The 72,089-nt window shown below is 37.5% G+C and overlaps 1 protein-coding gene across 1 annotated transcript; it reads left to right on the forward strand.

Annotated features, from left to right (window-relative positions):
* The first annotated feature begins 877 nt into the window (after positions 1 to 877).
* On the forward strand, positions 878 to 60,292 carry NIPAL2 (NIPA like domain containing 2). The gene is made up of 11 exons (XM_072410857.1): positions 878 to 1,119; positions 10,725 to 10,793; positions 18,217 to 18,388; positions 22,649 to 22,708; positions 31,815 to 31,936; positions 39,514 to 39,610; positions 41,573 to 41,708; positions 44,379 to 44,467; positions 45,390 to 45,453; positions 52,709 to 52,803; positions 58,555 to 60,292. The coding sequence occupies exons 1-11, from the start codon at positions 1,015 to 1,017 to the stop codon at positions 58,620 to 58,622; spliced, it is 1,077 nt and encodes a 358-aa protein (XP_072266958.1). The 5' UTR covers positions 878 to 1,014; the 3' UTR covers positions 58,623 to 60,292.
* Positions 60,293 to 72,089: the final 11,797 nt, after the last annotated feature.

Raw genomic sequence — 72,089 nt, forward strand, 5'->3', positions numbered from 1 at the left:
CTTTAATTACACTCCTCTCTCCCCACTTAATTATAGGTGCTGTCATCTTGGTCTGGTTTTATCCAGATTTTGATTGGCCAGATCAGAATGATGTAACTCCTGCGCATTTACCTGGGAGTTCTGGCAGCCGGGATTAGCCAGCATTGTCCACCAGGTTGTACATGGGCAGCTCGGTGTACATTGATGAAAATATTATAATCAGGCCGGTATTACACAAGGGGCAATAATAAATCTGCTTACTCACAATTTAGTTCTGCTTTAATGTAAGCGCTGTGTCCTGTGTAATTTGCATTTGTTATGTATGTAAGTTTGTCCTCAGCACCCCCATATTTATTATACATACTATACAATATGTTGGTGCTTTATATATAAAAACAATACGTTGTTCACTTCTGAAAAGCCAAAATAAAGGAAAATAGGTTAAAAAAAGCAATTCTATGTTAAACCAATGCACACTAATCCTTATGATGCGTGTTATTTAATTTGTATCCTCAGATTTCTTGCTCTCTATTTCCCATCTCTAAAAACTTGTGTATGCTCTCTCTTTTTAATTGTATAAAATAACATTTCTTTTAACTACAATGCAATTACATTTAAATAAATCTAAAAATGTAGCCTCATAATTATCTCTTAGCTCAGTGTTTGATTTTACAGGGGTTGTCCCCTTTGCAATGTAAAGAGAACAAGTTGTAGCTGCTGATCAGTGACAATGCCTGTGAAATCCTAGATGGTGTCACTGTATGCCTTTTGTCCAGGTCTGCAGCTGAGCTGACAAGTGTCTTGTATGGGGCTGGCTGCAATGAATAAGAGGTGTGGCACTGGAGATTTGCACTCACACACCCACTGGAGTAGGAAGTGATTGTATACTGGGAATTTCTCTTGCCAGCAAAGCCAGTGGCATTGTGCACCAGCTGTGATCCCTCAGGGTCTGGTGGCAGCTCTGAACAAACTGATGCCAACTTTCTATGAACTGCCAATCAGCTTGTCCCTTTGCCCCTCTCTCATTCAGGGGAAATGGACTTTAGGGGTCCAATAACTTCGCCACCTGAAAACCTAACACTTGGGGCCCCCCATGACAATAGTACGTGGATCGCCAGCCTCTGGGATGGCTCTCACAAGGTAAGTCATGTATTGGCTAAGAATTTTATTTTATGTTGTCACGTTTATAAATATTTGTAACTTTGTATCAATATTATTGTATTTTTATCACTTGATTGTATTTTTGCTTTTGTGTTTGGCTGAATGATGAGTTATAGTGCAACTAGGGAGGGCTGCACAGCTATGATACAGGTTCACTTTAAGAGCCTGTTCACATATTTGCACATCTCACATGCTGGTGTCATGACGCGTTGTTTATTCTGAATAACACCTGAACACACCTTTTCCTGCACTATAGTGAAAGAAATCCTAAATATTGAGTTGTCAGAACAGAAAGGCTGTTTTCAGACTGGTGGTAAGATTGGGGTGCAATAACCGCTGCTTTGGGGAGATGCTATATGTAGCCCAATAAAGAATGAATGGAGGTGGCGCTTGCTGGTAAATGTGCAATCCCACTATGGTACGATCTGCCAAGCAGCTGGCAAGGTGCCAGCCGCTGGTAGCCATGCCTGGTTACACACTTCCACCACAGGTCTAAACCTACCCAAAGAGAAGAAAGATCTACTAATGGGCAATACTTTTATAGACAACTAAGGTTGAATTATCGTTAATTTGAAAAGATTTCCACTTCCTGTTATGTCAACTAAGCAGGAAGTAAAAAAGAAATGTCCTCAATGGACATTTGGGTGGTAAAAAAAACCCTAAAAATCATGACTTTGTCTTTACCAAAAACATGCGGTTAGGTTAATTGGCTTCCCCCCCAAAATTGTCCTTAGACTTTCATAATGACCTATGACGATGGTAGGGACATTAGATTGTGAGCTTCTTTGGGGTGCGGCTAGCGCCATGACTATGGACTTTGTACAGCGCTGCGTAATATGTCGGCACTATATAAATACTGTGTAATAATATTATACTCATTATATATTCCAAATTATAGCAAAAGCTTTTGAATTTAGATACATTTAGGAGGACATGTGTCTGTGATGTGCGGCACCAACTGTTTTTTAAAAATTGGAACAATGGCCTGCGGAAAAAAATTCAACCCATTTCTTTTGCTTCCTGTCTTTTAAAGGACCTGAAAATCATTCTAATACTGTTTGTCCCATTAAATAGCACATTTTGGATAACAGATTTTTTGTATTTAGAGTAATATTTTGTTAATTGTAACTTATTTCCAGGCAGCTAGCTTCTTTCATGGTGGACTTTATTAGATTGGCAACCATACCTAGATATCAGGCAGCTGTGAGTCTCCAGAATATGGAAACCATTCAGCCTAGGAGCTCCTTGGAACCATGGATCCAGAGATTGCCAGGAGGATACCTAATATAAGATGAAGATAACTTTTTATTTTTGTCCACACTTTTTTCCCAGCTGGGTAGCTCTCTCTTGCTGGCACTTGTAGTTCAACTATTCAGTGACATCTTGTCCAAGTCTGCTATGTGGAGAGTTGGATTAATGAAGGAGTTTCGGATCCCACAGTGACATCGTGGTCAAGCTGTGCTTGCTCTTGTAGATCCATTCATTGTTATTTAACTCCCCTGCCCCATACATTGAACATTGTGTTGGTGTTGATGGAGTTAAGCAGGACAAAAGGCATTTTGTCAGATGGTCTGTTTATTGCTTGTGCTTTGGGCTAAATTCATTTCCATGCAGTCTGTAGGAGCATAAGAGCTCTTTGTTGTGCAGATAGGGGCCTGCCTCACACCGTGGTCAGAATCCTTTGAAGGCCTAATCTGTGTTTGTCCCTAGAATATGTAAAACTAATCGCTGACCCAGAACAAGATTTGTCTGTGCTAATAGATAAAATGTATCCAAAGCAAACCATGCTTTGTGTACCGTTTGTGTTCATGTGATGTTACATGTCAATATTTTCAACAGATAAAAAAAAGTTTGCAATGGGAAAGAGAATATGCTGAGCTACTGAAGAGATGATTACTGGGCAGGGCAGTGGCTTAGGGAAAGAACACATGGTCCGATTCTCACTTCTGATCCAATATCATGACACTATTGTACATAAAGTATCTTTTTTTGTGAAGGGGGGTGATTCCGATCAGTTGTGGACAGATCAGACTTGTTGGTAAAAGTCAATTCACGGTATGCAAGGTATATTGTCTCTATGGATGGCCAAGCACATCCATTTGGAATTCTGAACAATTCTATTTGATTAAAATATTATGTGAGCAGGCATGTTCTTTGCAAGTGATTCCCTTCTGCAATATTATAAAATTTCCGCCCTACTTTATTTTTTTACACCCACTAGTCCTCATTTTTTCAGGGCATCCCCATCTTCATCCAACCCTTTTCAGTTCCGAATCTTTGGGCTTTGGCCAGGCCAATATGCACTGGATTTTATTCATTCTTAGTAGCCCTGGGAGATGTCAGGATCAATGCCATCATGCAGATGCACATGACTAGCTCAGTGAATTTTTTAGGTAAGTATTCTGCAATATAAATTCTGTCTGCTTGCAATTTTTATTGCGGAACTGCAGTTTCTCTTTAGGAGGTTAGCACGCTTGCAGCTCTGAGGTCCTAGATTTATTTTCCATTTTCATTTTCATATTTTCCATTTTCATTGAGTTGAGTAAGACACTGACATAGAACCTTAACAATCCATGTATTATAACCATAGAAGGTCCCATTGGATTGTAAGCTGTGTCATGGTCAAGAATTTATGTTCTTTTAGTATTAAATTAAAAAAAAATGAAAAAAGAGTTGGATTTTAATCATTTTCCAAGATTTCCAAAATACAAACTGTCCGTATTGTCCTAAAGCCACCTTTCAGAGTCTGCACTATAAATTGATAGAAGGAATAAGGATTTTTACACCAGGTTGGTTGCTTCATCTTCTTCTCTTTATTTCTTTATCTGTTCCTCTGTTAGAATATCTGCTGTAGCTGTCTCCATTTACCTTGTTTGACATCTGGCACCAACCACTTGGACAGCAAGTGATATAAATCTCCCCTCGGGGGACAAAGCCCATTAGATGTTCTAAGGCTACATACACACGTGCAATACTTTTCATTGGAACCGACCGATCTTTGGATAATCGTTAACAAAAGAAGTGCACAACGGCAGGCAAACAATTCCGATGAATGAGGAATGTTGCTGGAAACGAACGTCCATCCTGGCGGATCCGCTTGGACGACGACCGTTCGCTATCTATTATGTGTATGGTCGTGTAGTGATTGTGGATTGTTCTGCTGTACATTTTCTCTGGTTCACATCATTTCCTGTATTGTTCAAATGATCGTATCTAGTGTCTGTACATTTATGGTGGATTATATTCGAAAATAATCGTTGATCTCTCGTTAGTTGTTCCTTTTCTAACGACAATTATTGCACGTGTGTACGTAACCAAACTCGTCACCATTCTACCTAAAAATATTTATTGCACTTTGTGTCCCCATAAAGACATCTCATCTCACCTAAGAATCTGTCTGACACTCATTTATTAGGATCTCACAGATCATAATATACACTTAGTAGGGGACGTTCTGCGCTGTATCCGGACAATATTTGTTGGTTAGAACCAGCCTGTTGTGTTGGTCGAATATTTCACTATTTGATTCGACAGCTATTCGATCGCATAGAGCAATATTGTTCGGGCGATCGAATGTCGAAATCGAACACCATTAAAGTCAATGAGGGAAAAATTTGGGTTATTTTTCGGGACTGTGTAGAACTGCAAGAGCAATCAGCCCTGATTGCTCTTGCAGCCCTAGCGTAACTATAGCATGTGTTCTTGGATAGAGATTCTCCATCCAAGAACACCGAAGTCCCACGGGATCCCCTGGCACTAGAGATGTAATGAGGACATGTCTCCCTGTTCATTCACCTGTAGTGCTCTGTGATTGTCTGGGGAAAGGAAATTCCTGATGACGCTTGAGCTGTCATTGTGGGATAACCTGTAAAAAAATTAAAGTTAGTTACATAAATCACACACATTCAATAAATTACTTTAACATTAAAGCCTCTTTTTTATCCCTTTTTTTACATGAATTTGCAAAGTCAAATCCCGTGTTTTTCGAGTCGGGTCTATCTGAATTGGAACAGCCATATTCAGGTTGAATATAAGCACAACCTGAATTCAAACACCAACACTACTGGCCTGTATGCACATATTTGGGTAAATGTAATGAGCACTATGTCATATTATGGTAAATCAGACACAAACTCTTTAGTGGGAATGTGTAATTCCAGGCCCTGCAGCCCTGTCCAGGATGTTCTATTCTGTTCTTACAAAAAAGGAGAAACACCTTTTGGAACATGATTTCAGAGGAGGTGTCACTGCTTGGGGTCTCTTTCACATCCACATGTGGTTTCTTCGGCCTTTTGTTTTTTTTTTTTTTTTTTTCTTTGTGCATTTTGTTTCAATTTAGCACAGGAAAATCCATTAGAACAGCAACATATATCCACAGGAGCTGTTCAGCAACAGGAAGAGATTGCATTTGAATACTAATTCCAGAATGCTGGAGGAATGTATTCATTGTCATAGGCTCACAATGTCATCACAGACACATATTTCCCAGTTATACAAATACGTAAATTGGCTGTACTGAAGTTTAGTGGGAGATGGGTAAAATATCTTTCTTTTGAAAACTATGGGAAATAGGAGCTGCCGGAGCTGACTTGTAGAGTGATGTACATACAATATTTTCTTGAATCGGTACCACTCTCTCTACTTGGAGCATTATGCCGACAACTAGGTATTAGGGAAGGGGGGCAATTTAGGAACAATGGCTGCATTGACAGTATGTTTAGCACTCATCTGACCAGTCTTTTCTCCTTAATAGGCTGGGGGGTGGGCAAGCCTGAAGCTATACAATAGTATAATAGTGGTGGTGCGTAAAAGGCTGTTATTAGTAATCCAGCAAGGCCAATCGCTAAAAAACATTCATCAATGTTAGGGGGACACCTGTACACATTCTAGATTTTGGTCTAAAGATGATCAGGAAAGATTACTTTGGGAAAATAAAACGTATATATGGACTCTTGAAAAAAAAGTGCACAGGAAATTCTCATGATTTAAGGTGCAGGGCAATGCAGGGAGAATGTGGAGCTGAGAAGAGGGGTGGCATGGAAGAAAAAGCTCACAGGAGTAAGGGATAGGGAAAGTATGTCAACTTATTCATAACTTGCAAGGGAGAACCGGGATTCCAACCTGTGACCTACCGCTGCAAAGGCCAGAATGCTAACCACCTTGCAAAGATCTCACTTTCTGTTGAGTCTACTGGTCAGGAAATGAAAGGGAATGGATGGGAAAAGCAAAGCTGCCAGCTGTTTTTTATTATTATTAATAAACAGGATTTATATAGCGCCAACATATTACGCAGCGCTGTACATTAAATATTTTACTTTTCCTTACTCTATCTCCTTTGGGCCATCTATTTTAGCCCTAAATAGATAAATGATGTTTTGTTCTATAGTATTTAGTGAAAAATCTTTGTAAATTAACAGAACTTAAAAGACTTGAATTGTATGTGCTGCCTGGGGACATATTGTTCATGTGCCATAAAACAAGGTGTGTCTGTTATATGCAAAAATGTTCCAAGAGATTATCACTGAAGAATCTCTTTTCATCTCATGTTCAATCCCAGATTGCTAGGACCTTGTGAAATTTAGGTTAGCCATGTAATAACCCCTTCTTCTGGGCTTGTTCATTAGCCTGTAAAAAATGTCTCGCAAATATGGTATAAATGTGCTAACAAGTGCATGCTAACTGCACTGCATTTTGTTTTTAAACTACATGTAGTGTGATTCGCCCTAAATGAAAAACCCTCCTGTATTCGAGTTCGTGTCTTTTTTCTTATTTATTTATTTATTTATTTATTTTTGCTATTCATCATTTATTACATATTTCCTACAGTACAGTGTAAGGGCAGATTCAGGCCTGTGATGGGAGCAAGTGATTTCCCGCGGCTCCTGGCAACTGGCATCTTACCTTGTTTATTGTTTAGGTACAGGTGATGTCCCTTCTGCCTGATCTCCATTTTTTAAATACACGGGCACTGCCATATTCTTTATTTCTGTCTTCCTGGTTCGTTCTGAAAAACCACCACCTGGATATTCGGCATGATATGTGGAACTGCACAGGCGAATTTTTTTCCAAAGGAAGCAGATAAGTATGTTTTATTGCAGAAGAGGGATTGTATGTCCGTTTCTGCAATAAAGACCAGCCTCATCACAAATTTCAAAGAGACATGTGTTCCCCTTTTCTACTTTTACTGAAACTAAGGCTACGTACACACGTGCAATAATTATCGTTGGAAACAAACAACTGACGACCGATCTTCTGATAATCGTTAACAAACAAAGTGCACAACGACTGGCCAACTACGCCGATGAATGAGGAATGTCGCTGAACACGAACGTCCGTCCCCGCGGATCTGATTGGGCGATGATCATTTGCTATCCATTGTGTGAACGGTCGTTCAGTGATCATGGATTGTTCTGCGGTACAATTTCTCTAGTATACATCACTTCCTGCATCGTTCAAACGATCGTATCTGGTGTGTCTACATCATTGGTGGATTATATTTGAACAATCGTATCGTTACAGCATGTACAGAATTGTGCATAATACAATCTTTCAAAATATGCGTGCATAATCGTTGATTGGTCGTTATTCGTTTGTTTTCTAACAATAAGTATTGCACGTGTGTACTTGGCCTAGAATTTTTCTGAATGCCTGCTTCTTCCTAAAGCTGCTGCAAAGTTAATTGACTTGCAATGCCAAAGCCTTCTGGGATACCTACGTAATGTATGAGGCTGTTCTGTTAATAATGATAGAACTGCCAATGTGGCATGACCTCAACAGCAAGGAGTACCTTAAAAGAAACCTGTACTTGGAGATACACATTGCCTACTATTCCTTCTTCTTCTGAACATGTCAGCTGTCATTCTGAAACAAGATGTGAATGAAGCTGTTGATTCCAAATTCTGCCCACCAGAGAGTCCACAGAGCATCTGACACCCTGATCTGTTGTTTCGCACCATACATTAGTGTTTCTCTATAGTCTTAAAAAATGAGGTCTTCCTTTATATTTTTCATGCAATCACTGTACCTGTCTCTGCTACTGCATAGTAACATCCATTTTCCTGGGATAACATTTATAAGCTCAATAAAAGATTATATAACCACGTTTCTCAACCAAGGTTCTGTAGAACGCTATGGTTCCTCCCGGAGGTTGCTAAGGGTTCCTTGAACAATGAGCAGATTGTAAAGCCACATACACACATGCAATAATAGTCGTTGGAAAGGATCTTTCATGATCCTTTCCAACAACTAATATTGCACGATGCATGAACATACAGCACCATTCTGCTCCATGGAGAGGGGAGGGGGAGAGCGACAGAGCGGCACCCTGCTGCACGCTCTCCCCCTTCCTTTGCATTAGGATCGTTAGTCATCCATCGTCCATAGATCCACCAGGATGGTCCTTCGGACGATGGGCGCTGTCCACACCCCAGATTCTCGCCCGATATCGTCCCTGAGCCGATTATTGGGTGGGAACCGTTGGACGTGTGTATGTAGCTTAACTCTCAGATCAATTTAGCTGATATTAATAATCTTTTTGGCTTACTATAAGGGTCACATTCTTTCCCCTGGCCAGCAATAAAAGAGGCATTCTTCCACTGCTAATGCATCGTGAGCTGTGGATATAATATTTATAGCAGGGGTTTCCTGAAGTTATTTCCAGGTTTCCCCCATGTTAAAAAGTTTGGGAAACTCTATTCTATAGCTTGACATTCTCTTGGTGCTATTGCTTTACCACAGCATTTTTACAACTATTTAATGGTTACATTCACTCCAGTGATGACTGTATAGCATTTCTCAGGCTGGGTTCTATTTATGAGACCTGGACAAAATGTCACGACCCTAAAGCTGGAAATAACAGATCAAGGACCTTGGCACATTAGTTATTATTTACCTAACATTGCTGTTCAAAAAGAAAATGAAAACTACATTTGTAATTAAATTTACATAATAAAACCTAATTGAAATTTTAGTGTTTGGGTTTAGATATACTTTATGTATGCTGCTGCATGACATTTCATTCAGAAAGTAATATTTGTAAACCAGTAAATTACATGGCTGGACCGTGATTGGTGGAAAGAAGAATCCGAGAGAATATTTCTGTGAACTTGTGTGATAGTTTAGCTTGATGTCATGTACAATGTGCTGGGTGCAACTTGTGCACACACCTCCCTTTTGTTTGCATTGCTGTTTAAACATAACATCAGAGCACCTACAGGTAAATCCCTAAGAGTAAACTGTGTGAGTGAACTCTTCTAGTCAGGCAATACTATTTAGATGTGAAATATGACATATAAATACTGTTAATAGTATTTTATCTAGACAACAGGTGAAGTTCCAAGTATTAAAAAAAGGCTGATGTTTACAGAGATCAATAACTGATCAAATACAAAAAAGTCCAGCTAGTGATTTGTCCTTTATTAAAACCGTTTAGTTTAAGAGCTGGGTTTAAGGGTTAACTTAACTTGGGGTAAAGGCAGAACTTGCTATTATTTATTTTTCTCTTACCTTTTATTTCAGAAAGCCTTGATCGATATACTTACAGCATCCAACAAATGCTGTGCAGTCTTAAAGCGGAAGTAAACTAAAAACAAAAAAATTACACTCACCTTAACTCCCACAGATCCCTTAATGGCTCTGGTCCTTCTTGATATCTGGTCCCGTGTTGTACTGGGATTCCTCTTCATGTCGATGCAGAGGAAGCACGGGGCGCCACCATCTTCTGCCTTCTCTTCCGGTCTTCTTGCTTCGTAACCCAATCTTGCACTGTGCAGGTGCGAGATTGGGTGATGCAGCCGCTGTGAAGGGGAAAAAAAAGAGAGCTGATCTCACTGTGCATGCGTAAGATTGGCCTCTCTTTCCCCTTGGAGAAAAAGATTCCCCTTCTGCACATGCCCAAGATTAGGCCCTGATCATGCACTGTGCTTGCACAATACTGGATGATGTGTTGTTCCATAGGGCCTCAAAACGTAATCAATCGGGCCCCGATCTCACTCTGCGCATGCGTGAGATTGTGTACTGCTTCATTTACTTAGTGAAAAGCCCCTGATGGGGCAGTTCCCAATCACAGAAGGAGCAGCCTGTAGCCTCCTGGAATATGGAATATAAGTATTACAGGAGGCTGCGGGTTTCCCTTACAGTTTATCGCTGTGGCAGTAATAATGGAAGTGCTTGGAAAATGTTAAAAAATACATGTAATAAAAGAGGTATTATTAAAAAAGTAAATTCAAAAACTTTTTTCAATATGTAATGATAGGTCCATTTTAACTCACTTGCCTAAAGTAAATCTGGCATCATTACCTTGTGACAATGATGTTAAACAATTATGGAGCAACATAAAAGTCAGTTCTTCTCATCTGTATAATTTATTGCAGGTCTGAGCCCCAATAAATTAAAGACATTGGATTTGTACAGCAGCCAGGCAACTAGTAATAAATAAAGGTCAGCAATGACATTCACTTCATTTATATTGAAGTGGATGAAGACATGGAATTCAGTATGTACTCACCTACAGACTAGCGCTGTGTACTTTGTTGGCCTTATTTGTGTGTAATTATTAATCACATACTTGTATTTTTCTATTTCAGAATGAAATCCTTGGCATCATTTTATCAATTGTTGGAAGTTTCCTCATAAGTATATCACTAAATCTGCAGGTAAGAAATATTGGTGGAATATCATTTTATATTTTTTATGTTTATTTTCTCAGATGGCTAAGTAACTGTTTTAAAATGAGATTTTAGTCCAGGAATCTACTGAAATACCTGGGAAAAGTAGCACTGGGAACTCCCAACATAACCATTGCTTACAGTCTATTTTGCAGAACATGTAAACTCTAACTGGATGGGTATTTTTTGCTTCTCATTGTGTTGGAACTCCTGCAGGTACAGGTGCTCTAAAAAAAATTCCTACTTGAGTTGAAATTTCGAGGCATATGTATTTTTTTTTTTTTTTTTTTTAATGAGCTGATAGTGACATTTATAGTATGACTCAACCAATCCAGAGTGCCTACTATAGCTGTCAATTACAGGTATAGTAAGCCTCAGCTAATCTGGACACTGGACGATCACAGCTCAAGGAGCCGCACATAAAGCCCACGAGCGTAATGCTACTGAAAACTGTCAATGACTGCAGACATACTACAGGGGACCAGTTAGAGACAGTGGACATTGTGCGGGAGATGGTCCAAGACTGCGTACATTGTGCTCGGAGACTGCGGACATTGTGCCGAAGATGGTGAGAGACTGCAGACAGAGGCCCTGCTTTGTTAAAGCTCTGCAAAGTTAGAGAAGATACTTTCATCAGTGAACCCGGGTGATCCAGGAAACCTGGAATGGATCTGATCCAGGATTGAAAACATTTGCTAACAAATAGCAAATGACTTTTAGGAAACCCATTCCTGGTTTGCTGGATCACCCAGCTTCACTGAATAAAGTTATCCACAATGTGCTGGAGATGGTCAGAGACTGCACACATGTTACACATTAGACTGCTAGAGATCACCGGTATTACGGCACCTTTCCATCGCATGGCCAATGATAAAGGAACAAAGGAAAAAACTTAAAGCAAGAAAAGGGATGAACAGCCTGAAAAACTATTGGAAGCTGGTCTAAAGAATATCTTTCTTTCACTGCCTTTACAAGACACATATTTCAGTCTGCAGGGGCCCTGAGGGCCGCACAGGAAGGTCCAGTCCAGTTGATATTCTGATCATGAATCAATCCGTCAAACGTCTCGAATAATTGTACACAACGGTAGAAGATTCTGGATTATTCGCATATACAATACAACTTGTGTACTTCTGATTGTTATTTACCCACACAAGTACTCTAGCCATAACGTTTCCAGGGGTATCCAAAGGCATGTCCAGTGCATTGAACATTATACATAGCCTGTCCTTCTGCAATAAAAACTTGCCTGCTGACAATTTTTTTTTTCATTCTTGGGTCTAGTTCTGCTTTAATGTGCACTGGTTACATTCCAGGCAAAATGCAAGTGATAAATAGGCCATCTCTAGCATGGAGTTGGTGTCTGGTTCTCCCAGTGCCTTAATAAATCTCCTGTGAATGGGCTATTAGGGATTCCTGATATTCCAGATATTAAATGGTTATTGTGGCGTGTCGTCATACAAATAATCGAGCAAGTCTCCAAATTTTTCTGCCCAGACTTGTCATTCTTGTTTTTTTGTTTTTTTTTAACTGATCCTCTCAAATCGTATTTGTTATTACTGCTGACCTGAGAGCACCTGTAGAAAGAACGGATAAACCTATCCATGGAAGAACAGACTTTTAGTCAAAAGTTAGTGCAAGGGGTTCAATAAACACTCAACCATGTTTTTAGGTTTTTCCAGTGCTGGTGTTGCAGAGGCTTTCAGTCTCAATTTTTATGAAGCATTATATTTTTAATATATAGGAAAAAAAAGGTGTCCTTTCTGTAAATCCCAGATAACTAACTAAATATCAGCCGTCCTTCGTGTTTTTGTTACGAGCAAACCCCTATTATTGGAATGTAATGCTAGCAAATTGTTATGCAATTGTCTCTCTGGCATTTTCGGTTGATATTATGATTGACATATACATTGATCATTTGTAAGCAGTCTGTAGCCGTACAGAACTAAAGTCCTACTGGTAGATGTAGTAAACACAGAATACAAATGCTGGAGTGTGTGTATGCCTGTTTATATATATCATATATATGTTTTGGGAAGATGTGGAAGGTTCAATATTTTACTATATGTTTATTATTTTAATGATGTGTCTCTATTGGGAAGATTTTTCCTGACAGGTAGACTGAAATTAAGAGTAAAGTTCGTCTGAGTCTAATGAGAGCAACACAACCTCATAAAAGTTCCAACTTTACCCCAGTCAGGGCAGGGCTTTGTAGAAAATACAAATGCAAAAATGCACTGGGCATCACTGTGTTCAGCACTGTTACATTTACAAGGCTGAGTCTTGAATTCCATTTAATTAGCTGTCTCTTATCTTAAGCAAACGTGATGTTTGACTGGATAAAAGTTTTTGGGGCTCATTCTGACTGTAGCATTCTAGAGCCATGTGTGTTGCTTTTGGCAGCCCATAGTGCCAATATATGTGTGGTGTGTTGCCACATATTGTGACTATGCATGGATTTCCACAATGGTCATGGTGGTGTTTTCCAAATAAAGGGGGTGTTTTTTAAAAGTAAAGCAATAACAATACATTTGGATGTTAGACTAGGATGATGGCTGCAGCATTGTTGAGTTCTGTAGTATAGAAGTGGTAGGTTTTGTATTGGCTTCCCTCTTTCCTTCAGCACAGAAGTGTGCACCTCCTCCACCTTTTCCCTGGAACACACAAACTGTGCACAGAGGCTAGACGACAGATTGTCCTTCACAAAAGGAGGTTGCAATAGGTCAATTGAATCTATCAGTCAATTGTGGGCATGTGACGGGTAGATTGTTGCCCGACCATACTTCCCTCACTGCACCACCATCACTGGTTTTCCATCATAATGTATTACTGTCTAGCCTAAAGAGAAGGGTAACATTGGAAGAGGTGTGCAGGGAACGGATAGCTTGCAGAAAGTTACAGTGTCTTGGGTGTTGGTGGTAGCTGGGAGATTTGGAGTTAGGGATGCAGGGCGTGCAATGTCATAAGTGTTGGGAGGCAGAACGGTTTAGAGTTAGGGGTAAAGAGGAGTACAGTGAAAAGGCTTGCTAGGTGACAGGGAAATGTCAGGGTGCAGTGATTTGAGGCATGAATAAAAAACAATCTACTTGGAAGCCTGTAGATAGACTTCTCATAACTAAGTGCCACCTGATTTGGTGCAGACTCTTTAACCACATTGCCTTAAGGTTAGTACAAAGGGGGTTTAGTTACCATGGAAGGGAGCTTGCAGCCCTCTAAATGCACGGACTCCGAAACGTACATGCGCAGAAAGCTGTGTGTCACTCAAAAGGGGAAGAAAGTGACGTCATGATGCCAGAACCCACCCACTCTTCCATCGCAGGTCTGAGCCTGTCTAGAGACACAACCGCCCACTTCCCTGAGCCTGTGATGTGTACTGAGCCAGTGAGATGTGGCCAGTTTGCCCCACCAAGCGGGGTCCTTCTCCTGACCCCACTGGGGGGTAAACCGCCCAAAGCTGCAGCCCACCTGTCAGAGGCCACGGTCCACTAGTGGGTTGGGAACCCCTACTCTAGGGTTATGTTATTTGAAAGCAAAGTTAGCCTGTAGGCCTGCTTTAGACCTGTTCGTTGTTGTGTGTATTACCTTAATAGTAACACAAGGCATGTGCTACTGTTATTTAGAATGGCACCCCAATTCACAAGTACTGTGGATTCCAAAAGACATGAACTTCATCAAATGCATAAGAAAATACATATCTGTTTTTTCTATTGATATGCATTTGAACCCTGGTCCTTATCATAGGATTAGGACCATCAATGGATCATGATATCAATGGAAATGATATAGCATTGTGTTATTGAAGAGGTACAGAAACCTTCCTATGCAGGAAGAAAGGGCTGCATGGGCTAGGACAGTGATAATGAGTGATTTTACCTACCCTAAAATTACCTGGTGTAATTAGTGCTGGAACAATAAAAGGGTATAAATTCATACAAATACTACAAGACAATTTTATGGCACCATTTTTAGAAGCCTGGACTGAAAAGGATGCTGTGCTGAACCCGTTATTCTCAAACAATGCGGAGCTGATTACAAATGTTCTTATGAAAGAAAATCTGGGTAGCAGTGACCAGAACATGATTTTATTTAATTTAAATTGTAAACAAGGAGCACATGCTGGAAAAATGAAAACACTTAATTTTAAGAGGTTTTCTAATGTTAAAGGCTGCTTTCCAAGACCTACTGGGAGGGAATATTGTCTTGAAAGAACACAGAACAGAAATGTAAATGTTTTACTTCGAATGCATGCAAACACATTGCAAAATATATTCCCATGAATAAAAAGTTTTAAAGGCTAAAAGTAAAGCCTTTTGTGGCTCATGCCCAATGTCAAAGCAGCCAAAAAAACGAGGAAGGCAATTAAAAATGTAAAACGAAAGACCAATTTTATTATGTATAAGAAAATACTAAAAGATGAAAAAGGGAAATCGAGCACAAAAATCTAAACTGAAACACAGGTTAGCAAACAGAGTAATACAAGTGCCTAATGTTTTAAATATATAAATAGTAAAAAAATCATGTCTTAACATGCAAGCCACTCAGAATTGGTGACATGAGAAAAAGAGAAGACAAATTTATTAAATACCTTCTTCATCGTTGTGTACACAAAGCAAAATAGTGAAGTTCAAATCCATACTGCAGAAGGTATTGCCACGGACTCAATTGAACCAATGGTTCATTGATATGAGCTTGAAACTTCGACAAGATGGCTTACACTATCAAAAGATTGTTCATCCATAAAATACAACTTGTATACTTGTTCTTGTGACTAATATTGGTATAGTTCACTGATGTGATGGTTTACACCCACATGCTATGTAAGGGCTCTATTTATAAAACAGGGAATAGGACATTCCCTTATATATTGCCTGATGGGAGTCTTCCAGGTCATTGTGTTTTAATGGCAGTAATTAATTCCCACCAGGGAATGGTTCAGGGGAATGTAAGATTCCCGTTTTTTAAATAGAGCTCTATGAGTTAATCTCTATTATTTTAAAACCATCCTCTCTAAATTTAAGAGACTTTTAAATAATGGGTTTAGTCCTAATGGATTGGCACAAGGCCTCTATTTAAAAAGGAATTAAAGTCTTTACCAAGCAACTACAGACCTGAATGTTTAAATTCTACTGTTGAAGAAATACTGGAGAGTTTAAAAAAGACTTTTGCTTTGGAAGGTCGAATAGAAGAACATGGATGATCAGCATGGATGACCGAAATACTGAAGATGACAAATAAATCTGTTATCGCTTTATGAGGAAATAATCAGAAATTTCAACAAATCAGTGGTTGTGGATATAGTATACTTACACTTTGCAAAAGCGTTTGACACAGTACGCCACACACGTGGCAAATGCACAAGCTAAGGTCTATAGGCATGGAATATTCCATGTGTAAATATGGATAGAAAACTGGCCTAAATTCAAACCTGAATACAGCACATTTTTTACATCAATCATACAGTGTGAAAAAGCACAATTGTGTACAGAATACCTATTTCATGAGCCAATATTCTTGCACACTGCACTACAGCCAATTTTCTTTTTTTAGCCCTGGTTTTAGCAGTTGGGAGAGTCAATCAAATGAGACCATCTGATAACCTGATAAACAATACATTAGCTATATGTTAATATTAGTAGATAGACTACATTTCCCAGTATTTCTGCAGTCAAAACCATTTGCCTACATTAAAGGGTATGACTTGTAATTTACATGAAGTAGATGGCTAGCAATTTCAAGACCAGATTACCGGAAACCAAAAAGCATGAGATGTAATTGGGTCTGTAAGGATAGGTACAGAGCTTCAGGAAGGTGGTGCTACACATTGGATATTTGAAAATGGAGTGTTCAGTTACAAAATTACTATTACTTTAAGAATGCCTTTTTCAATTTTGATTTAGTTGGGCCTTTTTACACTATATCCAGGAAGTGAGTGATTAACAATTCATACTGTTAATTCAGACTAAAAATCAGGTTACACATCTTGGGGTTTACCACTGGCAATCACTAGGCACCCAGGAGGGGTAACAGGCGCTAGCCAATAGGATTTTGCAACAGATAAGCGTGCTTTTTTGTTTTTCCAACTATTCTATATAGGATATTGCATATTTTGCATATTTTGTAAGTGGTTGGAGAAGTTAAAGCATCCATCACTCTATTTCTTTTTACTAATAAAGGTGGATAACCCTTTTATATAAAGTTTTCTTTTTAGTTAGTGGCACACCTCAAGTTTCAGTGTTGTGATTCTTACTTTTTAAGCTATTTTTTAAATGACTAAGAGTTTGTGAATCAAGGCATTATTTATGTACAATGCAGTGCCTGCAAACTGAAAATAGTCATTTTAAAGAGGCTTTTGTGTACATGTAGACCTGAACAAATTGTAAAAAATGTGACTATGTGGAACAAGGGTTTAATGGTAATAAATGGTAAGTTATGCATGTGGGTGTTAACAACATGCATGAATAATACATTCTAGGGAAGTGCAACTGGAGAAATTAAACAAAAGGATCTGGATGTCCTAGTAGATCACAATCCTAATATTAGCATGCAACACCAAGCCACCTTCTCTAAAGCAAGAGGTATAGACGATGGAAAACGAGAGAGAGAACATAATCCTGCCCCAGTAAAAAAAAAAAAAAACCCTCCCCCTTTAGTACTTAACTACAGATCAGCTTTAACCTCTGCATATTGAGAGGCGTCCTCACAATAAAGCTATAAAAATGTGGCATATACTTCTGGCCAGCTCATTTGATTGATTTAAAAAAACTGGAAGCTTTCATAAGCATAGAGTGTAAATAACTGCCTAATAACATTTTGTATTGACCCCAGAGACTGTTGATTCAGATAATCTCTGGTTTTACTTATTGGATCAACAAGAATTTTTTTTTTTTTTTTATCAAATTGGACTATGCTTTTTTACATTTTTTGCCTTCCTCTGGTTTAGCTGTGGGTATATTCTAAATATGCAGGTCTTCAGTGTATTTCTCATGAATTTTTTAATTGCTTGAACTTAAATCTTTTATCAAACTGGCTGATTGTAGGGGTCTTAATATTTTGATCTGCACGTCTGGCCATGTTGTGTGGACAATGAGGAACTGAGAGAGGGCTCGCTAAAATAGTTGGCATATTGAACTTTACATATGTTTAATAAACTGGTAAATATTATGCCAGAAATGCTATCCGGCATCATCAGGTGACCTAGGAAGCTGCAAAGCCTATTGATGAAATACCAGAATCATTATACTGGCTGTCTGGTATAAAAGAGGTTTGCATATCCATATGATTAGCTGAACTGAATTCCAAATCCAAAACCGTGTTCTGTATGTGTTTGAAATGAATAATTATTATATATGTGAAGTTGTGCGTTTGCAGTTCGTGAGTTCACTGTTGATAATGATGATTATTATATTTTCAGAAATACACACACTTACGATTAGCACAACAGCAAGATCCTATCCCGTATTACAGAAGCAAGCTATGGTGGTGTGGAGTCTTACTAATGGGGATTGGTGAATTGGGCAATTTTGCTGCATATGGATTTGCTCCAGCAACACTCGTTGCTCCTTTAGGATGTGTCGCAGTTATAGGTAAGCCATTTCTTGCCTGTTTTTATTTTTGCTTTTTGTACTTTTGTTCATAAAGTTGCTTCTTACTGTTGAGTAAAGGGATGTGAATAATGCTTAAATTGCTTCTAACGCTGAACTTCAGACAAACCGCTAAATAAATAGATAAAATGTACGAAATGGAGCCATTTTATCTGTCAAAGAAAGATTTATATCACACTGACGGGAGGGAAATTTATTTCTGCTATAGTTTGAGTATTGGAGATCTTCTCCCAACTCAACTCGGCTACTAGGCAGTGAAAGGAGAAGCAGCAAATGAGCTTTTCTTTTTGTTAGTCTGTTCACTCCTGCAGCACAGCTGATTGACTACTTGTGCAATATCTTTCTCCCCTAATTTGAGATATATAGCACAGAGACCGTGGGAGGCCAATATCAAATGAAATGTAGGTACTTGCGCTAGCTACATTTAAATGCATACATTTATTAATGTGATAATTAATACAGAGCTGAATTACCTATCTATTTCAAACTGTATATTTTACATTCCTTGTTTTTTTTTTTTAATTTCATTTATTCATAAAAATGTACTAAAAGTATAAAAATGTATTCAACTTTTATGTATATAGTTTGCACCCCCCATTTATTTACCACAAAATTTAACTAGTAAAGTCTACTATTTAAATAACACATTGAGTAACTTTTATGTAACATAGTATCATTTATTGCACACAGTGAAAATAAAGTTTGACATTAATAGGCCATTCATTTCCATGTTGTGACACTGAAGGAAATATATATATATATATATATATATATTTTTTATAATTATGCATGAAAAGCAAGATGTTATTTACACCTGTACATAACGTCAGGTACATTTTAGGATAATACCTTAAGGCTACGTACACACTGGCAATGGGCTGATATCAGACGGGAATCTGGCTTGTGCAAAGTGCCCGTCATCCATCGTCCGAACAACCATCCTGGCGGATCCATGGACGATGAACGATCGTAGTGCAAGTGAAGGGGAGAGAGCACAGCGGGGTGCCGCTCCTTTATTCTCCCCTCCCCATAGAGCAGAACGGTGCTGTATGCATAGCGCTCCTTCATGCATCGTGCAGTGGTTTGTCCTTGGAAAGGATCATGAAAGATTCTTTCCTACAACAATTATTGCATGTGTGTACTTAGCCTAAGAGATATATTTAAAAATAGTTTTTGGATTAGTTGGAGAAGGGGTTGAACCTCTGTGGGACATTTAATGCTGTTTCCAGGGCTGCCATGGAGGGGGGATGAGGGGTACGTCTGTACTGGACCCCGATCAAAAGAGCTTGACTTTTGCAATGCTGGAACTTTTAAATATGAGGGAGGGTGCCGCAGGATATTTACCTAGGATGGTGTCCAGAAATAGCTGATGGTGGTGCTGACTGTTTCAGCTGGAAGGACTTCCTTTCCTTTCCTATCACAAGAAGTGAAATGTCTTGAGACCCAAAAGCCATATAAATGCTTTTCAGATGATGAGGGGGCAGAACACCTAAGTCAAGTTTTTGGTAGAAATGTATCATTACTTTTTGCCTGTCATCAGGAGACCCCCCCCCAGCAAGGTCAAAGGTGTCAGCAGTAACCTGGCCAAGGACCTTACCCCTTGCTTTTTCTAACTACAAAACAAAATTTTAGTTTCTTATACCTAGATTTTAAGGCTAAATTGAATATCGTTCTGTATCAGCAAATGTCCAGGATGTCTCTAACCCTCCATTAAGTAATATCTATCCTGTCAATATGAAGTGCTTTTCTATAAACCTAAAGTGGATTCTGTTTATCTGTTAGGCCTCGAGCCTTCAGCTAGCAGGTGGCCTTAAACGTTGAATGACAGAGCCATGACATGCTGAACTGTTGTCATGGAGAGACTGATAACATAAAGGCCTCACAGACATAATTATATAAAGGAAAACAACGGTTTATCTTGCCTGTTGCTTTTATCTGTCTATTACATATGACTGATTTTGCTACCAAGGCCTGATAGTGTAATCCAGTGCAAAGAAAATGTCAGCTGGTCTCTGGGTTAAGAACAGAAAACCTCCTAACACTTATTCTATTTTCACTCATACAAACCCAAGCATTTTATTAGAATTAGAAATTAAATCAACAAAATGAATGTATTACTTTTTGTAACGCTATCATTCGCCATTTTTATTTCACTGTTCTCTTCAGGCTTCAGAAGTGTAAAGCGTACGTACGTACACACTTCCAAAGGTTCTCGCCCGATAATCGACTCAGGGCCGATATGGGACAAGAATCTGGCATGTGTACAGCAGCCGTCGTCCATCGTCCGAATGACCGTCCTGGTGGATCCACGGACAATGGACAACTAACAATCCTAATGCAAGGGAAGAGGGAGAGCGCGCAGTGGGGTGCCACTCCGTCGTTCTCCTCCCCCCCCCCATCCATAGAGCAGAACGATGCTGTATGTATAGCACTCGTTAATGCATCGTTCAATGCTTAGTCATTGGAAAGGATCATGAAAGATCGTTTCCAACGACTATAATTGCACGTGTGTACGCAGCTTAATGCGTGCTGTTGTTCATCTGCATGTGCAAATAAACCTACATATATTATCATGTTCTAGTATTGTAGTCTAAGTTGTAGGCATTGTTGGGTGGTTTTGTGGAGATGTCAGGGGTAAGTATTTTCCCTGTTATTGCCCCCATAGCCACACACCATAATCAACTGCTGGGTAAAATTAAAGATGCAGGCCAGTGACAGGCCAGGAAGGATGATCAGAATACTATTAGCATAATCCTTCTCATGTATCTTATAGAACTTGCGTACAATTTAACAGCAATTAAATGTACAGGAGAGAAGTTATGGGACTGGTGAACCAGGACATTGAGCAGGCATTGTTGTTTGACCCCCAGGAAAGGAAATATAGCTCATGGTGCTTCTATATAGTCACTTTTGAAGTAGATATCTCAGCCATCACAAATTGATTATGGAAGAAGCCATGGAGCAAACAGGTCCAGTAAGACCAATATACTGCGTGGAGATTAGCTTTTGTTGGATCAGTTCATTTTATTGGAGATGGACCATTGAACCATTTAGGTGTAAAATACTGTAGATACAGCATTGTATGTAGAACGTAAAGGCAAAAATGGTCTGTACCAGATTGGATAAAGTCACCTGTTTGGAGACAGTAGGAAGGTATATATTTACTAAAAAGCACCAATATATTATGCAGAGCTATACATTAAATTGGGCTTTCAACTGACAAATACAAACTGACACCGGGAGAGAACCCTAACTAACAGAGCTTACAATCTAATAGGTGGGGGAGTGTAGTACACAATAGAAGGAAGCAGTTTGTTGTTTTGTCCAGGACTCCAGGCAAATAGCAACATTAACTGCTGATATACATTTTATATTCACCGGTTTTATCTTCCCAATGATTTGTACTTTTACTCTCGGGCCAGGTGCTATATATAAAGTCCAGGATTTGCTGCACCAAATAATTTATACCCATATAAGCAAAAATTACACACATATATATCATGTGTGCCAAGACCATAGATATTTCATTTGCATAATTTTAACACAGCAAGCCCTCACTGATCTTTGTAGCTGTCAGTACTGTGGAGTCCTTTAACAAAAACAAAATAGTTAACTCTCTTTTTGTTAAAGGCTGACTGAGTAGTAAATGCCTTAAGTTATACTTACCTTTGAGCCCTCTGGTGCTTGGAATCCCCTCCTTGCTGTTCCTACCAGTTTGTGTTGGAGGATTACTCCGTTAAGTAATGAGCTCCTCATTTCTGCAGTTAGTAGTAACAGCAATAATAACTTGTGACCAGATGACAATCAAATTTCTGAAATGCAGTAAAACTATTGATATATATCTTGAAACCATTTTAGCATAGTTTGATCTAAATTTAGAAAAATTATTTTTTTTAACATAAAGGTCGATGTCTCATGTTTTAATGTGTCTTTTCACAGTGATATATTCTTTATAATAATTTATTGTTAGTATGTATTTCCAGGCAGAAATAAGTGTTTTAAAGAGCAATACATTCAAAGGTGATGTTTGCGTTAGAAGGAAATTTTCTGCGTGTGTTCCTTTTTATTTGTTGTAGATTCTCCTTCCTATACCTGGGTGCTCAGGCATTAAGATCTCACCAATATAATCCCAAAGAGATGGAGTAAATTGATAGATGGTTTAACTTTCCAGCATCTTTTATATTAGAGTTAGTTTGTAATGTAAGATTTTTTTTTTATAAATGTCTTTTTGTTTTTATGCAGGAAGTGCAGTAATCTCAGTTCTGTTCTTAAAGGAATCTTTGAGGGCCTCTGATGTAATAGGTAAGAGATATAAAATTAAAATCTGTTAATTTATTTTCTAATCTAACATCCACATTTACTTTATGTAAACAACCTGTAACCATACCCTTCCCCAAACGTCCCTCTACACTCACAATACAGAGCAATGAGGAGTCACCATCTGAGTTGTCCCCGGAGAATATCATCCCACCAGAACCTTTTTTCCTGTCTTTGGTGAGAGTTTCTTTTATTACCTATGGCAGCCATTCTCAACCATGGTTTCCATGGACCTCCAGGGGTTGTGATGATGGATTTCATATTTCATGGTGTCTGTACAGTTCTGGAACCAACACCTCCTGGTAGACCCAGCTACCAGAACCTATAAAAGGAGGTATACTAGCCACCACTGTAAATGGGGGGTTATTACCACTGGCCACCAAATTAGTAGTAATTAAAAAAAAATGATTTTAGCAGCAGTTTTCTGAGACCTGATCGTTTTTTGATTGATCCTTAGTGGTAACAATATTGAGAAATGTTTCCCTGTAGTATTGAAGAACAGTTTAAAATAAACATTTAAGCTGTTTGTTTGTAGAGGTATTTTATGTTTTTCTTTCATACAGGAACTGCTGTTAATGGCTTTCTTTGGCAATCTTTCAGAACAATGAATAATGAGTGTATTGCTAGGACTTGGCCTTGCTTAATATGTGTGGCCATTTGTGGAGAATAGGCAGTGCTCTTTTTTTTTTCTCCTTCTATCTATTCTTGCTTTCAAACTATAATTTGAGCCCCATTGATCTGAATGAAGGAAAAAAGAAGCACCATCTGCCTATTCCTAGAGTTTTTTTGTCTGGCATTTTATATTATGCTGTTAATGAATGTTTTAAAAAATGTTGTTTCTGTGACTAAAGAGCCGGTGTTTCACTGTGACAACAAAGCACTGCCAGTATAGTATTTTCTTTTCTCTAGTATTTATGTTTTGGTCTTTTTTTTATTTTTAAACCATTTTGCTAGTATAATAATTATTAATTTGGTTGCATTGCATCTTGACTGAATATTGCGCCCACAAAGTGCTATGTAATTGTGTAATTTCATCTAATATAATAGGTTTAACTCTGTAAGTCCTGCTTTGTAGGTTGTCAATTAACAGCCTGATAATTTGATGGGTACAGCATGTAGCATTGGAACATTTGCTAGGCATCTTTCGCCCACTAATTAGATTTAAAGACTAACCATCTTTGAGAATTTTATATTTTCTTGAAATCCCATTAAAAATTGTGATGGATCCTTTAAATAGTTAATCTAAAACCCAAACCTAGTTTTTTTTTAAAAAATCAACTAAATGTTTTATTCTCTAAAAGTTATTATTATTATTATTATTATTATTAATAATTTTTATAACATATTATGGGGCTGTACATTAATTAGGGGTTGCAAATTACAGACAGAGTTACAAACAATGACATCGAAGGAGAGGACCATGCCCAAAAGAGCTTACAATCTAATGATTTTACTTGTTCCTCCATCCTAATTGCATTGTCCTTAAAATAAATCCTTTACCCATCGGTCTTCTAGCTATAGTACGTACATGATCTCTAAATACATTGGGATAGATATGTATTCATTTGGATAAAAAAGATTTGAATGGATGGCATTCATCATCTCTATTTTGCTTTAGATGTGACAATAATTTGGTAGTTCTAAACTTGCAAACTCTTGTGTATTAGGTTGTATATGTTAAGTAATTATTGAAGTAATTAGAAGAAAAGTGGACTGGATTACCACATAAATGCCTAATTTGTTTTTATACCCTGTTGTACTTGAGTAAGTTGGACAGTATGGTAACTCTGAATAGCTATTTTTGGAAAAACATCTGACACCCTTCAAGGTTACCTAGAAAAAAATATTCTTTTGGTTCTGCAGGTGAAATTTTGGTATCCGCAGTTACTCCTGCTGCAAGGGTTTAGTATTCAATATAGCTAATATAGTTAAAATCGAGAGGAGGTAGGTCTTCTAGTAGAAATAAACCCATGATACTCTCCTGTCCCTGTTCCCTCGCAGGGTGCCACTATCTTCTTTCCTCTTGTAGGAGATCTTCGGCTATCTTGATTGGCTGGGCTGATATGATATAACTTTTGCGCAAACGCCCGGGAGTTCATTTATTCCTGGCATGCACTGCTCCACTTTTTCGGCAAATACCCAGAATGCTCAGGCAGGTAGGAGGAATTATTCCCGAAGAAACATCACTTGTCCCTTTCTGCAATAATGACTGGCCTGATCATGGATTCTTAAAAATGGAACTTAATTTGCTTTTTATTAAGTATCAGTAGTGTACTGGTACTTATTAATGGAGCAGATATTGGTACTCTATGGAGCAGAACTTCTTCACATCCATTACATTCCTTCATCGTCCATTATCTGTGGATCTGCCAAGACAGTCATTCACACGTTGAGCACTGTACACATGCAAGACTCTCGTCCGACATCAGCCCTGAGCCGATTATCGGACGAGAAGCATTGCACATGTGTACCTAGCCTTACAGTTACATGCATCAACTCTTGAGACCTAATAGATCTTGGAGATTTAAATGCTCCTGAAACCACTTCCCTTTGCTCTGGATTTTAATGCAATTTTGTTTTTAAAGCTTACTATTGTGCAAGGATTCAAGGGGGTGGTTTGTTCTTATTGTTACTTGTAACAACCACTAACATATACTGTACCTCATATGTTGCTCTATGCATTTTAACAGAAAAGAATATAATTTGACTTCGAATGTCTCCAGTAAATGGTACCGTTAGTGCTGCAGCATAAAAAGTTTTTTTTTGTTTCAATCAGTTTTATTAAGTTTTCAGAAAAAGAAAAAGTAACAAGTAGACATAACATAAAATAATCAAATATATAACACATACATCATAACAAACATAACATTGTAGGCTTCGAATTAACAGACATATAATAATACCAGGGAGCTGCGTAAGCCCAAAAAATTTGACAAAAAAAAACATAACAGGTCTAAAGAATTATATAACACATGTTAAACCTGTACAAGAACAACTACATATCTGCTAACGGAAGCATATAGCACTCTTATACTAGCATATATACTTTTAAACAACAAATAAAATAAAAACAAAGACAAACACATGACAAATCAGCCCAGGGGTGAAGGGGGGATGGGAGGGGGGGGGAATGTCAAGCGATACAAAAAAAAAGAGATATAAATTAACCCTCAATACCGGGGTTGTAATCCAGCCTGTAAGCCTGGACACTAAATAAAATATGTGCGGAATCGGGGAGATTCTTTAAACCAGTCCCAAATGGACCAGGTAATTCTAAATTGTTCCATTATGAAAAGGTTTTTTAAACTATTATGCGCTCCACTTATTTGGCAAAGTTTTGAGGAAAGTCCTTTTTCTGTTCCAACATGTCTGTGCCCCGCTGCATAAAGACATGGTTTGGTTGGGTGTGGATAAATATGATTTGCCTGAGCCATAACCTCAACCTTACTGAATATACTTTGGATGATTTGGAATGCCTATTGCGAGCCAGGTCTTCCCGTCCAACATTAGTACCTAACACAAATGCTTTTTGGCTGAATGGGTAAACACTTCTACAGACACACTTCAACATCTTGTGGTAAACCTTTCCAATGTAGCAGTGTGCTAACTCTATATTAATGTCCATAACTTTGGAATGGGATGTCCAACAAGCTCATGTCCATGCTGACAGCAGAACCCATCTGGACTCTTGACTGAGTCAGAAAATGTCATGAAGACATTTAGTTGGTTGCTTTGGGCAACACATACTTTTCTCTGGTTTTGATCAATCTGTTTTTAAGTAAGAACACATAGCTATACTGGTCACCAAATGCCTAAATAATCATTTAGTACATCTGTTTTTAATTTCAAGAGGGCTGTGACCACAGTTCTAACTTACTAAAAATATTTTTTTATGTAGTGTTTTGGTTTGTCCTCATTTATATTAAGCTGTTTTCTTGCTTTTTGTGTACCGTTGAAGCAATAATGACATCTACAGGCAATCAAAATATACTAAAACATCCTAGCTTAAAGTATAACTAAAGTGTAACCCTAATTTTAGATTTGGAGTGGTGAAAGTTTAGAACTATTGTCCTTATGGATACTTGTTAGGGAGATTCATTATTTTTAACTGTCCTGATCACCAGTGAATTAAATGCTTCATAAAGCGTAATTAAATATAAAATTGAAGTGTATTTGGCTTCAGATTGTTGGGGTTATTTTTATGTCAAAGATTGCATTATGAGAATTTGGAAGCAATTTCCTGAATATAGATAAAAAGCACATAAAGGGATTTTTTTTATAAATGATGGTGGAATTTTGAATACGTTCTATTTCATTATCTTACGAAATGAGCAACTGAAACTTTAAAGATCAATAACCACCCAATAGACAAAGGAAAGACACCAGGTCTGATGTCTTGGACCCCTGATGAACTGTGTCTGGTGCTCCATTGGTGGGGAAAGAACTTTTTGTTTCTGTATATCTGGATAGATTCAACTGGATAGATTCCACATCTAGAATCTACAATGCTGCTATTGCAACAAATGGTGACATTACATGCTACGATATTGACTCCATTCTACTTCTGTGCACTATTTCCTGCAATCTGCTGGAGGTATAATGACAGATGAGCTACCCAGCTCTGCTTTGTTTATAAACAAACCAATGAAATTGGCTGTTCCCCCTGAACCGTGCAGAATATTTCCTGAAAAATGTCTCGGATAGACCTGATCTAAATATATGATCACTTAGGTTTTAATGATTGTCTATAGGCTAATATTTTTTTACATAACATTATTGTATGCTTATGCTGTTGGTATTGTGTTTTGTATGTGATCTTATTTTTATATAAATTTTAGGTATATATACATATGTACAGAATGTTTGTGAATATGTGAATTATAAGTAGTACAGAATGTTTGTGAATATGTTTTTATTATAGGTAGTAAAGGTACAGTTGTCCTTAAAGGGGATAGTAAAACCAAAAGTGACAGTTTAGTAGAGAACTAGCCCCTGACTTAATACATATTGTGAATACTCCAACAGCAAGATCTTCCAATGAGCAAAATGTTTACCAACTGTTCCGGTTGTTCCTATTGTTCCCTCATACAATGCAACAGAGCGAGAATGACCACAAATGGTGCACAAATATTTCCAAAAAAGAGAATAAAATATCTCCATAGGAAATGCTTCAAAGATAAACTAAACCCCGCGTTACTCACCTGTTTCATTCCCTCTCAGGGTGTCCCATCTTCTTCTTTTATTGTTTCTTTTTGATCGTGATCTTGGGCCATCTTGATTATTGCAAAATGGACATTGCCTATCTCTTTTTGCAATAATGACCTGCTTGATAATTTTATTAATATTATTATAATTTAAGTGAAACTTTAGTCCCGCTTTAAGGGCTCATCCCACATGCGATGGGACATGTGTTTGTTCCTTTGCAATTTGACAGAAAGCATATAATATTTGATACACAGGGATATTAAATACAGAACAAAGAGAAATGTCCGGGGTTGCTTATAATGTGTTTCTTCCAATGGCTTTGTATACCACATTTCTGCACATATTTCTGTTCACTATCTCATTCAATATAAGGAGTAAGGTCAGTGTAACATTGGCAGTTGTGGTATAACATTTGACAACCACATGTGTTATAGTGTTGTCCTAAATCTCCACCAAAATACAATACAGGCATCAAATCTGTAACTGAAGCCTAAAAATAAAAATGTTGAATTCTGGGATCAATAAAATGTCATGTTATTTCCCTGTATTGTGATCTGATGTATATACATTTTATGGACTGGAAATCATACAATAATAAAGCACAGTGTAACATAAATACAACAGTAGCTAGCAGTCTGCACCTGTATTTCTGCTGATCAGCTTGCAGGGTTCCCACACTGATACAGATTCATCCAGCCATCCCTGAGAAAGATTCAGATGGCATACACATGTACAGAAGAATGTCAGCCCCCACTTTTTGCCTTATTTTCCATGTCTTGCTCCAGAAATGACTTCGCATTTACTTGGAAAAGATTGCATTTTTTTCTCTTTTCGAAGCTAAATTCAATAAAAGGAACAAGAATTTGCTATATACATGTCTGTATATTCCAGTATTCTCTCCTTACTGCTTACCTTAGTTATTAATATCTATATTTAAAATATGATTCTCTATACGAGAAGAACCATAGGATAAGATCTGGATAATGTTACCGATAGTTGCTAATTACTGGGATTGTTCTTGATTGTTAAAGCTACCTCCAGGCACATACTTTACACAACTGCAGAATGAACATTGAATGGAGACGTACATGGCTGAAGGAACATGATGGGTCTGATTTAATAAAACTCTCCAAGACTGGAGAAGATAGACTATCCTGGGAGAACCTGAGTAATCCAGCAAACCTGGAACCTTTTAAAAGTGGCCATAAGCAGTCATAGCAGCTGTTTACCACCACTTAGCAGCGGGTGGTGATAAACTTTAAAAATGGTATACAGCAGCGGTCGCCAACCAGTGGTCTGCAAGAAAATTTTAGTGATCTTCTGATCTGGCCAGTGCGCCCCAGCCAGAGCTCGGGACCATGTCCCCTGTATGGATCGCAGGCTCAGGAAAGTGGGCGGGTTGTGTCTGTGGACAGGCTCAGACCTCCGATGGGAGAGTGGGTGGGTTCTGGCATTATTATTAATAAACAGGATTTATATAGCGCCAACATATTACGCAGTGCTGTACATTAAATAGGGATTGCAAATGACAGACTAATACAGACAGTGATACAGGAGGAGAGGACTGGCATCATGACATCCCTATGGGGGAAGTTTCTTCCCCTTTGTGTGATACTCAGCTACCCGCACATGCGCAGTCCGGAGCTGGTAAACTTAGTGGTCCGTGGATCCGAAAAGGTTGGCGACCACTGGTGTACAGGGTGTCGGGCACAAACACCTCCAAACTTCATTGATAGGTCTATTGTTTTTGCGATCAAAGTAGTGATCAGGCTTGGTAAAGGTGTTGATTATTTTTTTTTTTTTTTTAATTATCATTATTATCGTTCAGTACTGAAAGTGGAGATCCTTTAAAAGTGGGTATTTTTTAGTTGATGTCCACTTTAATAAATGGGGCAAATAAACAGAAATAACGCCAACTGGCTGTTCACTAGTTAATAAATGTGGTCATGAGAATTATAGATAAGTAAACATAAAATAATTGCTAGATTTGTCCTGGGCATCTATACTTCAGTGACTTCAGGACATGAAGGGGTAAACATTGAAGCTAGTGTCCGCGATGTTGCTCACTGTTAAATCTGTTAGGTGGGGGGGCCTCCATTATGTTACAATTCAGAGAAGACAGATACAGGGGGTAAAAGTGAAATAACTTTTTTGAATACAATCTCACTTCTATAAGCTGTGTTTTATGAAAGAAACAGATTGATAAAACACATGCACCTTTTAGCAATAAATATTTTTCTAACCTAATGTTCTATAACATTCTTGCCATCATTAAAATCTGGCCTGCTGTGAGGAGATCAGTATTACCCCTCCTGGCCACCCTTCCTACCAGACATGTGAAACGCATTCACATCATTTGGGCGGAACAGCCTACTTGGTGCCCCACTGTTGGCATTAGCTGCTCCTCGCCTGTTCTCGTTTATTCGGTCGGTCCAGGCCAGTGACTTTGGAAGGCTGGCTGAAACACTCTTATCAGACAGATACTGTCATATATGGAAGTCATTATTTCATGTTGAAAGAACTTTGTCAGTTTGTATAATTGTGTTTTCTCCTCTGGGAAGGGTGTAAGCCCAGAGAACTTGCATTCCAGATGTATCATCTCATAAATATTTGTTTGGCTACATGTGAGTGAGTATATCATTCGGCATTGAAAAGCATAGACATGCATTGTGGGCTCGTATAGTGTAACTGGTGCTGTAATTGCCTTAAAATAAATGTTTCACTTATTTATGACGTGTGATCAATTAATGTACCGCCTTGCCGTTCGCTAGGGGTCTACTAATTCTTACTGGTCGCATGATTATTATTACTTTGTAAACACATGACAACGCAATTCTTCTGCTTGGTAGTAAAAATGATTATTGAGGGAACTTCAAGGAAAACACCCACAAACCTTTGTACATATGTGTTTGTGTTGTATGTGTGTGTATATTCGTGTATATATAATCGGACAAGTTTGTATTGACAATGCATGTATGAGAAGTGGTTTAGGCTTTGATATTGTGCATGGTACGTATTGTCATGTACCCCTATCAGCCAGGACAGCCAGGTCCTAAACACATCTTTACCAACAGCAAAGCCTAGTAAACCCCACAATACGGGGTTTGAAGAAGAGAAGCATCTGACAGCTATTTACGTTGACTCTTTCCTTGTTAGCATGCTCCCTGTTTAATGCACATGCTTAGTGCATGATTGGCTCCTATTGAGGCCCCTACTGTGTGAGTTTGCATGCTTATTTCACATTTTAACATATCCGTCCAGAGCACCTGCAACCATTGATCCGCAGTTCTTGTCTCCTGAAAATACCTATTCAGTGCAATGTGATTACTGTACCCTCACGCCAATGAACTGCTGCATCCAGGAGGATGCTTAAGTAAGCAAAAATTATTAAACGTTAGATTGATCAGTAAATACAAACCGTGTATAGAAGCAAAGTGGTGGCCGAATACCTGCTTCATGCGCCAAATGTGTTTGCATACTGCATTACAGTTCTGCATTCCTCTCATCTGTGAATGAAGCCGATGGGAGGGTCAGTCATGTGTGAGTATAAGACACCCAAACTAGAAAGAATAGATGCCAGACTACATGGTTACAGGTTGTAAGCAATTATTATCACAAGCCATCTGTTAACTGGTAACATCATTGTGTAATTGTAGCACAGCACTGAAAAAAATCATAAAACACAAGTAAAAGTGTAATATATATATATATATATATATATATATATATATATATATATATATATATATATATATTCCACAGAGATTTTTATGTATAATGCTGCAGGCTGATATTGCTGTGCCCTGATGTAGGGGTGAACAGCAAAAGCCAGATGCAGTTGTCACCTTTTATCCATTTTTAATACCATTTTTCCTTTCTTTGACAGGTGGGACCTTAGCAGTTGCAGGTACATATCTGCTGGTGACATTTTCGCCAAATGTATCTCAGGATGTAACTGCACTGAAAGTAGAGCGATATGTTATAAGCTGGCAGTTCTTGGTTTATTTGGTAAGTTTATTTTTTTTTTTTTTTTTTGCTTGTAATGAATGATTTCAAGCATGATATATTTATTCCAGACCAGTGTTTCTCAACTAGGGAACCTCGAGGGATTGCTGGGGGTTCGTTAAGCCATGAACAATTTGTTCTTCCCAGGTCAGTTTAAGTGACCAATGATCTTTCTGTAAGGATGACAGTCTTCCCAATGGTCAGCAATGTAAGAGACATTCTTCTTATTGACCACCACACTATGTACTGTGAGCTGTGGATATAGTAATTATATAAGGGGTCCCCTGAGGATCCGAAAGTTATCCCCTTTAAAAAGGTCAGGAAAGGTTGCCCTAAATATTTTTTTTTTTTTTTTGCACAGGCCAGAGCTGATATTTACAGTGAACATGTTCCTTACTAAAGCATTCTCCAAACTCCAGAATAATTTTTGTATTATTATTTATTAAAATATTCTCCAAGAGAGGAGATGACCCAAATTTGTATAAGAGGGCTTGCATTCAGAGCAGCAGCATTTTCTAGCTGTGTATTTAGCATGCCAATATAAGTTCAAATTCTCTACTGGTTCCTCAAAACTATTTAGCTTTTCTTTTACTTTTATAGGAATCTATAGTCTTTTGGAGTTTAATCTAAAATAATATTCGATAAAAAACCTTCAATAGAAACCTATTCACTTGCACATTTTTACCAGAAAGATTTGTGCTATTTTTTACTTTTTAAAATTCAGTGTTGATAACTAGGGAAAGTTACCACCCCTCAAAGGGAATACAGATCGCAATATAAAAACCTGAAGAGATTTTAATATTTCCCCCTTCTGTCTAGAACTAAAAAAATGATGGATACACTAAACTGCACTATAATGAACATGTGTAAAGAATATGTATGCCATAAAAGCGGTTTACTTTCCTTTTATCCTCATCCATTAAAAAATGGAGATGGTGGTTTTGTGTGATCTGACACTTTAGAACCCCTGAGCTGAAAACATATAAAACAGATTGATTTTTCGTCTACATTTCACCTTTTCCATCCCTAATAAACATGATCTTAATGTACCTGAACTGCTTCCCAGAGATCAGTATTGCCACCAGTAAACTTATTTTGCTGCTTTCCTAAATTCATCCTTGGAGACATTTGAGTAACCGGTTATTTTCCAGAAATAGATAATTTTATCATTCCAGAAATATAACTCTGCATTTTGGATCCCTAAGCATGTTTCATTAGCATTCCGCACACTCACAGCTGAGTGACATCAATTAGTGCACAGTTTGGCTCATTGTCATTGCATTGGTAATCTGTGCTGTCCTCTTTGTGACTTTAGTCCTATTGATTTATCCTAACATAGACACAGCAACCGCTGAATTATCCCATCTAACCCATTCAAATGTCATTGCATAAACAGATTTACGGAAGGTAAAACACCTCCAATGTATGGAGAAGCAGTGAATGTCAGAGCGTTCCAATTACCAGTGTAGATGGCGGGATCTTGAGAATTGCTGAGCCCTGCACATCTTTTGAATTTAAATTTACTGTCACAATTAATGTCATTCTTAATTTAATGTCATGTATTCCATAAGCCTTTGCTCTGTTTGTTTATCTACCAGTAAAAAATAGAAGGGGAAAGGAAAAATGAATTTGCCCGGGTGTAAACAATTATCATCGATTGATTAACAAAGCTGTAAGCAAAAACATTTTGTGTTCTCTGCCAGCATTCTGCAGTATAATATGCTACTTCTTTATTCTGGAGCTCTACCTGCGGCTGGTATTAGGCGGAAATAAATACTTTATGGCTTATAAGGAGGATATTTTATAACCCCCAATGTAATAGAGGTCATGATATAATTGAGCAAATTTGACATGCATCGATATCTCCTTGGCATGAATGTTACAATATGCATTTGATGCATTTTTTTTGTAAAACTATGAAGTAAATCTGAAGGTGTAAATATAGCCTAAATGTCCCACAAAAATAGCAGGAAAATTGTTGCACTAATTTTGTAAATCTTTCTGACCTCACTTTTGCATTGTGTATGTCTGACGGAAACTTGCAATAGCTTCCATTTTTTGGAAACTAGTCCTTTTGATTCTTTGTTCTCTGTTAGTTTTCCTCTTTGTGCTCTGATGTATATATCGTGAACTGGTGTCTGATCTCCACCTAGGTTTGTTATTTTTGACTTTGTTGACTTTTGACTAATGTGATTGGGTGACTTTAAATCACTATAAAATGACTGAATATCCACTTCCAAATTTGCAATCAGGTGGTTGTTTATTGCCGAACAGGAAGAACAGTAGATGACCCTCCCGCAATCAGTATTCTTATTGGCCTATTGCCACCCAACTGCCAAATTCCTTTGAGCTGCACATGCGCGGCTCAGCATTGGTTGCCAAGATACCCGACACAGCCTGGCTTCTAGTAGGTGGTGGGAAGCAAACTCCTGCAATGTTGTGTGGGAGTTGGTCATCCCAGCCCAGCCAATTAGGATAGCCAAAAAATCAGAATGTGGAGGAGAAAAAGGAAGAAGATGGCACCCCCCTAATGGAACAGGGACGGGAGTATAAATAGAATATAGTTCTGTGTTACCTGCTTGTTCGCAGTCTTTTTTTGAATGTACACTAAGCTGCGCTTACAAAGCTCTGTGTATGATCCCAACATACCTGGATGGCAGGAATGAATTAAGTTATTTCAGCCTGGCCTAAAGATAAAGATCCTGAACCCAAAAAAATGATCAGGTTAAGGTGTTGGTGTTGGTGATGGAACGAAGAGTTTAGTTCCACTTTATTTCATCCCAGTACCAAGGCACTCTGAGATTTGTACACTGAGCTGTGCCTGCCAACTGTTTCATTTTAAAAGCTATAGTTCCACTTTAACCACTGCTCTAGAACCAAAACTTTTTGTAAGCCATTTTCAGAACCCTGCCTTTGATCATCAGTGCAAACATGTGTTTGGTATTCATTTCCTACTCTAAAATGAGAATGCCATGTAAAATTGTGTTTTGGATAGCACCCCACCATTAGAGATTCATTAGATTAGAGATCTGAAGTCTGAATGTTCTGGCCTTTGCATGGAAATTTCGTGGAATGGATGATTACCATTCTGTTACATGCCTGGCAGGCTGAGAAATTGGTTAATGTAGGGCTGAGTATATTAAAATGTTGAACAAAGTGATAAACTTGAGGAATTTTTCTGGTAATTTTGTGCTTACGTGGATGTTCCTAATACGAGCTGTAAATCTGTTTGTGATTTTGCGTGCAAGATTTTAAATTCTGTGAAAAGTGTGTTGGAACACGAAGAAGTACCCTCTCTCACAGATAGAATAAATATTATTTTTACAATACTGTAGGACAATAAACTAAAACTTGTTTAATATGGATGACTATGATCTCAGATCACTGTGCCTATCATCACTAAAGAAAAGCTATCTGAAAGCTGCTCAACAAACTGGTACATTGTTCTACAACACCCAACAAATCAGAATATCGGTAATCACCTTTGCTCTACCCCATCCCTACTCGTACATACCACCAGGCCCCATTTTACTCTTTTTAAAACTGTCACTAAAACTCTCAGTCCTTTTGAAAATATCTTAACCCAACATTTATCAACTTTTTACCCACTTTTGTACACATTTTTCACATTGGATTCTATCACAAAATGTATGAATCCTGACTAAAACTTTATTCTGGCATCCAATCCAAAAATACTATATGTGTATGTTTTAGTAAAAGGTGAGAGAATCCTGGGTGAAAAGATTAGTAACGAGAATCCTATATTCATATAGTAATGTCTATCTCTTGATAAATTTTGCTGCACAGTTTGAAAATCCACCACATACTGCATACCACTGAAGCAGTGTTTTGGCATTTCCAGTTTAAGGCATAAAGCAGGACTACACCCACAATACTCACCGTTCCCCATTCCCTCAAAAGGCGCTGCCATCTTCTTTTTTCTTTTCTTCCTGTAGATGATCTTCAGCCATCTTGATTGGCACAAGCAGGGGAATCTGGGATTGCTGGGAATCTTGCAACCAAAGCTAAAGATGCGCATGCACGGCTCATCTTTTTGCTAGAAACCCTAAGTGATAAGGCAGGTAGGAGAGATTGTTGCAGAAGGGATATTGCCTGCCCTTTTTTGCTATAATGACCTTCCTGATCCTGGATTCTTGAAAGTGAAACTTTAATTCTGCTTTAAGCAGTGAATGTATCATCCAAGGTCGCGTGCACTGCCATCCTCAGACTACATATCATTTCATGCCTTATACTAGTGTTCTGCACTGCACATGTGTTAATCACTTTTATTAACTATGCTGGTACATCATGTGACTGCAATGGAGGGCCAGTAACGAATAGCTCTGCTCTGTACTGAAGCCTCGGTCAGTCAGTTTGTCTACAGGTGTAGTCTCATGGGCATGGCTGACAAAGAATCAACTTGCTGACATACATTTGGGAGGTTTTACATGCAGGCACTTGCTGCTTCATCATGTTTAAAATCAGTTTTTAAATCAGTTGAGAATGTGCAAATAAGGGTTGCTACACTGGCCTTACAGGAAGACCACATAGAGTAGTGTAGCACCCATATACAGAAAGTACAATTTTATGCATACCTTATTCTGCATTAAGTATAACATTTGCATGGCCAAAGTCAAACACCAAAATTAGACCTTAAAGGCAAATAAATACATTTTTGTTGATTTTTTTTTTAAACAAAAATTATAACAGCATAATTTATCAAAAAGGACACATTTTTATGTTGGTATATCACAAATGCTGATCACTTATTAGTTAAAATATTATATTCTTCAAACAAAGTAATATATCATGAAATGACAAGAGTCCCAATTTAGAGGATTTTTGAGATCTATTTCAATATACTAAGACAATCATAAAGGTAAAGAACTCATTCTTGCAGAGTTTTTTGTTTCTTCAGAGGACATAATAAACAGGCTTGAGTTAAGAAGAATAAAATATTGTTGTGATCCCATTATCACAATACTATATAGGTGAATGTTAACCTTATATATTATGGGGGTAAACATTTTCCTTTCGACAGTCCGTGACTATCATGCTCGTGAGGGTCAGAACAAAATCTTTCTAACTCTTAAAATATGTAGAACCAGCCATCTCATGGCATATTACCATGCTTGAGGAATTAGGTATTTTAACCATTAAGAGATCACCATCTGTGAGTCCCTGATATGGTGTAACATTTCTGATATTATATGCTGTTTTTCGTTATAATTAAGAGCAATTACATTATTTATTTTTAATTTATTTTTTTAAAGTCCCTTTTTTGGTATTTGACCTTGGTTATTTAGATTTTTTACAGTATCTATTTAGTAATATGACAAACAACAACAAAAAAATCAGTCTACAGACCAAAGCATTTAAATTTTATTTTGCATAAAGGATAACTCTTGGGGAAACTCACATCTGTGGTTAGGAGAGGATAGAGCAGATTATATTGATTTTCCTAATTAAGGTTTAGTTCTGCTTTAACTCTTACTTAATGCTCAGGGGTAAATAATTTTCTCTGCAAAGTTACCAAGAAAGATGGGAAAATTATATTCACCCCCCAAACCCCCCCACCCCACCTACACACATCAAATCATGTGTACAACGGTCCCCCAATGTTGTTCATCTATCTGTCCTGGTGGATCAATGAATGACTGATTGGGAACAACTCATTAGATTGTGAGCCCCTTTGAGGAACAGCTAGTGACATGACTATGGACTTTGTACAGCGCTGCATAATATGATGGCACTATATAAATGCTGTGTAATAATAATGATAATAACTCTGTTCACTCCTATAGAGGAGGATATAGCAGGGTGCCACTCTCCCCTCTTCGTAGAACAGTGCCGGGAATTGGGGTTTTTGTCAATTTTCCTCTTACCCTTCAAGTTAACCTAACTGATGATAATTCCACACCCTAAAGATTCTGCACAGTCATTTTTATAGGCCTCATATTGACCCCCATTTAGTGTATAGCGCTGCCTAATATGTTGGCGCTATATAAATACTGTTTTTTTATTATTATTATTTTTATAAATATAATAGTCATATGTTATATTGACCCTCTGGTGCTGTGATCTGTAGGTGTACAGGTGAAGCTTCCAATTTACGTTTTCCAAACATGGTCCTTATCACTTGGTGGCCTCATCTCTCCTTCACATGAACAACAGATTGAAGCCCATTTATATATTCTTATAACCTGTTATTCTTGTACCTAATTTGCATGTTACTAAACCCCCTAGATTATGAAAGAAATGGTAATGGTTAAAAGTCATTTAAACTCTGAGTCATGATAATTTGTAGAAAAGTTTTATCTTGGATCACAGTTGTTCTTTACCCATAACACCAGAATGTTGAGAATGTATTTCCAAATACCATAGCATGAGATTTTTTTTGGCCATTTCTGAGATCTATGAAATTAATAAAGTGCACAACTTTGGGATAAACTGGGGTTGGTGGAATAGGTGAACAGCAAAGCCTTTGGTCTGCAAATGACCTAGTAAATATCAGGGGAGTTCATTAGCCAAGTGTCAGATCTTTAACAAAGTTCAGAAATGGTGTGAAGAAATGTAATGTACACTGAAAAACAACATGACACTTTCTGTGGGACATGGAAACCAAAAGTCTGAATTCTGTTTTGTGTTCATGATGACAAATGAACTGTATTGTATCCCGTATCTAAAGGAGAAATATTGTGTCTGCGTTTTCAAACTATGATTTATGTTGAGCCAGAGATCTCAAAACTGGTACAAATCATTGACCTTAACTATATAAATGACTAGAGGTGAAAACCAATGTGGATGTATTTGAGTTCATCATCTCCAGATATCAATGGAGTAATATACAGGTAGATTTGATTTTGTGTTAGTATTTATAGTGTGTGTGTGTGTGTGTGTGTGTGTATGGCTCTATATAATATATATGAGAGAGGGATAAATAGTGTTTTTTTTTGTCTACATTTTCTTAAAATCCCATTAACATTTCCAAACAGCTTGTAATGGTATCATGGAATCATGCACAAATGTTAACTTTTTTTTTTTGGATGACCCCTTATGTGGTGCAATCCAATAGCGATCCTGTTTTAAATGCAGGGGTTATTGAGATAACATCCCAGCCCATGATACCACTGATCGCCTAATAGATGAGTAGTATAGTTCCTTAGTTGATTCTTTCTTTTTAGAAGGCGCAGTTCTGCTATTTGGGGCAGTAGTGTGACACAAGCACAAGTGATGCCCCTTTGTAGTGAGAGGCTTTCTGATTGGGAAGGTCATGTCCTGCTATCATACCCAATTTTGCCCAAATTGATTGTCCTGTGAATATAATCCATAATAATCAAAAGAATATGTAAAGCATACCAGACCAATCTCCTTTTTTTTTTTTTTTTTTTGTAACCCCAAAAATGTTTGGAGATCATCTGACTTTTCCTATTCTTGTGTTGCTGCTGCAGTCATTGCTGGAGTCTTTGAGAGTATACAGAAAAGTCCCCTTTTGTATGCCAAGTTTTTTTTTTTTTTTTTTTAACCATTACCATTTATTTTAAAAATCATAGAATTCATTTATGTTCTTCATTTTGCAGATCCTGGAAGTGATTGTGTTTTGTGTCTTGCTCTATGTGTACAAGAGGAAAGGAGTGAATCACATTGTGGTTTTGCTTCTTCTGGTTGCTTTGTTGGGTAAGTACATGGTCTTCTGATGGTATCTGGGTCTGCATTTCTTTAAATCAAAATCTCACTGGAAGACATCTGCTGTTGTTTTTTGATTAATTTGAAACGGTTTGGAAGATATAAAGAGACATGTGTTTTTTGTTCCTGTGTGCTGTGGTTTTTGTCACTAATGCAAGATTGCCCAATACTGAAGATTATTCATATTGTTTGATTTTGGGCAATTGGCTAGAGATGGCCTGTGCAGTCTCTTTTGTTGCATTGTAGTGCATTTTGTTGATAAAGACAACTGTAGTTGGCCCAATACTTATATGTCAGTTTTTGGGAGCTGCTAAGAGGTCAAAACCCAATTTTGTCCATTTGTTCTTTTCTTTTTAATAGCTTTATACATCATTTTTTCCTTAGGGGGCACTTAAATGGGACCTTTTTTCTGAGGTATTATATAAGTTGTCATGTCTGAAGTGATTCTGTAAAATCCAGTTTGCCTGTATGGTGTTCTGATCCTTTGCCTTTAATACTTTCTGAATTACTGACCCAAGAGTATACAGCTCAGGTGTTCAGCTAATTGTTCAGTTATGTGCATGCTCTTTTTAGGCATGCAACAAAACCATCAAAATCAAAATATCAGTGTCACATCCAGGCAATCGCATTCTTTACAAGGAGGCCAGCAATGGCAGTTTGCATAATCTCTCAGTGGTTGGCCCACTTTAATGATTTAAGCACTGTCTTTGCAGCACTCTCCTAGAAGGTCAGAACACATTGATGACAATGTCCATCTGATCACAAGCATTGGGCTTGACATGCCCGTAGGATGAATAATGATTTGAAATATAGGGCCAAGGCAGTGGTCAAATTGGACACCTGAAAGGCCAATATTAGGATACTCATACACTGCAAAATCTGGGTGCTCAACCAGCCACAGGGAGAATATTGGATAATCAAACATGGATAGTATCAACATAACCAGTTATAGATGTAAATGTGCCTATCTTAAGGCTCACCCAAAACATTAAATCTACCTGCCTAATGTTGTGTAGATTCCCCTACAATCAGTTTGACCCATTGACGTATAAACTCCACAAAACCTCTGAAGGAGCACTGTGGTACTTGGCACCAAGATTTGCAACAGATTCTTTAAATCAGACAGTCCCTGGAGGCTATAATGTTTCCAGCTGCCAATATTTACCCAGCCATCCACAAGATCTAAAAGAAAGCATGATCTATCAGACCAGACCACCTTCTTCTTTTGCTCCATGGTCCAGTTCTAAAGCTTGTGCCCACTGCACCGCCAAAGTTCAGTGTGTGTTATGAGATCTTTCTCCCATGACACAAACTTACAAACTTTTTTTGCAATTTATGCCCATCCGTGGAATCGGAACAGATGGGCCAGCCACTGCTCCCACTACTCCAATGCTTATTATAAAAGCTTAGTCACCAATGACCTTGTTGCTGGTTCACTGGTTGTCCTTCTGTAGACCACTTGTACTAGGCACTATGCCACTACTGCATACCGGGAACAACCTACAAGCCATGCCTTTTAGGAGAAGCTCTGACCCAACTATGTTGTCTTTACAGGTTGTCCCTCTTCAAAGCGGCTTACATCTTTGGGTTTGCCCATTTATTTGCTGCCTAATATCTCAGCCCTTGACCGGTGCCATTAAATTGAGATAGTTGATGTTAATCACATGTCCTTAGTAGTTTACACTGCATATGCTAACTGGCTCTTGGAGTTTGCTAGTTTAATTCACATTTTCTCAAATATTTTTATGGATCTGACAGTTTCTCCTGAAGGTTGTTAAAAAAAGAAAACTTATACTGGACCCAGCCTTAATTTTGCTATAGACCAAAGAAAAGAAGTTAGACAATGAGGGTATACAAGCATGTGGATATGGAGTTCTATGTATGACCCATACATGATAATGTTGTTATATAAAAGTGAATACTTACATAGCTTTCTTTCTTCCTTTCTTTCAGCCTCGGTGGCAGTAATTTCAGTAAAAGCGGTTGCTGGCATGTTAGCGATGACCTTAAAGGGGAATATGCAGCTGACACACGCCATATTCTACGTCATGGCTGTTCTAATGGTTGCCTCTTGTGTCTTCCAGGTCAAGTAAGTCATGGCCTTTTAGCTGGTAACATGTTCTTATGCCTCATTTGTGTACAGGACCAGCCTTCAGTAGAATAATAATGGATATGCTGTTTTTTTTCCCACCACATAGTGAATTTTAAGTGATTCTGGCTTTGGTTTATCTGGAGATTGCATTCATAAAAATATTTAGGGAGTTCAGTGCTGCAACACCTTACTGTAATTAATTGTTGCTAATCATCAGTGGGGCTTCATCCTCCATCCCTAACATATATTTCATATTTCATGGAAACTTTTATGCATGTACAAAACTGTTCCTACTGAGTGCAGTATAATTACTGGAAATAAGTAACCATCTTAAAACCTGCATAGAAGCCGGTGTGTGCTGTTTCTAAGTAAAGTTTTGGATATGGTTGGTTTAAACCCTTTCATACATTTTTCACTGTGTGTTATGTTGGGAAGATTTTCTTTACATCCTGTCCTTAAAGCATAAAAGCTCCCCCAAGATTGAAGAAGATAGACTATCATGGAAAAACCTGGGTGATCAAGCAAACTCAGAATGTATTTCTTTATAATCACTTGATATTAGTTGCCAAATGTTTTCAATCCTGGACCAGATCTATTCCAGGTTTGCTGGATTAACCAGGTTCTCTCTTAATAAATCGGTCCTGGTTAACCTACCTAGCTTCAACACCATAGCCACACTTTAAAATCCTAAATCTACTGCTGGTATTTTTTACTAACAAAAGATAAGGGGAAAATATAGTGTTTTTGTTTAGAGTATAACAAAGACTAAAGAGTAGTGTTGGTTTGTTGGTTGAATTTTCTCTGTTCAGTTTGCACAGGTTGACCCCAATGTTCATGTTGATTCCATAGTTGAATATTAATTTCATTCAGTCAATGGGGTAAAATGTGGGGTATAGTGCATTCAGACAGATATACCTATGCTAATGACAGATACAGCGTGCCTAATTTATTAAATCAGTGGCCAGCCAGTTGGATTCAATAGGCCTGATTTATTAAAGCTCTCCAGAGCTGGAGAAGGTAAACTTTCTTCAGTGAAGCTGGGTGATCCATCAAACCTGGAATGGATCTGGTACAGGATTGAAAACATTTGCTAACAAATACCCTATCACTGAAATCAATTTCAGGTTTGCTGAATCACCCAGCTTTACTGATGAAAGTGTATCTTCTCCAGCCTTGGAGAGCTTTAATAAATTAGGCCCATTGAATCCAACTGGCTGGCCACTGATAGCCATTCCAGCTAGCATATGATGGCAGGCTGAGCCATACACAACGGCTGGTAATGATATATATAGCTGCAGCTCAGCTAATCCAGCAATTGAACGATTAGAGACATAATGTACGATGTACCAATCATTGCCCCATGTGCTGAACCTGATTGCAGAACGTCACCAATGTCTAGATTTAGACCAAATGAGCAATGTTTGGCTTAAATTGGACACCAACCCAAAGCGAAACGCCAAGCCAATTAAACCAAAAAAAAATAGCTGTTGCCTGTTTCCCATGTTTTCCAGTCTAATCTTAGAAGCCTAGTTTAAAAAAAATGTTTGTTTTTTTATGGAGCTCAGTAGCTGAAAGGGGACCTTTCTGAAGCCTTCCGCTCATTCATTTCAAACTGCTAGTTAATAGGATCAAAACAAAAATCACCACTATTCTGTAATAAAAATCTACATCTCTTTGCAAAGAAAAAAAAAAGAAATTAGTTAATAGTTGTGCTGTTTCCTCTTGTCACTGTCCAGTCATAGACTGGGGATCAGAACGAGATCTGCAAGTGTGCAGAGCTATTTAAATATCGGGACCAAACAGACATACAAAAGATATGGCAGGGTAAATAACTCCCTATTACAGTGTTTTCTAACCAGGGTTCCTCCATAGGTTGGGTTCTTTGAACAATGAGCAATTTGTGCCTCTCAGGTCAGTTTACATACCAATAATCTTTTTGGCTATCTGTAAGGGTGACATTCTTTCCAGTGGCCAACAGAGGTATTCTTCTTACTGACCACCACACTAATATATCGGTGTACATACAACCAACCAAGAGAGATCTGAATATTGAAAATGATGGTAGGGGTTCCCTTAGAGCTATTGCAGGGGGTTCCCCCATGTTAAAAAAGTTAAGAAACACTACCTTGATATGTAATTTATCTCCATACTTAGCAGTGTACTCAGAGTTCAGCTTTAGGTGCATTTTTAGTGAAATCTGTCCTAAAATTTGAAATATTAAATGTAAATTCCAATCTAGATTATAGAATGTGAAGATGTCATTTAAAACCCAGATTCTGTACCAGTAAATGAGGTTTCTGCATACTGATGGTCTTATACTCGTTTTCATAGTTTGTATTTCTAGCATAGATGAAGATTTTATTGCTCAACATAAAGCGGAAACATAAAATTTAATTGTTATCATTTTTCACAATCCTGCAAGCACATTTTACATGAATTAATTTTAAATTGCATCTACGTTTTCTTTTGGGTTTTTTTCATCTTGTGTTTGTTCTCATTTATTTAGACTTCCCGAGTACATTATTGAGCAAATCCAAATCCTGCAGAGCACTCTTCTCTATAAATATTTATGAAGCTGCTAAATCTTACAGCGTCTTTTACTAATAAACTGTCTGCAGCATTGTTTTCACTTGTTACTTTTGTCTCATTTATTTATTTATTTACCAGGTTCCTAAATCAAGCAATGCAGCTTTACAATGCAACTGAAGTGGTGCCAATTAACTATGTGTTCTTCACAACCAGCGCTATACTCGCAGGTATGGAACGACAAGCTCATTTTAAACACTAAAGGGTCTTTGTATAAAGCAGTGAATCTGGTGTTCACCAAACATTCTATACCCTGCTATTGAAAACACATGGCTGGGGAACTATCTCTACCAGAGAATGTTAACAGATTCACTCATTTACAAATAATGATTACTTTTCTTGCAGCCTAAACTTTATTACGAATTGGCCACAGGGTAGAAATATATTGCAAGTGGTATTGATTAGAATAAATCGAAGATCTTCATTTAACACAGTTGGTACAGTTTGTATATTGTCATTTGTGGTAAAAGTCATTTTCTGTTTATTGCTTGCATATAGTATATACTCAAATATAAACCAACAAACTTATTTTGCTTGTCAGTACCTAAGTACTGGACTACTGAACATATTTTGAAAAATTGTGGAAATGAAGAGAGAATGAGATGTTCTATATTCCAACATAGGTGAACTGGGCTGTGGTTGGAATGTTGGAAGCATGCTGGATTCTTAAGAAATTAATATTATTATTAATATTATTATTATTATTATTATTATTATTATTAATAAACAGGATTTATATAATGCCAGCACATTACACAGTGCTGTACATTAAATAGGGGTAGCTAATGACAGACAGATACAGACAGTGGCACAGGAGGATAGGACCCTGCCCCTAAGAGCTTGCAATCTAGGAGGTGGGGGAAATAACACACAATAGGAGGGGAAATAAAACATGGAGATTTTTTTTGACCAGACATATACTTCTGCTCACTAAATTCTTTTACTATTTGTGAGAAAAAAAACACACTTGCACTGAAGCAACACAAAGAATAATCAGTAAAATTGTATGAACCAAAAAAAATAATAAAAACTTCAAAATAAATTACTTGTATTAATTATTTTTAATGTGTGCATTTATTTCTGTCATTGCAGGTGTAATATTTTATCAGGAATTCCGAGATGCAGCATTACTGAATATATTTATGTTTATGTTTGGGTAAGTCATTTTTTTCTTCTTATACTTTATTTTGTATTGTATTTTCAATATCCTAATTGGCGTCTACAGGTTGGAATATTATTTTGTAAATGATTGTCTGTCCTACAAGTGATCACCATATCATACCCCCTCTTACTGTATGCTACATCCCCCACCTCTTAGATTGTGAGCTCTTCTGGGCAGGGTCCTCTCCTCTTCCTGTATCACTGTCTGCTTCAGTCTGTTATTTGCAACCCCTATTTAATGTGCAGCGCTGCATAATATGTTGGTGCTATATAAATACTGTTTATATAATTAATAATTATTATTATTATTATAATTGGTATTACCTTTTATGTACATAGCACCTATATATTACGCAGCACTTTACAAAGATTGGACACAGTTTGAACCTTGTAAGCATATGATTAGGTATATGTTAGCATAGTCAGGTCCCTAATAAAATCTGAAGTTTCATGTTTCTGGATGATAATCATGTAGCATTTTCATTGAAGTTGTTCACTTTCTGGATGCCTTTTTTTTACATGGTGTTGATACATGGAAAATCTAGAATCCGTTTACATCTCCATTATGTGACAAACACACAACTCCCATCCTGCTCTAGTTAAGTCAGCAATAAAAACAATTTTATGATTCTTTACAAGTCTATCTAATTCCAGGCTATAAAAAAGCACTTTATAAATGGGCGATCCATTAATTAGTCTAATGTTCTGTAGTAATGATGTCTGCTTTATTTCAGAGTCACTTACACAGAAAGTGAGATTGCATTTCAGTCTATTCTGTGCCTCTTAGAGACTGATGTGCTGCACAAGACAATGAATCCAGTAATTAATGGGGATAATTGCTGCAGAAAGCAGCCTGGTGTGTAGGAAGAAGAGCCTCCTGCATATTAATGGCTGAAATTATAGGAGACATAAAAACTTAAGAGACATAAAACAACCTAGTAATCTGTTAATCTTTACACTTTATGGGAAGTGGCTTTTCAAATTAAATTATCATGTTCCTTGTTTGATTAGCATAATATGGAAATCATTTTTTTCTTGTTGGGAAGCTGTGTGACGGCTGTATAGTTTGTAAATATGTCACCAAGAGATGGGTTTACTTTTTGCTTACCTTTTCTTTATTGGACATATAGAGGCTTTGGCAAGACAGAACCACAATCTCCCCTGCATTACAGCATGGCTATGCATATGGTCAGTAGCTCCAAACCTGTTTAAGATCAGAATATTTCATATATGAGTCAGTAGGTCAAGATGGTCACTACCTATAAGGAAAAGAAGGAAGAGATGATTTTAGACACCAGAAAATGTTTCCCATTTAAACATGGGAAAAATTGCTTGCTTTGCTGCAGGCAAACAAGTTGCATCCCTTATTTCACTCGCACCATTGCATTTTACAAGGAGGGAGACACCTCAGGCTCAAAATTTAGGCTGCGTACACACTTGCAATAATTATCGTTGGAAACGAACGACTAACAACCGTTCGTCCGATAATCGTTAACAAAAAAAGTGCACAACGACTGACCAACGAACTAACTGGCCGACAAACGAGGATTGTCGCTCGAAACGAAAGACCGTCCCGGCGGATCTGATTGAGCGATGATCGCTCGCTATCTATTGTGTGTATGGTAGTTCAGTGAATGGGGATTGTTCTGCAGTACACTTTCTCCTGTAAACGTCACTTCCTGCATCATTCAAACGATCGTATCTAGCATGTATACACTATTGGTGGATTATATTTGAACGATCGTATTGTTACAGCATGTACAGAATTGTGCACAATACAATCAATCAAAAAATTCATGCATAATTGTTTTCTAACGATAATTATTGCAAGTGTGTACCTAGCTTTAGGTTAGCACAGACCATACAGAAGATGGCACAGGGTAGAAGATGACAATAACCAAAATAATGGGCATATTTGCATCATGTTTATCCGAAAGATTGTTAATGCGGAAGTAAACTGAAAAAAAAAAAAAGAAAATCCTCACCTTTACCTTCGTTGATCCTTTAAGAGGTTTCCTGGATCGGGTCCTGCCCTGTCCCAGTATCCTCCTCCATCCCGGTGCGCAGGAAGCACGAGGTGCAGCCGTCTTCTTTGCCCTTCTTCCAACGTCACCTGACCTTGCACAGCACTCGCGTGAGATCGGGGGAGGTAGATGGGGAAAAAAAAGAGTGCCGATCTCACTGCTCATGGCATTTTTTTTTTTTTTTTTATTATCTCTTTGAAAAAAAAGCTCCTTCTGTGCATGCCCATGACGTATGTATCCCAGAAGGCACTGCGCCGCAGTGATCAAGACAGAAAGGGAAGCAGCGTTACCCTTTCTTTTTTAAACCCTTCCTAAAATAGGGGGGTAATTTTTTTCCTTACATAAAAAGGTTGTCTACCATTTTATGTATGGTAAAAATTTAGTTTAGGTCCAATTCAAGGAGCTGAATATTTCAAATTCATGCTTAGAGATCATTAGCCTGGTGCCAAATGGCTGATTTCTTTATTGGCAACACATCTCCTGCAGGAGAACTACCAAGGTAAAGCAAACAATGCAGCAATTCCTTTAGCTAGAATGCTGCTGAGTTGTACTCCCCTGTACTGCTGGTTTGGCCAGCAATGGATCAACTCTATAGAAGGTACCTGGTTTCTAGAGATGTCTTTTGTGGGGTTAGGTCAGGCAAGGGCAAACTACGTCCTGCTGGCCGTATACGGCCCAGTAAGGTTGTTTCTCTGGCCCTTTGGGTGGTCCGTGGCTCTTGCCGCTGCCACCCCGAGCAGGGTCAGGGTAAGACCCCGCTGGGAGGGTCACACCAGCCAGGGCCGCGGAACACATCCCCCTTTTGTATCCTGTGTCGTGGAGGTGGGCAGGCACACTGCACACAACCTGCCAACTCTCCCATCAGATCTGCGATTGAGGAGTGGGCAGGGTTATGCCATCATGACCTCACGTTCAGTAGCATCATGATGGCATAATCCGGCCCACTCTCCCATCGGCCCGGCTCCTCTGCCAAATGTTATTTTAGATTGTGGCCCTTGACTGAAAACGTTTGCCCACCCCTGGGTTAGACAGTCTAACATAGCACATAGTCTGTAGCAAAAAACATACAACAGTGAGGTTTCTGACTGATCTGCTGTAAGATCATTGCAACTGGTCACAGCTTTTTGAGCTCCTGAGTGTCACAGAGGAGCATATACAGACCACTAACTGCAGGTTATCATGCAGTACTGCATTAATGCACCAGAAAAATTGCATGCATATAGCAATGTGTAAAATGGCTTATATTAGCATGTTGGCAAAACCCCTAAGTGTATTCACAAAACTGGCACAAGGCTTTGTTCCCTTACATGAATCTATAAGTAAGCTGACCTAAACCCTCTCCACTGATGTGTGTTGAATTTGGACCTAGGCAGATAAAAGATCTTTCTGCTTATAGTCTGAATAATAGTCCAAAGGACACTTTGTTTATTGCTGTTTTTGTGTATTATATACTGTGCGTGGTTTTTCTTAATTTATTTCAGTGGATTCTTTAATAAGTAAAGTCGTTTTGCCTTGCACTTGAAAGCATTTGGACCTTACTGTCACATTAAAAGTCATCCCTTGTAAAATTTGTTCCATGGAAATGTGCTGGAGTTTTCTGCCAGATTCTTCTAAATTCATTGTGACATATCTAAAGGATAACAAATGTGCCTGACAACCATTCCTTCTGGGAATGGACAGTGCTGGCTAAAGAGAAGCTTGTCATTCTTGTATTCCCATTTGAAAGCTTGGTTAAAGATGTAAAGGCAAAGAATTGATAGTTTCTGAATAAAATGGGTGCATCTTTCTTTCTTTGCCTTGTTCAAAGCCTGAATTGTTTAGTTTAATTTCTATTAGAATATTGTGTTTATTTTCACTATTTAGCTGGGGATGGGTAAGTAGTGCTGGGTAACAGAACAGTGGACGGAGTGTTCGGAGTGAGTGTTTGTGCTAGTTGGGGACAGGCGGAGGTGGTGGCCAGTGCAGGGAAAGACAAATGGAGAGGAGTGGGGAATAGCCAATGGCAGGAAGGTCACAAATTGGAAATTGGCTACTGCAAGGGAAGGATAGGGGTCGGAGAGTGGCCAATGGAGGGAAAGACAAGGTGTGGTAGGGAGGCAGGGAAGAAGTGGCCAGTGGCAGAGAATTTAGCAAATTGCAATGGTACAACATGGTACAACATCACAGTAAGGAGTAAATATTGTGATTTCCCCAGGCAAACTGGGGAAAAAAAAGTATTTTTCTTAATCTTATTAGGGATTATTACCCAGCAAACAAATGGTATAAAACCCTCAATACATTGCATACCAGATGCAGTATGGCTACAATTTAAAAAAAAAAATGTGTTTTTAAAATTCTCCATAGCCATAGTTTCTTAAAATTTTGTATTGCATATCCCTGCATTCTATAGCAACTACATACCAGTCAATACAGTTTGCAGGTCATACTCTTATGTGTTACGTATAGCCCTGATGAAGGGAGATTCCTTGAACTCCTGAAACACATTACAATGGTATGACATAGGAGTCTTAATAAAATTAAACTTGGACTTTATTTAGACTTTTTGTTTTGGCACTTTCCTTCTTGCACAGTTCACATAATATCAGACCGAATACTTGTATATTTATTACATTCATAATGCCTCATGCAAAACATAATATGAAAGGAAATCATCCCAATAGAACATAAAAAAATCTCATGGTCAGCCAATTACAGTGGGCATAGAGGTATTTGCTTCTAGCCGTAATTATTACATCAAAACTTTTAACATCCAAGTGAAAGTTATAATATCAACAATTCAAGTTCAGTTGAATTGGATGGTGACCATTGGTGGACCTTCATCTTTAAGTCCATCCTTTCATTTTTTATAGGATTTAAATCTGGGCACTGACTAGACCACTGTGTGCTCAGTTTTGCTGTGTGCTTCGGGTCATTGTCATGTTTAAAGGTGAAAATTCTTCCCATAGGCAACCTTCTGGCAAAAGCCAAAAAGTTTTTCTGAAGATTTTTTTTTTTGAACAGTTGCTAACTTTTCTTTCACTTGTTATAAGCATTAGGAAGTGAGTAAATCCATTGAAAAATATTTTTGTGCGTGTCCTCATTATGGCTACAAAGCAACAAAATGGGAACATACTGAAGGGAGTAATTTTTCTTTTCTATGCTTACTGTTTTTATTCTCTAACAACAGAGCATGACATGTCTGCTTTGGACAGCACAGTTATTTCTCCTTATAAACAATAACCAATGTGTCCTTGTGATTTGTGTTGTCAGTTTGATTTTAAGTGCTTTCACCTTCTCAGCATAAGTGAATAAAACTACCATACAGCCCAAGGCCATTTTTTCTCTCTAGTCTTGCAAATTCTTTTGGAGTAGTTATAACTTCATGCACATTGAAATAGAAATTGCAAAAGAGATCTTACCCATTCACAAAAAAATTTTTCTTTTTTTTTTATTGCTGATCTGTGATCTGTGACCACTTGCTTGGTGGACACAATGGGCCTGATCTCCCCAAGACTGGAAATGATAGACTATCATGGGAGAACCTAAGTGATCCATGGAATTATAATTCCACAGATATCTCTCTCTCATTTTTTTCTCTCTCCCTCTTCCCTTACTTATCTCTCTCTCTCTCTCTCCCCTCTCTCTCTCTCTCCTTTCATATCTCTCTCTCTCTCTCTCTCTCTCTCGCCTGTTAGGGTCAAAGTGGAGAGCCATGTCTATCCAGGACATGAACCTGGGGCAGGGGATGCAGGTGCATTGTGAGGACAGTAACACTTCAAAACACGCAATTGATATCCAGTTAAAATGTTTTCCAGCACTCCTCTTGGATTAGTGATTAGGGATTTATTGGGAGTATCCACCTGCCGAGCCATTTATCATAGGGTTTGTAATGATTTGTATGTGTTTTGTAATTCTTGCAAATAGAGACAGATTAACAAATACTTGCACTAGCTCCATATTGTGCTTGCAGCATGTTTTTGGCCAGAGGAATGTTTTTGTATTCGCACTGTGTTTCTTTTAATGAAAAGAGAGGAGAATGACTGAATAAAAATTCAATCCCATAGAGAATACAAATCTGCTACTCCTAATCTGCTTCTCTGTACAGCAAAAATAATAAACCAAGCAGCTTTGTGCTTCAAAGATATGTATAACATATTTATACTGTCATCAGGGAGAATGTGTAATAATAATATCTCCAATCAAAAACTTTCTATGGCTTTAATTAGCTAATGATGTAATCAATCATCAATAATAAATCCTTTTATGATGGTCAGATATGACTTTATCAGAATGAGCTAACACACTGTAATCTGTTTCAGAGACTTTTGGCCTGATTTATTAAAGTTCTACAAGGCTGGAGAGGATACACTTTCATGAGTGAAACAAACCTGTAATGGATCTGGTCCAGGTTCCAGGTTTGCTGGATCACCCAGCTTCACTGATGAAGTGTATCCTCTCCAGCCTTGGAGAACTTTAATAAATCAGGCTGGAGGAGAGGCAATGTGATTTGTGTCTTACTATATTGCTAGTTTGTCCATGTTGTAACTCCTATGGCCATGTTACATGTATGATCATGATGCTGGTGACAAATCACTAGCGTCAAAATCAAAAAGATCCTCCTAGTTGAGCCAATGATATGTTTCTCCCTAGCTTCTCCATTGTTCGCTAGCAATTTGAACATTTTAGGCCAGCAATGGAGCAATTCCATTAAGGTGACCAGAAAGCTGGTTGACTAACTGGGATCAGCCTTAAACTATATGAAAATATGAACAAGTTTAATGTAAATGCTATTGAATTGAAGATATTTTTTATACTTTTTTTCTGAGTTTGACTACTTATACAATAAATATTAGCAAAGTATTTATTCAAACAAAAAGTAACAGTCCCTTAGAAATTGTAAAAAATAGTTTTAGGCAAATTAGAATTACTGTCGAGTTACCCGATGTACACTGATGCTGCTAAATTTGCTCTGTGCATGTAGGCATCAATGACCTCTGGTAATGAGTGGGGTTAAAGTTGTCATCATGTATTAAAATATTTGCTTTGGTTGGCTTTCCACCACATAGTGCTACATGAATTCCTTGCCATTGGCTTCACCACACACAGAGTTTCCAGCTTTGTGGTTTTAGAATAATTCAGCTTTGTGGAAATTATTAATTGTATTGCATCAAGCATTTCCACATTTCTTTTATGAGAAGCTTGTAACACGCTTCTAGCTGTATACATAATTTATGTTTTTTTCCCCAGGTGCTGTTTGTCATTCCTTGGAGTTTTCTTAATTGCAAGAAACCAAAAGAAGAATGCTTTCCAAGAACCATATATAAACTTTGGTGACATTCCTGGTGAGTCATTGCCACCTGCAGGTACAAGTGGGTATTGCTACCGAGTGATTTACACCTAATGACAGGTTAATGCAATAAAGCAGGTAAAATGCAGTAATCCACAACAAATTTGATTTAGAGATTTATGATTAATAAGGATTAATGAATTTTTTGACCCTTATAAATTATTTTGCATAAAAAAAACGCTTAGCAGGATTGTACAGTATTACCCCTTTGATACCCTTGGAAGATGTTAAAGTAGCAATCAGTTTTAAATCTAAGTCTGGGGAACTTACAGCTGAAATGCACACGAGAACTATTTACCTGCCAGCAGATTTGTAATTATGTTCAGCCAGTTTTCCACACCAAGCAATCCTGAAAGAATGAATAGCTATATCAGTGACTTTATTTTTTTAATGCAGTCAAGCAACACAGTTTGCTCATCATTTGAACCCTAGTCTGCTCACTGACAACAGTATGAAATGTTCCATAACATCTTCCACCCCTTTCATAAAGTGCAGGAGATTTATAGAAAAATATCAAGGCATAACTGGGTCCTTATTCATTACAGTTTATGTTTAAAATCCATTTGCTTAACTGCATTCCTTACCTTTTTGTGGAATTCTGCTTAAAGTTTAAGCTGCAAAACACCCATCTACATTTGCAGTTTTTACAAATTCTTGTTGCTGTTTTGTTATCCTGTACACAGCAGCCACTTTGTTAGCTAAACCAATTCATGATTAATAGATGAGCTGTAAGCTGTGCTGTCATTGAGAACATTTTTCAGCGATGTCTCTCGTTATATTCTTCAGGCCAAAAGATGCCTTCCTCCCATCAGTTCACCCAACAAATAATCTTTAAACATGTAGTTCTTTAAAAAGAAATGTGCATAATGTATTTTTAATTGCTCTTCCTAAGGCTGCAATCTTGCAGGTGCTTGTTGCAGCAAAAATTCTAGTGCCAGTGGCTACAACTCTGTCTCTGGGATCCCAAAGGTTCTTCATGCTGATAAGATGAGAATACTTAAAGTGTTTGAGTTAAGCATCAAACAGGAGTAGATTTCAATCTAGTCATTTATTATGGATTGTATAAACTGGACTGATGTGTTTGGCATAATGTTCTCCATATACACCGTATACTACCCACTTATATAAGATGGGAAAGATGTCCTTGTTCAAACGTGCAAGCACAAACTGTCTCCTGTTTTATCTCCTTCACATAGTCTGCCACTGGTATCACAGAAGGGCAGCCACAGTAAGGCAGGGAAGACACTGAGCTGAAAGGTAAAAGGGTAACTAACCAAAAAATAATCTGGTATGGGATCACTCATGGCTTACTAATCAATTGCTGTGTGATAAAGAAGAAATCCACATTGACTGGAGACATAAGTTACAGGATCTTCATTAAAATTTGTTTTGGTTACCCCCCTAATTTTGCCCCCCTTGTGCCATGGGCTACTACAAGGGGTTTGGCATACCTCTAGTATAGAAAGTGTGAAGAATTCTTTTCTTGCTGTAGTTGAGTTATTTAGTAGCTAAGGATTGGTGCTTCTTTAAACACAATAACTACTTTAACAGATACTAGATTTTTTAATGTGTATGCAAACCCAAAAAGCAAAATGTAATATATTACAGTTTATCAGACCTTGGATAAAGTGACTGCTTTAGTTGTCCTATTTTATTATTCTTATTTCTCCTGTGACTGTCCCTGGGTGTCAACACTTCCCACTGGATCTATGATATAAGCTATGATTGTCCCCCACGCTGGTCTACCAATATATCTGGCTTTGTTCATCTCCATTATTCAGTGAAATTAGTAGATTATAAAAGGAAGATTACATTGTTGTGTGCTTCCACTTTAGCTATAGTATTTGTATACTTTATAATATTGTAGGTATTTGCTGTACTTGCTTTGTGTCTCTAGCTAATGCAGTCACAACAAAACCGATAATCCGCAATATATTAAATGTTTGTTCTTGGGTTTAGTAATCCTTTTAAATTTCGATGTGTTTCTAACTACACAAAGACCCCGGGTTACATACGAGATAGGGACCGTAGGTTTGTTCTTAAGTTGAATTTGTATGTATGTCAGAACAGGTACATTATTCTAATAAATACAATTAGGACAGATGTTTGTCTCAACATAATATTAGACAGTGTGGTGTCAGTTACTGTATAAAAATCCTCACTGTGAGTTAATCACAAACAAAGCAAAAAAAGAAAATCTATATGAAGCCTAGACATTCATTAACTTCTGGAGAAAGCTGTGCTTTGATTTGCAAAAAAAAACAACTGCAGTTTGTCTTGGTCATTAAAGAGTTACAAGAGGCTACAGAAAGAGCTCAGTCCTTCAGATCACCCACAACCTCAGCTGTGTTTAGCAAAAGATTTCTTCTGCAAGTCATGCAAACCGCCCCTCCCTCCTTCAAGCCTCGGTTCTGCACACAGCGAGCAGGGAAGCCCTGTTCGTATCTGGGAGACATCCGTATGTCAGATGTCCTTAACCCGGGGACTACCTGTACTACATAATGTACTGAATATAGCTAATGGGTTGTCTGAACTCAAACCCATAGATATATACTGCCAACATCCCTAAGTTGTTGAGTAAATAGAAAGGTAGGTATATTTGTGGGACTTTAAAGGCAATTCAGTACATGTCACAAAATAGGCTCAAATATAAAAAAACAATCTTTTATTAAACACAAGCCATAAAAACAATGGATGGAAATTCCATAAAAATGCTCAGTGCATAGCACCAAACAATTGTGTATATCATTGAGATGTTGGAATAGATTCTGATAATCCAACGCGTCTTGCAGAATTAATCTGCTTCATCAGGTATTATACAAGACCTCAATAGATAGAATGCACTATAATATAAACAAGTAGAATAATTAATACTCTTATAAAAAAAAGATTGTTTCTTTCATATTTGAGCCTATTTTGTGACATGTACTGAACTGCCTTTAAAGTCCCACAAATATACCTTTCTATGTACTCTACATTTTCTACTATTCATTTTTGAGCAATGTGAAAGCCACACACCATGGGGATATTTCAGGATTTCTGTGTTCTATACTAATAAAGATAAATTTTGGGGGTTTTGTTTGCTGCCTCCTTCCTCACCCTCCCCATTGATGAAGGAGCCTAATCATGCAATGATTTCCAGATCAATGTGTTATGAGAGTATTCAATATTACCTTCTAAAAGGGTAAGTGTTCCTTGTATTTAATTCTTTACTTCTGCCTTCATCAATAGTTGCCAACTTTTTGGTTCACAGAACCTGCTCTGCTAACAGTTGTGTTTTTCGCTGTACACATCCAGAGTAGATGAACTTTAACATATAATACAATACCAGCAGGTATAATAATATGAGCTGGTTGGTGATGTTAGCCAGGGTGGCAGTCAGGAAATGTTTACTGTACATGCAAATGTGTTGATAACCAGATATCATTATGGTCTACAGGAGCACACTTCTACCCACACATCTTATGCTGGCATTTTAAAAACTGGGCCCTTGGTTAGCCAAGAAAACTTGGAGTTAGCTCTGTGTACCTTGCCAAGAGTATCTTTCTAAGTGTATTTAGAGGCATTTACCAGAACTCACCATAAATTGACCTGAAGTGACCTGATACAAGACAATTCTCACTTGAAGTCTGAGGTTTCATTTACAACCATCTTGTCTACAGCTTTATGCACACTCCAAACATGTTCTTCTCATTTTTCACAATGTTCTGCTTTTTCTCTTGTATCTGCAAACACTCACAGTGTAACTTAATGCATCCTCGTAATGCAAGCACATTCATCCAAACCTGACCTTCAATTCTCTTTTCTATTATTTTTTTCTCCCGTGAACTTTATTTTTTTTTACTTGCATCATTTTCTCCCCATCCTCTTCTAATTTACATTTATTTCACTCTCAAAACTACTTCTGCAGTACTCTTTTCTTTCAGCTTGGAGATCCTGATCCTGGTCCAGACCTTAGACATCTTCCATCCCCTCCACAATCACCTAGCATCTTCCGTCCACCAACCTCCCATTACTCTTAGTACTTTTATACCAAACTCTGCTATCACTATTACCTGCATCCTCCCCACCAACAATGAATAGGCCCTTTCTCATCTATTGTTTCCATGACAGATGTGTATACTTAAGTCTCTAATTCCCCCAACTTCAATACATTAGTGTGTGTGTATATATATATATGTGTGTGTGTGTATGTATATATATTTATATATATATATATATAGTAGTGCATTGCTGGGATCTCTTTTACTTTGTGAAAATTAATTTTCTTTCTCCTCTAAATACATTTTCTTTTGTTGATGTTCGTCTGCACTATGTATTGTCTATCATACATACCCGCAAAAGAAGATTGAGCTCCAAAAAGCAGTAATAATAATAGTTACTTCATTAGCCAAGTTGAAAGAAGACAACAATTCATCACCTTACACTTTCCCCAAATTCCCCAAGCATGGCTGTTACTGTCCAGCTCCAAACCAGACAGGCAGCAACCCTACCTGTTCCAGTGGTTTGGTTTGGTCTTAGTTTTTTCTTGTCTGTAACCCTGCTTCTGGAAGATTTTCATTGTGTAACCTACCTGGTACTATACCCCCTTTCTCATAAGCATTCAAAATTGGTTAGTGATACATTAAATTTTGAAGATCTCAGGAAAAAATACTTCAATGCCAGGTGAAATGAAGATCTTGCAGTAGCAGCATTACAGGTGAGCCTAAGCGATAGCTTTATGGACTAGAAAGCAAAATTTGCACATGGAGTGAAATTCGCAGTTCCACAAACATTAAATTACAAAAGACTGTTATAGAATTTCCCAGGTCTCTGTGGAGTACACACATTTTGTTACTATGTCTACATGTGATTTATTCTTCATTCTTAGGAACATTTTCATGCCATCATGTTTTACCCCAATTAGCAGACAGAGAAATAGGAACATTGCAACATACTGGAGGAAGCCCAATTAGACCTGGGCCAGGAGAGTCCCCTTGATAGAAGATTATCTCATTCTATCCTATGAATCATCAGCTCCAATGAGAAGGGTGTGATCAGCAGATGCATCAAACTATCCACAGTACTAATATATAACTTTAACTTAACTATTGCTAAACTAAAAAAAAAACAAAGGTTAACACAACACAATTTAGGAAAATAACTTTGTACATACTTTTATGGTGATTTTCTTTATAATTGATATGTGAACTGAGTGGAAAGCCTGGGAGGGGGATATGAGACAATTGTCTGCCAATGGATTTTCTTACTCTGGGCATGTGATGAACTTTGTAAAGCAAGAAGAAAAAGGCAGATGGATCCTGATTCAACTTTTCTCTAGGCGAACAATAGCAAGTGGTCACATTTTTCCAACCTGTGCCCTGCACATTCTATAGTGGGAAAGGCGTTGAAGACATGAGATTCTGTCCACATGGTTACCTGTCCTCCAATGGCTATGATCACTGTGTCCACATAAAAACTGAATTACATCCAGTGCAACCAGTGAAGTGAAAAAATCCCAAACTCCTGTACTGCAAATGTGTTCCAATAAAGCCAGATCAGAATGACACACCCAGAATATCCAACTTTTAAAAGAAGATCTCAGTAGCAGTTCCTATTTTATATAATCTTTCTTGAATCCTTTAAATAAATGTATCCACTGAACACGTTCAATGTTGTATCAAAGTTACTCAATCATTTCTTACTTGAAAAATATCAAATGTAGATTTCCCTTTTAATTTTCTTTTTTTTTTTTGTTTCTCTGCAGGAAAGGAAACCGTGGATAAAATCCAACCAAATTCAAACAGCATTACATATGGGACTCTGCTTAATTAGTTACTCATACAGCAGCTAAAGCAAAATAGATGAAAGTGAGAGAAACAGGGTCACAGAGAGGAAGCGTTTATTTATTGCCCAAGATTTTCAACACTGTGTCATGTCTGCGTGTCAGCTCATTTTCTGCTCCCTTTTTTAAATGTTTTTTTTTTTTTTTTGTTCATGAAACTTAAGTTTTCTCCAGACCCTTTGATGTCTTTAAAGTTTCAGATCTCCAATGCTGTACAATCTCAAAAGCTTGGTCTGATCCTGGTTTGCTAATGATAAACGCGAAAGGGTTTTCTGCAGATGACTCTGTCCTGTGGAAAATGGTTTATTTCTGTAACATCTTCTCAGGGAGATGGAAGTTTGGAGTTTTCAGACAGCTCCAAATACTAAAAATACACAATAGAGAGAATGTAATAAGCATTTCATGATACCTCAGGGCTGTAAGGGACGGATGGCGATGCTGAGCGAATGTTCTGTTTGAAGAGTTTGCATACATTTTATTAACATGTTCCCAGTTTTGGGATCGTTGAAAGTTTATCTAGTGTGCCTCTTGTAATTTCATAAACCATGCTTTATATGTCCCCCAGGTGTCCCTATTTGGCTGGACAAATACTAAGGTTTAACAAAAAAAATTTTGGCCAAATATGTGCAAATTATAGCAGAATTTGAGCACATAGGTTACAGAACTAAAATGGCCCAGATTGCACTCCTTAAAGCTGAACTCCAAGCAAAAAGTTAACTAAATAATTGAAATATATACATGTATACAATATATAGGTGCTCCGTGAAAAATTGGCTAATATTTGCCTCCTGATAAAAATAAATAGTCGAATTGTCTTGGAATCTGAAGTAAATACATCAAAACATGAATCACTATCACTAAGAAACCATCCTTGGTCGGACATTGGACATAAAATGATAAACCAAATATGATCCTGAGCTTCCATGGTCCTGTGGTTTACTCCAACTCCAACTATCAGAGGACAGAACAATGTGTGCCATGCTTTGGGACACTTGGCCAAGCAATTACTGATTAAACTGGTAAAATATTGGCAGCCTATTTCTCCATAGGTACAATGCCTTACTTGTCAAAGGGTTTGTATTTGTGGCTACAGGTCTGCACACTCTTGCCAGACAGCACTGCCAACCTGTTTACCTCATTTTTCTCTTACTCTACAGTTAAGCAAAACAGCCAAGTCACCTTTATGCCTCCAGGGAATTGAATTTAAATAACATAAAATTACTTTTTTTTTTAAAAATGCAAAAGTCTATCAATTGACATGAATCTAGAACTTTTTAGGGACAACATTGGTAAAAAAATGTTTGCTGCTACTGTTTCTCCCTGTCCCTGCTGAGACTACGTGCCACCATGGACCAGCTTTAGCACATGCATGATGTAATCAATGACACCCAATGGGGAGATGATACTTTTCTATCACTCCAATTCCAATGTCAGTTGCCAAATAATTTTTTAATCATGAGTGAAGCCCGGGTTAACATTAGGGAGCATTAGGTCCCAAGCACTCATTAGCTTTACATTGTGAATCGTGCACAAAGTGAGGAGAAAGAATTGGAAGGGAAGGGGTGATCCAGGAGCTTCATGAGTGCTGAGTGCATTTGGAACTGATAAGCAATTATAATATATATACACAAAGGGATTAAATACTTCTTTCCCTCACTGTGTGTGTTTTTTTTTTTGCATGGTAAGAAGTTCTGGTAAACAAATTGGGTCAATCACGTTTGTAACTTCTTCAAATCCCAATTGCTATAACATCATAAAAGTTTTAACATGTTAATTTAATAGTTGTTTTATTCTTCTAAAATCTTCATTTAAAAAACAGTTATCACCTTGACATAAAGGTCCTCGTTTACATTCTTCCTGTTATGGGGTGGCAGCTGTCTGGCAAATGTGTTCCTGGGTCGTCATCCGGTTGTATACACCTCTAATTGGGATTACAAGTGGCCATGCTGACAACTATTGCGCAGACATGGTCCACCATTGTCCTCATCAAGAATCCAGTTTAGGACAATAATATGAATTATGATAAGTTGCTGGTAGTGCCTCGAAGATATCAACAGCAAAATAATTAAAATGGTGCAACAAGGAGAAAAAATGATACATCGTGCTTTACCAAAATACATATTGTCCAGTTAGGGTTTAGATCTACTTTGAAGAGGCCTATAGACTATAGATCTTTGAGACCCACTGATTTATGTACATCATGTATTGTACTGCTATATCTTATTGTTTACACAAGGTGCTGAAACCTCTATTTTCAGACTTCTACTGTAAATATGTAACATGTATTTGTGAAATTCCAAATAACCAAACCTGTTCATTTATTACGGATGTGTTCAATTTTCACCCACAATGTATTTGTGACAGCCAGCGAACCTTGATGTAATGTGAATAGACTTCATTAAAATTATTTTTTTCTGATGTGTCTGTCATGTTTTCTGCTATCTGTTCACACTTCTGAATTGAATTCGTCTCAGGAGCTATATCATGGACACATATTTTTTTAAATATATCAATATAATAAAAAAAAAGTGATTGGATAAAAGTGAAGAAAGAAGCTGAACTGAATTTTTCAGTGCTTTTAGCTAAAATGTAATAAGCTGGTGACAGGTCTTCTTAAGTTAAACCAAAACCCAAACTCTGTCTTTAGATCTTTCCTAAATCAATAGGATTTGTAAAAACTGTCATTCCATCTCTATTTTGTTCGGCAGTTTTCTTTTGCTCCAAAAAACTGGATCAGCAGTTTTATAATACCGTTTTATTTACCTGTAATTCCGCAATAACACAAAATTCCACCTTGTCAAACAGAAATTCTCTGTGGTCCGCTGGGTCTTTTTTCTCACTGTTTCTCTGTTTGCATGAAAATAATCAGAGGAGCAGAAACTTCCGTTCTGTGGTTTGATCTTTTATTCATCACTGCTTTATTTTTTTTTCTTTTGGGAAATCAAACAGATATTGATCTGGAGGAAACCTATTAGCTGGGCAGCTTTTTAAACACTCACAGAAGGTTATGAAATGTTAAGAGCACTGTGATCCCAGGGGAAGAACACAATTCAGAAAAAGGTTTTCAGATTAAATTGGGCAATTTGTAGTGTGTGCTCTGCTATGTCCACATAGAAATAAGTTAACACGAAGCTTTACTGAACTATTACATAATTGTCATACATAGATGTCATGGAAGCTTTCAACTCTTTGTTGCCTGATTGCTGTTACTTATTTCATTATATTTTATAGGTTGTTGTACTTGCTGCACTTGTGTACTATATAACAATTAGTGTTCCTGACAAGCCATGAAGGTAACAAAGTGCCCTCAAAAATAGGAATGACACACTGCTGTAAAATGTATCATATATGTATATAAATAGACAATAAGCAGGAGAATCCGGGCCAGACTTTCCCACCCTTTTATACATGGGGGAACCCATAAAATTCAGGTCTTCAGGGAACTCCTTCCATAATTACTATATACACAGCTCACAGGGTACTTAGGATGAAGGTCATTGAGAAGTATGCCTTTACATTGCTGGCCAGTGACAAGAATGTCACCCTTACACAAAGCTATAAAGATCATTGGTGTAATTTAAATGACCTGAGAGGCACAGATTGCTCATTTCTCAAGGAAATGAGAAACCAGGCTCTAGGCAGTTTAGCTTGCCAAGATTTTATAGAAAAATGTAAATTTACAAGCCACACACCTATGCAAAATGTTATACTCCATTGGTGGTAACTAGCAGCAAATGCCAGAGATTGCAACTATGGCTTTTGTGGTTTATTAGTTTTTGTTTGTTTTCAACCCATGGAAGTGTACAATTAATAGAATATACAATACTCTATTCACTTTACAATCAGAGGAGCAGAAACTTCCGTTCTGTGGTTTGATCTTTTATTCATCACTGCTTTATTTTTTTTTCTTTTGGGAAATCAAACAGATATTGATCTGGAGGAAACCTATTAGCTGGGCAGCTTTTTAAACACTCACAGAAGGTTATGAAATGTTAAGAGCACTGTGATCCCAGGGGAAGAACACAATTCAGAAAAAGGTTTTCAGATTAAATTGGGCAATTTGTAGTGTGTGCTCTGCTATGTCCATATAGAAATAAGTTAACACGAAGCTTTACTGAACTATTACATAATTGTCATACATAGATGTCATGGAAGCTTTCAACTCTTTGTTGCCTGATTGCTGTTACTTATTTCATTATATTTTATAGGTTGTTGTACTTGCTGCACTTGTGTACTATATAACAATTAGTGTTCCTGACAAGCCATGAAGGTAACAAAGTGCCCTCAAAAATAGGAATGACACACTGCTGTAAAATGTATCATATATGTATATAAATAGACAATAAGCAGGAGAATCCGGGCCAGACTTTCCCACCCTTTTATACATGGGGGAACCCATAAAATTCAGGTCTTCAGGGAACTCCTTCCATAATTACTATATACACAGCTCACAGGGTACTTAGGATGAAGGTCATTGAGAAGTATGCCTTTACATTGCTGGCCAGTGACAAGAATGTCACCCTTACACAAAGCTATAAAGATCATTGGTGTAATTTAAATGACCTGAGAGGCACAGATTGCTCATTGCTCAAGGAAATGAGAAACCAGGCTCTAGGCAGTTTAGCTTGCCAAGATTTTATAGAAAAATGTAAATTTACAAGCCACACACCTATGCAAAATGTTATACTCCATTGGTGGTAACTAGCAGCAAATGCCAGAGATTGCAACTATGGCTTTTGTGGTTTATTAGTTTTTGTTTGTTTTCAACCCATGGAAGTGTACAATTAATAGAATATACAATACTCTATTCACTTTACATAAACAAATTAGAGAAAATATGTTTCTTGTATCAGTATTCGGTGGATCTTGCAGGTCCTTGCCTTGTTATCCTAATCAATAACTACCAATGAGTAATATGAGTTGAAAGTGTACCTTGAGTTGTTGGCTGGGGAAACAGTAAGAGGAATGGGAGGTCATTTTGGAGCTGCCTTCATGACATAATTGCATAGGAAGTGAAAACTGGTAATGTGGTTTGACGGTAATTTGCACACTGATGAGGAATATGCTACATAATTACCTGTTAAATAGTGTTTAGATGTATTTTAAATAGGTTATCTACTTTATTTTTTATTGGTATTGTTATTGTTACAGGGAAGGCTCTGGATAATGTGACAATCGTGCTTTCTACCATTGATAAATTTGTGTTCTTTTCAGAATGGATGATTGTTTGCATCTCGCTGTCTCGTTGGGTGGCCATCAGGCCGGGGACTTTTATGAATACATTGCAAATGTTACGGCCACTGGGATCGGAGTTCAGATCAGAGTTCAATCAGAGTTGTTTGTTGTTGGAAGGGAGCAACCATTGGCTGTATCTAAAATTTTACTTAATACTTGTTGAGGACCTAATGCACTCACATTCACTGTCACATATCTTTGCTGCATATCTCATGCCATATAAATGAAGAACCTTCCGAATGTACAGGGAAATGTATAAAGTGAATCTGTCTCAATGTGCCTGCTTAATTTATCCATGCCTATAATTTTGCAAGGACTTTTACTATTTAGCTTTTAAAAACCTCTTAAACCCTTTACTACAAAAGTATAGTACTACACTTGAGGCAATAGACCTGATTTATCAAAGCTCTCCAAGGCTAGAGAGGATACACTTTCATCAGTAAAGCTGGGTGATCAAGCAAACCTGGAATACATTTCTTAAAAGGTAACCGCTATTTGTTAGCAAATGTTTTCAATCCTGGACCAGATCTATTTCAGGTTTGCTGGATCATCCAGGTTCACTGAAGAAAGTGTATCCTCTTCAGCCTTGGAGAACTTTCATTATTCAAGTCCAATGTGCTTGGACTTAACACTTTGAAGAATGGGAGATCAACAAAGCTGTGCTGAGTCGTTTGTTCTGAAATGTTGAAAATGTTTAATTACTCGTTAGAATGGTTTCCTCAGCTCTTTTGTATGTTGAGAACATATTTAGCACTTATAGACACACAGGTAAGAATTTAATTCTAAATCTAAATGAATGATCAGATCTCAAAGAGAACTCCAATCATCTTGCACTGTACATCTTAATTTCATCTGCAATGATTTAAAGGAAACAGATTATATATACAATTTAGGTTTATCTACATACTACTAGTAAAATAACTCACAAAAAATGAAAAATAAAACATTTACCTAACTAAAATAGATGACAGGTTACAGAAATAGCAGTCTTGGGACGCTTTCCCAAGTTCTGTGTTAATGAGAGGTTCAAGACTTTAGATATCACTGTAGATTGCTGAATTTGTTGATGGTCTCATTTTACAACCCTTCTCCACCAGGTAGGTTGTGTTAAATATTATGAATAAAAGGATGCAGTAGAGGCGTAGCTAGTTTGTGTACCAAAGGTTTGTGCGTGAGATGAATCCCTGGGTGAAGTGGTAAGTGAATCCTACAGTGGTTTATCTACTTAATTTTACTCAAACAAGTCCCATTGAATGTGAATATTACTATAGCTACGGACCCATTTATCCAAGACCTGGATAAATGGGAACCTTTACAGACAATTGTACATGGTTTCCATTTTACAGTATGAGTGTGATTTACAAGTGCAAAGCATTTTTTTGTAATACCAACTTTCCTCAAGGCAGCAATTTTTCACAGGCCCATTATATTAGTTGTTTGACTTCAATTTTATAAAAGCAGCTAAGGGGCTCATTTATCATTCATTTATATTGCTATCTTTCTCCCTTTGCTCGATGCACAGTCCATTCTGTTCATACCAATTTGGGGGGCTGTTTGTAGACATTTTTTATGGGATCTACTGGCTTCTGAATCAGGCAAAGCACAAAGCACATTAGTAAACCAAATTGCTGTACTTTTTAAATATATGTTTTTATGCAGCAATAAAAGCCACAGTGGTCACACTGCAAGTGAGCATTGAGGAGGTCTATGGACTATATTAGGCACCCAGGGTGGGATGAAGAAAAAATCTATTACACAAAGAAAATGTGCAGTTTAGCCCATACAGTGAATAACCCCATGCCGCTCAGGAATTTCCTCCTGTGTAGTATTTCTAGAACAGGAATATTTTGTTCAGAGGCATACTTGTATGGTGGTGATTTCCACAAAAATAGGCATTCAGCTAGTTAAAAGGCCAGAATATTGTAATACAAAATGTTAATGAAATGTCTTATGTCTATGTGCAGGCTTATCAATCACCCTGCACATAGATTACCCATATAACCATTGGCATACTTGCCCTTATAAAATAGAAAATGCATTCTGAATGTAACAAAAAAAATATACCTGCAAATGAGGGAACATTTTTAGATATAAAACCATTTTCAATTTATAAGTGGCCACTGGGATTATAAACAGCACCAGCATAAGCAGTACAGGTGTAATGCATTTTCTAGAACTTCTTCAGAATCTCAAATGTGGTTCTTTTTCCAGGGTAGAATAAAGATGCATTCATAAAGTTGTCTGAAATAACTGCAGACTGCAAACAATGGGAAGAAGAGTATATGAGTCAAGTTACTTAAGTTGCAAAGTTTTAGTTATAAGACTAAGCTTAAAATATCTTTGAGGGCCTTCCGTGACAATAGGCATTGCTACTTCTACAAACTACGGGGAGCATGATGGCTCAGTGGTTAGCACTCCAGCCTTTGCAGGGCTAGGTCCCAAGTTTGAATCTCAGCCAGTACAATATCTGCATGGAGTTTGCAGGTTCTTCCAGTGTTTGCGTGGGTTTCCTCTCACATTCCAAAAACAAAAAACAAAAACATTGTCCTTAGACTGTATTAAAGACATATTACTATGGTAGGGACATTAGATTGTGAGCCTCTTTGAGGGACAGTTAGTGACATGACTATGGACTTTGTACAGCTCAATGTAATATGTTGGTGCTATATAAATACTGTGTAATAATATTAATATTATTAAATGCTGGCTGGATACCTGCAGGGCTTTGTCTCCTAGGAAATCAAGCTTTTAGTGGTGTCCTGATCCTGGTGTTCCAAGGCAGGATAGCTGCGATGGTAATGTGTGAACTTACTTAGCAGGTTACTCAAAACGTGTTTTGTAGGGGACAAGTGCAGTTGCTTTCTCATGGAAGAACAATCTTTAAGCAACCAGCATTCGCAAAAATCGTCACATGGCTAAAATAGCCTAGCAGTTTACATGGCCATTCTCACAGAGCTAAACCTTAAAAAGAACTGACAAAGAAAGTTTCAGAAAGTTTCTAAAATATTCAAATTTTCCAGCACACATCACGAAGCTAAGTAAGGTAGGGATTTGCAGAATTCTTACATTTTCATAACATGGTACTCCTCAAGTACTGCCTACTGTTGAATACTCAGCATCATCTGAGATACAGATGGTCTAACTGCAGCCTACATAAGTTTACAAAATTACAAAAAAAGGAAATCAGAGACCATTAAATCCCCACAGATGAAACACTGCATCTAAATTCATGTTCCTGCCCTTGTGATCCTCGTAAAATCGATCTTAACTTTCATTTTGACAACCGCAAATTACTTTTAGTCTCATTTGCAACTTCAGGAGCAAGAGGCTGAAAAGTTTTGCCTTTATTTAAACTAATGATTAAGAATGATTTTTATGCTTACAGAATGATAGATCAAATATTCATGAGCTGTCTGGTATCATGAGCCTGGAAACACTTCTGAGTAAGTATGCACATACTAATGGGGATACACAGCTCCATTCTCTGCTGCAGTTAAATGGCTTGGCTGTGCATTTATTATTAAATAGTTAAGTGTTATTTGTTGACTGATATTATGTAGAACAAGGCTGAGCTGGCGTAACAATATTCTAATGAATACAAATTATTATTATTTTTTTTTAATAAATGCTAAACTGCTTTGGTAGATACGATACAAATATTGTGTTGTTCTGTATTGTGTTTCTGGTAGGTAATTATATTTATTATCAACCTTTTAACCCAAGAATATTGTGATATTCCCTACACTTTTATGCCTGATCAGGAATGGGAGACACCATTGTTATCATTTTGGTAGGTTTCCTATATGATTCTATTCCCATCCATATGATGGGCAATAGCATGGTGAAAAGGAGGAGAACAGCGTTTCCCATTGTTATAGTAGTGCAAAATAAATTACTTCCAGATCTACTTTTATCGGAGGGTGTAGAAAAACAACTGTATTATGCAGTATGAGTCTAAATAAGAACAATTTTGCAGTTGCAAAGTTGCAGTTGCACAGTTGCAAAGTGTTTTGTGGTACTAAACATAAACCTACATAGATCCACTCATCCATATATCTATCTACATATCTATTAGTCTCTCCCACTGTTACTCCATCACTCTATTCAATACCAGTTATCACTGCGAGGCTTAAATGCAGGTCATCATACACACAGAAAATAGTAATGAGCTTATAAATGCTAAAATCTTTTTTTAACTTTAAATTCCAGCCATACTATTCTAAGAATATTTCTGGCATTCCCAGTCAATATCATTTTGTGGTGCATGATTTGCACCAAATTATATATTTGACAATGTTGGCATGCAATTAGGACTTTTTATAGGTGGCAAGATTCACACCTCCATGAACACTCAGACAAACAAACATGGACAAAAGGCATCATTTCACTGCCCATTAGGTAACTCTGAACTGTACTATATTTTAGAATGTATGCTCTTGCCAATTGCAAAGTAAAACTAACATCTTGTTTTAAAGAAATTATAAAAAAACTATTTACAATTTTTAAAGAGCTGCTACTTTCAGTGTGCATATTCTTCACACTCCATGTCAAAACGATGATGGGCATGGAAAACCGAGGGTGGATAATAATCATGGCTGAGTTTCTATACTACCTACTGTCCTATGATGGCACTCTGTCACCTAAACATGTTTGATCATCAGTCACATGTATGATAAGGAAGGATTTGGAAATTAAAATAAAGCATAACAAATATTAAATTTATTCTTGTTTTTAAACATATAAAAATATTACCTAAATACATAAAACAATATAATTTTTCAGATCTATGGAGAAGTGCATACCATATCCAGATGTTCCTCAATACATGCAAGCCTTCTAAATGCTCCTCAACATGATCTCCCCAGACTTATCCTTTGTGATAAATAACAGTGTATGAAAATTAGGAATTATTTCCTAATAATTAGGCAGGCAATACTTTTAACATATAGAAAAAGAATTGAAAACATATTGCTATATTTAAAGAATATTATTAAAGAAGCCTCCTAATTCTGGAGTTTACATGAAATGTAAAAAGGATTTTTATAGCTCATTCTCTGTTATCACTGATAAACCAATTCTTTCAAGGAGAGAGCCCATCCAGTATATTTCACCTAAAAAAAGCTTTTTTCCTCAGCATCTCATGGATGAAATATTTGCTTACCCCTGAAAACACTTTGAGTAGGACAGCTGTGTAGAGAAGAATTAGGGGCATGTGAGAATATTTGTGGCTGTGAACTTTTGAAGCACAAGGTTGAAACTATTCATTTTATCATATATCTTATAAGTTTTCTGTTTTTGTGCAAAAACCCTGCTCTCTTTACTTTCACTTTTATTGATTTGTTCTATTAATATTATCATCCAATAACCAATCTAATGCCAGGTCATTGAGCGCACTATTACATGTGGCTTATGAATTGGTTACTACTTGAATATTACATTTATTACATAGGCAGAATAAACTGTATTAGAATGTATCACATAACTGGACTCTGGACCAGTTCGTTCTCCTACCCAACTGCCTGGTCCCCTTCTTCCCCCGATTTGCAATTTCACATAACCAAGAAGAAAAGTTTCAGGAGTACTGGTATTAGGAAAGCATGTTTAAATAGGTAAAGGGGACGGAATAAAGAGAGTGTGGTTCAAGCTGGTATACAGAAGGAAACGAACAGAGGAATGGGATGGAAGGGAGCGTGGTCATTGAAAACGGTTGTGAGTTTGGAGATAAGAAAATACAGGCTTTATACAGTTGCATAATTAGGAGTATAAGTGATTTGTTAGAAGACTAGGCTAAATGGTGAAACCAATTCTGGTGTATCTTTAAAACCAGAAATGCTGCATCCTTACTAATTCTTGTGATTTGAACTGAAAGCACAAACAGCCATATTCTGCTTCTAAGCTGCCTTCTGTAGACTAGTAATTATCTGCCCCCTATGTATTGCAAACAAAAAAGAGAATATGTATTTGTAGTCTAAAGCAGAAGGGCAGCCTATAAAAACAAGGCTTGCTTTATAGTTATGGTGGATTATGTGAGCATAGCCAGAATGGAAATAAGCTACTCACAGGAAAAATGGGTGAGAATAAAAAACAGAAAATAAATGTAGTCAACACATCTAGCCTACTGTAGCAAGGAATTCTTTCCAGTGGCCACCAATTTATTCTTATTAGCCAGTATTTATATAGCACCAACATATTACACAGCCCTTTGCAAAGTCCATAGTAATATCACTAGCTGTCCCTTAAAGGGTCTCACAATCTAATTTCCCTACCATAGTTATATATTATTAACACAAGCTGCACTATATAACATTTGTTTGGGATTTGTACATCATTGAATCAAAAGTTGTGTTTTTAATAAATGTTGGATAGAGTAGAGAAATCTTCACAGTTGTCACAGAAAACAATTCCCCCAATTAGAATATATTCCCTCTATTCCTTTCCCGGGGACAACTGTATTTGTTATGTCATCAGGATGCATAGGGTAAATTTAAACCTTCAGAGGTCCAATACTCTGTAAAAAAAAGTTTGGGCCTTACATATGCTTTATATACCCATATGTGAAAAAATATGCATATGAAAATATTTGCCAACATGTATCTCCATGCATCTGACTATCCGATCTGAAGAGTGTAAAGTGCACAGTAAGAGATGCTGCAAGCATTAAAGGTTTTAGAAATTGCCTGTTACGTTAAACGTTCAGTTTTCTCATAAACCAAGGAAGCTGACATTCACCAAACATTCTCTGGCTGGGAATCTTTTAGGTCTATGTATTTTTAAAGGCAATTTCTCAAGCAGAAGATATTTGGTTAATGACAGATTCACTACTTAATAAAATGACCCCTTAGTTTACAGGATAACATCAGTCATTTTATACCAACATGAGGGCTGAAAGTGTAAAAGTGTAATTATAGAAAGTAATCTGAAATGAATTATTCTTTGGAGATTGGAATGAAAGTGTCAGGACCTTCTTTTGTCTTAACAGTAAGGAAATTACATCAACGTAGGATTAGGTTCGAAGACTTTCAAGCATGGCTTCCATGGCAGGACAGGGAGAATGTAGTTTTCTTTCATTTGTTATAATTTACATGATGAATTTAATCAGAATTGTTCTACATTTATAATTTTTTTATATGTTTGAATATACACTTCAGCAAAAACACATGCATTGCGGCAAGCTGTTTTGTAGTAAGAATGTGTTCTTCACTATCAATTGTATATTGTAATTTTTGAAATTCCACAGAAAATTTGACCTTTAATGTACTGGTAAGTGGTATTGCTGGCACCCAGGGCCTGTGCCATAACAGTCTTGCTTACCCCAATTTTCTTATTGGGGGTCAGATGGGACCACTGTGACTATCACTTTGACTTGGATACTGCTTATTTCTGTCTAGCTGCTTCAGTGTTGTTCATAGGCAGACAAGTACTGGGTACTGCCAGCCATAGGGTGTCCACCACCCAGCTTATGTCACTGAGTTACAGTGATCAGTTGGCACAGCTGCTGAATCTAAATACTTTAGGTGGTGGGCAGAAGTGACAGCAGGATCCACAGACGGAATGACAGAAACCCGTTAAACAGGCACTTGGTGCATTGATGAAAACAGGCAAATTGGGGGGCTGATAGACAGACTAGGTAAAGACTGGTAGTGTTGGAGATATATTATTCAGCAAATTTAATCTTACTATGCCTATGCTTCTCAATTCAGAACATATCAGAATTGAGCCAGGCTAGAGAGGTAGATGTTGGAGAACCAGAAATAGCAGATCTGCTTTATTGCTTATCTATGACACAGGTATTTTCTAAACACAAAAATACTAGCAATAGGGCAAGCCCCAATTACTGGGCTCACCCCATTCCACATTCTGCTCCTCACTATAGGTGGGCGAGACTACAACCTTGCAACCTTGAGCTCCACTTCATCTGTAGCCAGCTGAGACTTACAAAATATAGGATCCCATATCCCATGTCTAGAGGTTTAAGGGTTTACTTGAAGTGTGAGCTTAAAAAACTTTATAAGTCAGGGAACTCTTTTCAAACAAGACAAGTGGCTTTTTACAGACAAGGATTTATGTCACATCACATTATACACACCAGTAACTTAAGTAAACCTTCTGTTTCCTACAATGTATTCAGCTCAAAGATGTTTTTACTCAGGGCAGAAAGTCCTCCAAACCACTAGCAGTGAAAAACAAACTTTAGAATTCTTTTCAGATAAGTTTACGGGATA

This window comes from Pyxicephalus adspersus, chromosome 5 (assembly GCF_032062135.1).
Source record: "Pyxicephalus adspersus chromosome 5, UCB_Pads_2.0, whole genome shotgun sequence".
NCBI classification, from domain to species: domain Eukaryota; kingdom Metazoa; phylum Chordata; class Amphibia; order Anura; family Pyxicephalidae; genus Pyxicephalus; species Pyxicephalus adspersus.

Bases quoted from the DNA above. Each gene is read 5' to 3' on its own strand.
- NIPAL2 (XM_072410857.1), top strand. From the start codon at position 1,015: ATGGACTTTAGGGGTCCAATAACTTCGCCACCTGAAAACCTAACACTT. The intron at 1,120-10,724 runs GTAAGTCATGTA...TTTCTATTTCAG, and splicing joins TCTGGGATGGCTCTCACAAG to AATGAAATCCTTGGCATCAT. The intron at 31,937-39,513 runs GTAAGTTTATTT...TTCATTTTGCAG, and splicing joins GGCAGTTCTTGGTTTATTTG to ATCCTGGAAGTGATTGTGTT.